Genomic DNA, 72,089 nt, shown 5'->3' with positions numbered 1-72,089 from the left:
TAACCAATGTCATAGCATTTATAATGTCTTGATCACTTCTTTGTAGAGTTTAAGACAACTCATTAGTAACTCCTAATATACTTTTCATTAAATGTAAATTGAATACAAATTTAAAAGATTGAATATGATTCAATAATTGACATACTTCAGCTCTTTGTTCAGGATTATTTCCATCTTCCTCAATGACTTCAAGAACTTCTATCACTGAAGAAAAAATAGAAATCAAGCTAAGTATTGTATCATAATGTGAGCCCCATCAAGTATCACCTACCATTTTCAATGTTGTTTCTTGATTTAAGCCACGTCCACTAGAAACATCTCAATTTTGTAATGCAACAATTGTCTTTTGTATTTGACTTTCATGAAGCATATCTTTACGTTTACAAGAAGCTCCAACAATATTGCACAAACTAGCAAGAAAATTAAAAAATAGTGCAATTTTGACCTGTTTCTTTGCAACAATCACAAGTGCTAATTGAAGTTGGTGAGCAAAACAATGAACATAAAAAGCACAAGCATTTTCTTTCAAGATCAAACTTTTTAAGCCATTAAATTCTCTCTACATATTACTAACTCCATCGTAACCTTGTCCACATATCCTTGCTAGGCTTAAATTATGCTTTGCTAATAAAGATTCCAAAGCTACTTTTAACGACAATACATTTGTGCTAGAAACATGGACAAGGTCAAGAAATCGCTCAATTACAATCCCTTCTTTGTTCACATACCGCAAACAAACAACCATTTGCTCTTTAACAGAAATGTCTCGAGCATCATCAACTAAAACAGCAAATAAATCATCTCCAAGATCATCAATAATAATTTTAGTAGTTTTACTTACAGTAGCTCTAACAATATCTTTTTGAACTTTAGGTACTACTAGTTTAAGGTTTCCATGAGCATTTTTGAAAATATGATCAATCTCTGTATTATGTTGAGCAAGAAAGTCAAGAAGCCCCAAAAAATACCTTGATTATTTGAATTGTGTGATTCATCATCATCACGAAAAGCCAATCCTTGTCGCAATAAGAATCTAATGCACTCAATTGTTGTTGTTAAGTGAGTTCGGTAATCTCTTTTAGCTTAGTCTAAATGCTTTTGAAAAATAACTTCAATATGTTGCTTTTGCTTTATGAGTGCTTCGCATTTTCTTCGAATTTGATTATGAGCACTATCATGATTTTCAACATGTGTTTGTAATCGCTCATTCTTTTTCCAATTTGAAAAGCCATCTTTTACAAAAGCATCACCACTTGTACCATCAGGTTTCATAAGATAACAACAGAGACAAAAGACAACATATTTTGAAATACTATATTCCAACCAATTGCCAAATTCATCAAACCAATCAGCATTAAATCTACGGAGAGAAGTTCCAAAATATGTTTGTGGAAAATCATGTCTCTCTTGGTTGACAAGGACCTTTTTGCAAATAAGCTCGTCTAACTTCATCTCGTCTAAATTGATCAATTCACTTTAAAAATTTATATGCAACATAATTACATATAAAAGAATAGAACGAAAGATAAACAAATAAATAATAAGGATCACTAAATTGAGAATAAAATAAAATATACAAATTCATGAAGAGAATAAAGAAAATAGATTAATACCTAAACTATAATTGTTTGAATTAAAACTTACAATTAAAAATATCAAAAAGAGAAACAATAAAATTTAAAGATACATAGAGTCATAGAGAGCTATATAAAACAAAATAGAGAATTTAAAATTTACCTTTTGATGAATAGAAGATGACCACAAGACAAGGAATAGAAAAAGAAGGTTGAAAATATAAAACTAAGAAGGGGGTTTAAGAGAATAAATGAGTGACGGCTGGAATTTGAGAATAGAAGAAGACTAAATTTGATTAGGTTAACTAATAGTCAAAATGATAGAAAGATAAAATGAATTTGGAACTTTTAATAATTGGATTTAATTTATTTGTAGTGGGGTCATTTAAAATTTAAAATGGGCATATTATATATATATATATGTGTGTGTGTGTGTTTGTTTAAAAAAATGAAATGAGAGTGAGAAAAGTGCCCCCATTACTATGCATGGGCCACGTGGACGAGTATTACGTCCGACATTTCTAGTTTGAATAGTTATAACGGTTATACTTTCAGTTCCAATTGCGCCTTCTGAACGTGGAGATACGTCGGCTTGTTGCATGAATACTGGTATGCTATCATTGGTGGATGAACCACCATTCACATTTGATAATTCATCAGCCATGTGAATGATCTTCCCACTTCGTAATCGCATACACTAAGAGATTACTGGAAAAATAATTATTTTGACACACTTCGATTTAAAACTGTCCCACCGGGTGTGCCAATTTGTTTTGTCGATTTTTAGCAAATCGATGGTGGTTCGATATCTAGTGTTTTGGGAGCGAAACCTATTCATCTGTGCGAGTACCAGTTTTCTAAAAGTGCATCAAAGCGTCTTCGATTAGACAAATGTTGAAAATAAAGATAAAGTAAATTTGTAAATTGATGAATGAGACTTAGAAATTAAAGTTTTGAAAACTAAATAGATGGTAAATGGAAAGGTTTGCATGAAAATTAAAATAGAACAATAAAAATACCTTCGATTAGATCAAAGGACTTTAACATAAGGAATGAAATACAGAAAGATAAATTAGACAAAGAAAGTGAAGAACACTTGGTAAATATGATTAATTGAAATGTTAAATTTACAGAAAAATAAATTGAAAGAAAGAAAAAGATGGAAGGAACCCTACAGAAAATGTAACTCGATCGCAAACTCAGGAATTTCCTAAGATGGGAGAATGCTAGAGTGTGTTTTCTGAGTCAAAGTTTCAACCCTTATTCCCTAATACTTCATAGTATTTATAGGCTATCTTACATAACGTATAATTAAGTTACAATTAATTACAATTAAATAAAAATTACAAATTTGAAATACAATCACTCTTGGTAACCGTTCCCGCTGCGTGATTGTAGATATTCCCCATGTGTTCCTCGTGTGATAGAAGCCACTAACATTCCCATTTCCACAACTATTCGACCAGCTTTTCGAAGGCCTTACTCAATTTCTCAAATCGAGTCTCCTACTTGATTTAGCTTACTCGATCAACAAAACAATCGAAATCCAAATCAGCGCTAATTACTTCCAACTTCATACTCATGCGCGTGTCTTTTCGAGAAATTACACTTAACTCTTTTCGATCCAACTCATGTATATCAAAAATATTTTTTGATCAACAAGAAGATAACTTACTATGATTCATCACAATGTTATTTCTTCTGTTTTCTCTAGCTAATTTTTTCAGAAATTTTTGTGCATGACTAGCAACTTATTTTTGCGTTTTTGTTTTGACATAATCTTCAGAAATTCTTTTCCACTTGCGTTTATAACCTAATTCTTCGTATCCTCTGAGAAATAACCTGTCAAGACACATTTTTTAAAAATAATTATTAACAAAATTTATTAAAAAATTACAATGGTATATGATATTTTTAGAGGATTTTTTTCAAAAATAAAATTAAAAAATTAATTATTTTCCTATACATGATTTTTTAACTTTAACTTTTTAAATATGATTTTTTTATTTAGGGCGAATTTGTCGCACTTCCGGTGAACTCTATATTTTTTTTATAGAGTTTGCTAACCCCTGGCGAACTTCACTTCAATTTTTTCCGAATTCCACGTAACTCAAATTTTTATGCCATTATCATGATTTTCAAGAATACATAAGAGTACATAAAAATACACAAACAATAACTATGGCTTCTTCAACATTATTGGCATCAATGGCAACTATTTAACAAGGATTTTTTTCTCTTTATAAATTTGAAAAAAAACATTATTTTTATTAAAGTACTCTGGAGACAATGATAATGATTGTCATTGTCCGTTGTGAAGTTTAAAAATTTGAGTTAGTCATCTTTTTTAGAATTTGAAGGGAAGTTCAACGGGGTGTGAAAATCGTATTTAAGAAATTAAAGTTAAAAAATAGGATTTAGGGAAATAATAAATTTTTTTATTTTATTTCAGACGAAAAAAAATATTTTTAGATATCAAACCATTTTTTTCTAATTTATGTTTTTTGTTTCCAAGTCCAAAAAAATGTTATTATGCTCGTATAATAATAAATAAAAGAGGAGAAAAAAGGAATAGAATAATACATACTCATTCTCTTGTTGAGTCCAATCAACTGTTTTCTTTCTTTCACTAGTCTTTGTTAAAGGTTGGTGTTGGATTGTGTTGGTGTTGGAAGGTTGGTTTTGTTGACTTGTTCCGGGGAGGGAGAGTGGGTTGCGTTCCAATGTGGTGGGAGGTGCAGCAAGTGCGATGGAGGTGTGATGCAGATTGATATAAGATTTATGGATGAGACTAATGTCGGTGATGAGCTTCTGGAAGCGTTCCTGTATCTGCATGGGGTCTTTCCGGTGAGACAAGCAGCCATCGCTGGAGCTCCTGTCACTGTCAGCTCTGACACCATGGCCTCCGCTCTCCCTGCTGCTGCTGCGGTTGTTGCCCGTCGTGTATGGCTGTTTGAGAAGTTGTTGTGGCCGCTAGAACCACGCCAGAGCTGCCGTTACTTGGTTCAGTCGTTCCTTTGCCGCCAGCGTTGATGGTGACTTGAGATGTGTCTCTGTCGTCGAAAAATGACGCGGTGATTGGCGGAAATTATCACCGGAGCCGTTGCCATTCTATTCATTTGTTACTTTCTAAATGCAGTAAGTGATTTCTTTTTGGAACCCTTGAGATATAAGTTTCTGTTTTCTTATGTTGAGGTTTTGCGACGTTATTGTGATATGGTTGAATGTCGGTTATTGTGTGTTGCGTTTGAAGTTGCGGTTATTGTTGCGGAAGCGATATGGAGTTGTGGTTACAGCTGCATCTATTGCAGGCTGGGAGAAAAATGAGTTTGATGAGTTTTAGAGTTTTTGAGTTTCGACAATCGAGGTAGGAGCGCTTTTCTTAAACTCATTTTATTGTAAAAAATTATTATAAATCGATATTGATGTAAAAAATATATTTTTGGTGATTATGTGAGTCTTATGTATTAAATTGAGTTAATTTGGATGAATGAAATTATTTGCTTGATTGAATTATTAACTTCTTGGGTTGGCGTACAGTTGTAGGGAAAGTCTAATTTAAAAAGTTTATTTGATTGAATATTATAAAAAGTGATTTTCTTGGTTTTAGAGATGAATTGGTATTGAAAATGAATCGACTTTGAAAATAATTTATTGAAAATGAATTGACATTGAAAATGGTTGAAATTGGAAGCAGTTTGATATTTGAACATGATTTGATATCAAAATCGGTTTAAAATTGGGAATGATTTAATATTTGGGAATGGTTTGGTTTGAAACTGTTTGAGAAGGCTGAGAATTCTGAATTATTAGTTGATGCTATTGAAGTTGATTTAAAATTGTGATTAATGAGATTGGTTGATTAAATTATGGATTTTGTTGATTTTCTTGAGTTGAGTGATGTTGTTGTGATAATGGTTTATTGGAAGTGATTTGAATGATTGAGAGATGTTTGGTTTGATTTGGTTGGGATCCTTGAAGGGTGGCAAAGTCTGAATTTTAGAGGAAATGTTGCCAAAATTTTTAAAAAAATTGGAGATTTTGTTTGAAGTGATTATTTAGAAAAATTTGGATTTAAGAATTATATCATTTGATTTTGATTTATTAAGAAAAGAGTTAATTAGGTTTTGAGTTTTATTTATTTAAGAAAGGAATTATACTATTTTGAGTTCGATTTATTAAAAAAAAAATCATGTTTGAGTTTGATTTATTTCAGAAAGGAATTATGTTTGGAGTTCAATTTGATATGAAAAGACTTATGTTGAGTTTGATTAAAGAATTATCTTTTGAGGAGTTTTGGTGAATTTACAGTATTTGAATTTGATTGGCGAAGAAAGATGATTTTTGGGTCTCGAAAAATTATTGAACTTGAGAATGAAGTTGAAAGTAGGCTTTATGCAATTACTTCAAATCTAAGAGTTATGCTTTTGGAGATTTTCAATCGGAATTGAAGAATGGATTATCGAGGTTAATTTGAGACTTTTAATTTGGTGAAAACGAGTTTTATCGAATTGATCTAAATTAAAGATGAAGTTGAGGATTCCCTCTCTTGTTGCGGTGGACAAACTTGAGGTTAAGGATTCTCTCGCTTGTCGCACCGAAAAGTTGGATAGAAGGTTGAGGATTCCCTTCGGTTCGATTCTGCATTATTAATTCTAATTTTGGTTATGGTTGACTATGTTGGATTGAAATGAGTTTTGGATTGATATGGCGAAGACGGTGGTTTTATTTCACTTGCGGAATAATGAATTTTGAAAAAGATACAGGTTATTATGCCTACGAAATGTACAAGGTACTCACCCTGCGAAAAATACAGGTTATTCTACCTGCGAGGGGTACAGAGCACTTAATTTTGCGAGGTGTGCAGGACACTCAACCCTACGAGGTTCCCTCTGTATGCAAGGTGTACATGGCACTCACCTTACGAGACTATACTATTTATATAGTGTAAAGATCGCAAATTAATTAACCGCTTAATTATAAAATAAAATAATAATTTAATTAACCGAAATAGGTTCAAAAATATAGAAATGTTATTTTAAAAATATAAAGGTTGAAATACGGATTCAGTAAATTTTTTTGAGGGAAAAAGTATTTTTCTACAAAAAATTGCGTAAAAACGCATACTGGTAATTTAGTCGATAATACCAGTTCAAATATATCTGGTGCTGTCTGAGAATAATAAAAACAGTAGAAAATTTTAGAAAAATATTTAGATTAAAAATTGGGCACTAATTCAAAAAAATTTAACCTAAAATTGGGACAAATGAACCTAAAACGCTATCGGGTTGTACTTGAATCCAAACCCAATATATATATATATATATATACAACTTTTAAAGAGCATTCAGCTCATTTTAACCTAATTTGAGGGAGAGCGGCGCTGAACTTGTGAAGAGAAGAAGGAAACTCCATTTCCCTATTCATCTTCATCTTGTTTTGCTTGCAACTTGAGCTATGGAGCTCCGATTGACCAGCTTTCTCCTTTGCCGGAGTTTCCCGTCAATGTGCTTCCGCCGGAGTTTCCCGTCAATGGAGAACAAAGAGTTTGAGATGGTGATTGCTGCTTGTCTCACCGGAAAGACCCCCATGCAGATACAGGAACGCGTCCAGAAGCTCATCACCGACATTCAGCAATAAGCATTTCAAACTCTTTGTTCTCATCCTCACTCCAGACGGGCTCAGGCTGTGCCTGAGGTTGTTGATAGCCACACACGTCAGCGGCAGACTGCACCACAGGCACATTGCCGGGAAACTCCGGCCGAGGCGGAAGCTGAGGCTGAGGCTGTTGATTACCACCCAAATTGGCGGCAAACTCCAGGGGAGGCGCATTGGTGGCAAGCTCCGGCAGAGGCAGAAGCTGAGGCCGAGGCTGTTGATTACCACCCACATTGGCGGCAAGAATGTGGTTTTCGTCCCAAGTCCAGACCGGATGATACAGAGGCAGAGACTGAAACTCAGAGGGCCACTGAAACTGAGGTAGTTCTGCCTCTGTCAATGGAAGCAGTGATTGAAACGGAGGCTCCTCCCACAGTTGCATAGTTGAGAAAGTATCTAATTCTTCTTCACTCATTCTTGGATTAACTACTTCTTTTTCTTCCTTTTAGGATTCTAAATTAGATTATGGGTACTTCTTCTTCTTAGAATTTGCAATTGGCCAATTTTATAGTATCTCTGAGGAGTTCTTTAATTTTGCTTAATTTATCTTTTGTAGTATTTAATTTTCTAAAAATGAGTTATTTTTATATTTTTTAAATTAAATATTAAATATTACTTTATAATCTTTTTAGATACTCCTGCAACACTAAATACTCCTGCAACCTCAATTGCTTCTGATCAATGTAGCAGTCCAAAATCACCAAGCCAAACCCCCACTGAATAGCTGTAATTACCAAACCAAACACCGTACAATCTGACTTCAACTCAACTCAAAACCGTTTACCCATCAGAGGCTTAGAAGTATGTCTTCCACCTTTACAACCCTTAAATACTCACTCAATTACAACCAGATCCATATCTGGGATAACCAAACCATAAGCCTTGGCCTCACAAGTTATTGATCTTATCAACAATATATCAACCAGTGTCAAACAAGTACTAAATTGTCCACATTGGAAAAAGGTCATGGATGTTGAGATTCAAGCATTGAATAGATGTCAAACTTGAACACTCACTGCACCATCACAAAATGCAACAATCATAGGCAGCAAATTGGTATTTTTCCGTTAAAAAGAACTAAAAGGGTGAGATACTAAGTATAAAACAAGGTTGGTAGGTAAGGGTTTTCATAAAAAAGAGAAAGTGGGTTATGACAAATCTACTCTAGTGTGTATGCTCAACAAAGTCATATATGGTTTGAAACAAGAATACTAAATCTGATGTATCACTCTTTGTTAGACATAATGATGCTCATGTTATACTCAAATGACTTTAGTGGGTGTATAACAGATCAATAGTGGGTGTATAACAGTATTTAACAATGACAAGACCTGATTTAACATATAGTGTAAATCGAGTGTCTCAATTTGTCCAGCAACCAACCCTTCAACACTAAAGAGAATCCTCAGATATTTGCAGCGTATAGTGGATAATGGAATTGTGTTCACCAAGTCTACTGATTTTAGAATCTTGTCATTTGCAGATGCAGATTGGGGAGGAGATCTTGAAGACAAAAAAAAATCAATCACAGGATATTGTGTATACTTAGGAAAAACCTTATAGCTTGGAGGAGTAGCACTACAGTAAGTTCAGCTCAAACTAAAATCATGTCAGTTTAGCAATTATTGGAGAATTGCAAATCCCATACATCATTTTCTTCAAGACTTAGTGAACCAAAATTCACTCTATATTGTTCACACACCCTCTCAAGACCAAGTGGTAGACTCATTGTCACAACATTTGTTTGATAGATACAAGCGCATACTAAGGGTATTCCGAAGTCCATATCTTAGTTTGAGAGGGATATTAAGGATGAAGACAAAATTCAATTACAAAACAGTTAGTGAGTTGTGAGTTGTGCATTGTGCAGTTAGTTAGAGTCACTGTTCAGTCAGTTAAAGTAACCATTCTTAGAGAATCTTGATCTGCAATGTAAGTATAATTAGTGCATATATAGGAGGACTCTACTCAGTTATGTACACACTTTTATATTTTGAATTTACAATCAAATATAACACTTTCTTCTTTTTCAAGTTATCTTTTCCTATTTTGTGGGAAGTGATGAGAGATCTCATAGGTGATCAAGAGAATGTGTGGGCCGATTGCATTGATAACTACCCACCAAAATCATTATCTAACCCTTTCATGGAGAAGTATAGTTGGATCAATGATGTTGAGGATGAAAGCACCGCTGAGATCCCTGATTTTCTCAAGTAACCTCATCAATCATTACAAGGTTTTATTAATTTATTTTCATATTCGGTTAGAGTTGTAATCATAGGTGTATTTATTTTGTATCATACATTGTGCGACTCTTGTTAACACTTTTAACGTGCATATTGGTAAATATGTGAGTCCGTTCGATGTATGATACAAAATGAATATTTTATATATTTAATTTTTCGATGTATTTTTAAAGAAAGGACAAATTAAAAGGATGGGGGCGCTTTTTTTTTTTTTTTCCTTTACTTTAGATTATTTTTTCACAAGCATTGATGTTAATGTGTATTTTTTAGTAAATTTTTATGTAAACTATATACTTGCTATTGTTTAATTATATATTTCTCTCTCAAGGAATGGTGGTTATAAATCCACAAGAAGGAAAGTGTTGTGTTGCTTCTATATATTTAGCATTTAAATCTAGAATTTAAGATTTAGTATTTAGAATTCACAGTTTTAGAATTTAGGATTTATAATTTAGAATTTAAAATTTTAGATTTAGAATATGAAATTTTGTACTTTAAAGTTTAAGAAGAGTTTCACTTCATATTTTTTTAGAACATATTAGTATTTGCCTTATATATTGTCTTTTACTAAATAATACATATGTTTTATTATTGAAGTATTTACGATGTTGTTATTGAGATAGGTCAGTCATCACCCCATGACTGTTGCATGCCATTGTGATGGCAATGGCTGGAAATTTTGGGGTGACAGCACCTTAAAAAGCAAACTTTGGAATTTGATGATGGAGAAATCTTTCAATGGAGCAAAGTATATCAAGTTTTAATTATGTCATATATTCTTAGAGTTAAATCTCAAATTCGTCCCTGAAAGATACCTCGATCTCTATATTAGTCCCCGAAAGATACCCAAGTTAATCACGTTTGTCCTTCTGTCAATTCTCTTAGTGACCTGGCTAACGTCTACTGATGTGTTTCGTTAGCTTCCAACGTGGAAGAGGCCAATGTGTCATAACCGATTGCTGACAAGGTAAGTTTGGCAAAACAGTTCAAATCAGTCCCTAATTGTTTGAAACCTAATCCTAATTTCGACGATAAATACGTCGTTTTCAGCAATCAGTGGGCCATATGCCTGGGTTAGTGTTGAAATTGCTGGTTTGGGGCGACGATGGAGGCAGCAAATGGAGGCCATGGTGGTGGTGTGTCGTTCTACTACACTATGCCTCTGCCAACCTACATGTCGTCTTCTTCTTCTTCTTGGATATCATCTGAACTTTGGAGATGGCTCAACTTAACTTTTGCCCTTTTTGATTGTGATGAGTCTTCTCTTGCGTCCTCTTTGTTAGCCTTCCTCTTTTCTCTATCACTATTTTCGTCATCCTCATTAGTCTCTGTCTTCTCTCTGTCACCGTTTTCTTCATCGACAGCCACTGCAGGCTGTTTGGCACTTGAATTATCTTCTGATTCCAACGTGGATGCTTTTGGATTAGACTGTTCAGCTTTATCTTTGTTGCTAGATGCTCTGTTCTTGGCTGATCTTTTGAATTCCTCCAGAAATGAGCGGACTTCTTCATTGTTAGCAAGATCCAAAGGAGTCTTTCCTGCCCTTGTCTTGGCAGTAAGACTCGCCCCTTTCTTGGCCAAGTACCTAACAAGCTCCAGATGGGAACCTTGAGCTGCGTAGTGTAATGAATTCATGCCTTTGCGAGTACAAGCCTTGATGGATGCACCAGCTGCAACTAGAGCCTTAACAACTTCCAAATGCCCCTTCTGAGTAGCAAGGTGTATTGCGGCCATGTCATCCATAGCAGAAGCACCAACATCAGCCTTATTCTTGCACAGATAACTTACTATCTCTGCATGTCAAAGGAACAAAGCTAATTGTCAAAGGAACAAAGTGGAAATTACACATTAAGCACATAACAAAGTACCAAATCATTTCCAGATAAAACATGCAGCACAACTCTGTTCATGCAACAAAAAGATAAAAAGCATAAACAGTAAGTCAACAGAGATTCCAATACAATGGTATTAGGGAAGCTAATCCACGATTCGATACAGATAGGTCAAAAAGGAAAGGGAAGAAAATCACGGTGCAATGGATTCAATTATCATCAGAAAAGAACAAGTTAAACTTCAAAGCAAACGAATTGAATGGAGAATTTACCGTGGGAATCGAACAGAGTGTTAGGGTTCCTTTAGCAATTAGTAGTGATAATAAATGAGAGGAGGATACGGTGTTCTCGAATGCTTGTCTCTGGAATTAACAGCCAAAGGGTTTGAAGTCAAAATCATCTGAACAGCGACGAGATCACCGGACCTTGCCGCCGTATGGAGCTCGTCGCCGGTGCTTCTTCTCTGTGGGTTGCCTTTACCCATCTCCACACGTTCCTCTCTTGCTGCTTCACTTCACACACTTTAAAACGAACCAACCACAAAATCTCCATTCTCCCCACAAAACGACGCCGAATCATGACTATCAGGGCAATCACTCAAAACAACGTCGTTTTTCTTCTCTGCCAGCGTGGCAGTTAACGTCACATATCAGCAGACGTTAGCCAAGTCATCAAGCGACTTGACGGAAGGACGAACCTGATTCAGTCGTGTATCTTTCAAGGACTCTTTTGATTAACTTTATTTTTCGGGGACTAATATAGAGATCGGAATATCTCTCAGGGACGAATTTGAGTATTAACTCTATATTCTTAATTATTATTATTAGCTTATTAATTAATTATAACTAACATCTTGTTAGTATATATCATCAGGTGACAACATCAATTTACAACCTTATTCTAGGAAAACTCTATTGTGATCATTATGGTACAATGAGGATAGAGGAAACCGTGACTTTTCATGCAAGATTAAATTCAAAGAGCAATCAATCATTGATAAAAACCTCACCAGGTGCCCTTTCATATATATATATATATATATATATATATATATATATATATATATATATCTTACTAGGAAACTATTTGAGTGAATTTTTTTTTATTTACTATTTTGATTATCAGGTGTTTATCACATTGGCTGTGATCATTTCTACTTGAATTTGATGTCACTTCACTCTAAATGAGAGAGGTGGTATCCAATTAAAAAACAGAAAAGTTAAGGTCAACCATTTTTGTTTTTACCAATTTTAATCAGTTTTTTATGGTATTTTTTTAGGCCAATTTTACGGTATTTCTTATTTGGTGTTTAAATTTGGTCTAATATTTTTTTATTAGCAGTTAGTCTAGATTGCTGAATTAAAAGAATTAGACTGATAATTTGACTAAAAACACTAAATTCTGTTGGCTCTTGAACTTTCTCCTTATATGTAACTTAATGCATTGTAATTTAAGTTGTGTTGCAGGTGCAAGGCGTAGTAGAAGATAAATATGGAGAAACAATGGCAAATATATTTGGAAAATGGGGTGAGAGCTTGCTTTATGTTATTGGAGGGAATTCTAATAATAAGAAGAAAGCAGGGAAAGGCTCTAATTCTTCAAAACCCATTCTCATTTGGAAAACCAACCCACCACCTGAACACCAAACAAAATATAACCTTACACAATTTGCCATTACACTTAATGAAATCACACCTGGACTCTAGGTTTGTAATTCATGTTTGATGCATATCACTAATTGATAAATAGGAACTTAATGTGCTTCTTCATTCACTTTTTTATTTATGATATTAATTTCTAAAATATGTGGGATATTTAGTGTTGACTTTTTGAATTAATAACACACAGGAAAAGTTGCCACCAACAGATTCAAGACTAAGACCAGATCAAAGGTATTTAGAAAATGGAGAGCATGACATGGCCAATTCTGAGAAGTTGCGGCTGGAACAAAGACAGAGAGAGGTACAAAATATTTTCTTTGAAGATATTTTATAATTTATTTTACAGAAACAAATATTTTATTAATTTTTAATAAAATATAGATAATAAAAATTTAATTGAAAAATTTTATTTTTTAAAGGGTAAGAATTTAATTGAAAAATTAGTAAAATTATAAAAATAAATATAATAATTAATTTTTTTTAATGACAGATATTACGAAATTGATAACATATATTATTATTATTATTATTTCAGTATGAAATTGATGAAAAACATTATTATTTCATCATAATTGGCAGGCAAGGAAGTTGCAAGAGAGGGGTTGGAAACCAAAGTGGTTTGTTAAGGAAAATGGAAGTGAAAGTTATAGTTATAATGGTGGATATTGGGAAGCTAGGGAAATTGGAAATTGGGAATCTTGTCCTGACATTTTTGGCCAAATTTTAAATACTTCTGAGTCTAATTCCCCAACTACATGAACTCTCATTGAACTTTTTATGGCCACTTATTAAAGTTTTTTTTTTTAAATATATAATATAATGATTTGCTAGCTAACTTTTTCTATAATTTTTTTAAAAATAGTTTGATGTATATAATGTATTCTAAACTTTAAATTGTTTTAATTTTTTGTAAGTGTCTTTAAAAGCACTCGTTATTAAAACTCATCATTATTCCCAACAGAGTAGCTTCCCAATTCCAACCGGTAACAACATTATTTCTTGCTGTCACTTGCTCAATTATTTCAATGTTAGGTTTCGGAATTCGGTTTAAAAGTCATAGTTGATTAGATTCTATTGTTTATGGGAAGCAAAAAAACTCATTAATTGTAATTGAACATAAACATTGTTCTTGTAATGTATATATCTTGATGATCCGTATATGTGTTTTAACTTCTGTAATTTTATATACACTTTTGTAATTTTATGTGTTGGAAATAAGAAGTATGACCACAATTTAATCAATCATGTATTAAATAATTTGTTATTGTTATTATATTAAAATGTTAATATAATAAAGTCCTTGATTAAATTTAGAGATTTATCATTGTGATAATGATCATAATATTGAGAGATAAATCTTTTATAATTTAATCTAAATTGTTTTTGGTCATAGGATTATTAAAAAGAACATTAATAATCTGAAAAGATAAATATATATATATATATATATATATATATATATATATATATATATAATGGTTTTTATTGGATGAAAATTAATATATCTCATTTATTAAATTATATATATAGATGGTGCATATAGAGATATGACCATTGAACCGACTCACTTTGAGAATTCCTAATGGTTATAATTACTGTATATTTGTCAATAGGATATTCTCAAGATTAACATAGTAATAGAGTTTTCTTTGACCTGCGATTGTCATAGTAATTAACAATATATTTATTATACTTTGATTCCGGACACCTAATACCCTAGGGTGCTAGTTGAATGGATATTTGGTATGATTTAAATAATTGTAGAATTAATAATTAGTCAATAGGATATCTGTCAACTCTCGGTAAAGAGTTTGAGCTCCATAACTATAATAACTGAGATGAATAAAACCTTGGCCAAGGGGATTGAATGAATGAAGAATGAGTTTCTTAGGTCATTCACAGTTCATTATAATAATGGTAACAAGTTAGAGTTTGACAATTAAACCATACTCTAAAGTTAACCAAGAGCGGAAAAGATGGTAGGAATTATACTTTGTTCTTCTAAGGTTCTTAGTAAAAATATATTACTTCATACTATTGGGTCGTTGAGGAGTGTTACTAGACGCCAACCTTGATTAGTAAATTTAGTATGACTAATTTACTACCCGCTTACATTTTGTTTGGATGAAAGATGGAAAATGAGAGGAAAGAAAATGAAAGGAAAGAAAATGGAAGGAAAGAAAATGAAAGAAAAAGTTGATTTTCTTTTATGTTGTTTGGATAAAGAGAAAATGAATAGAAAGAAAATAGAAGGAAAATTTTCTTGTGTTTGGATGAAAGGAAAAGTAAGAAGAGAGAAAATCATAACCAAGTGAAATTACATTAATACCCTTCTTTATATTATATATAAATTATAATATACCAATATATTTAAATTATTTTTTTAATAAAAAAATTATCCAAATTATATTTCAAAATTTTAACGTGTTTTCTTCATTAAAAAAATTTACTTTTTTGGATTTATTTTTATGAATTTATTCTTTTTATTATCTTTTAATGTCATAAATAAAAATATATATTATTCTTTTTAAAAATATATAAATAAATGATCACTACTCATACTTTACATTATTAATTTCCTTACATATTTAAAAAAACGTTTCACTAAATTGTATTTGCAAAATAAAATATTATCAAAAGTTGGTAGCATTTCTTTCCAAGTAAGTGCGACAAAAAATCATATACAATTTTTATAAACATATAATAAAATGCCAAAAAAGTAATAACCAAAAGAACTCCTAGAGAGTACTATTTTATCATCAGACAACACTTTTCAAAAGGGTAATTTTTGATGGTCAGCGACATCGCCTACTTCCAAAAAATCAATTCTACATTGCTTGAGCCATATGTACCCATCTACTTCAAAAAAACAGAGTTTCTCCGAGTCAAAATTATTAACACAGGATCGATTTTTACTGGTACTAAGCAGTGTACTTGTTGTTCCTAAACATCTTCAAGTTATGATTCCTGCACGAGCATATACAATAAAGACAAATTAATTCAAAGATCATAGTTGATCATGATAATCTATTTTATCGATATTTTTCTATTTAAACAACCAGTCAATCTCAAAGTATATATACATAAAGTGATTTATTTCCAACCATGGTTAACATTAATAAAGCAGAAAATGATAGAGTTCTTTAAATACATGAAGATATACCCATAGTATATGACACTCAGAAACCCATAATCAATTAATGAAAGCAATAACCTCAAATGATGAAGAAATTAAGTGCGTATAAAAGTTATACCTGTAATGGTTAATGTTTTAAGAAAGTACCATATCTCCCAAGCGAACACCTGCAGCTGTCATGAAATGAAAAAGAGCATCCAATCGCATTTCAGGTGGGATCCCAAAAATTTGGCGCTTTTTCTGCTCATTTTCACATAAAAACTGATAACACTGCATCCAAGCTGAACCTATCAGACCCAAGTCAGTCAACATATCCCATACATCTGATTCGCTATAAAGGCGAGGCCTACTTTGTTGCATAATAGCCAACCCTTTTTCAGCAATTGCAACTTGTCTTTCAATTAACGAGACTTGCTTTTCGACAACCGAAACTTGCCTTTCAGCCACAGAAGCTTGTCTCTCAGCTGATTCAACCTGCCTCTGAGCTACGTCATGTAGCTTAGTAGATAGATAAGTACCCTCTTTGACAGCATCGGCCATGGTAGTAATTTCCAAAGCAACTTTCTCATATTGTGCCTCTAAAAAATCATTCATAGGAGACTTACGCTTTGTTCCTCTTGACGTCGAAGTCCCACCTAATTGATTTGGTTGACTATGAGGAGCACTTGGTGAATCTAAATTAGCAGAAAACGTTGGAGTATCATGTCCCCTACTAACATCTTTGTCAGAAAATCCAATGTTTTCAAATGAGTCATTCAAATCAATGTGATCTCTATCAATTTCTTGAATCCTTTCTCGTGACGTAGCAGCCCCTTTACCAGTAGCTCTATCAGCTCCGAACAACTCCTTCAAAGTATCATAATGCTTAATTTGCATTTTTTTTCTATTTTTCTGCTTGTGGTTTCTCCTACATAAACAAGTGTTGAAATTATTCGTTGACTAACTTCATCAATAGTATAAGTAATAAAAGCAAAGTTTAAGATACCTTAATGAAGTCTTGCCACACTTCCTCTTCAGCTTCAAACTTTCTAGTTACAGGATTCCATGCAAATCTACTTAAGTGATGAAATAAGTCATATGCCTCAGCAAAATGATCTTTCAATGTCTTCATTCTATTCTTTATGTGATTCTTTGTTATGTGAGGGCCTATTGCTATGCTCAAAGTCTTGACAACATTGGCATATGCTTCAGTTGTCCACGAGCCATCATGCCTATTACCTTTCGATGCTTCCTCTGCTAATGCATTTAGCAAAACTTCATCCATATCATCAAACCATCTTAAGTTGTCTTTCGAAGGTTGATTGGCTTCTGCTGTTTTATTTCCCTTATTCGGCATTACGTAACCTGTAACAATCCCATAAAAAATCCAATCAAACACTTCTGAGTGAAAACTATACATACATATATATCCATATTCACATATAAGAAACATAATCACCTATAATGATTGATACACATTCCACATTTCGAATGCAATGTTATCTCTTAACAACGATGCATGCCTATATTCCTCATCACGTGGTTGATTTGATTGTGATCTATCTATGCTTTGTTCTTGTAGCAATTCTCGATCAACCGCATCAATTATAGACTGATCAACATCGACACCCATTAAAAAGTTATGCAGTATGCAACATGCCAAAAAAATGTCTCGCATAGTTTCAAATGAATAATAAGGTTCTGTGTCACCGGCTATAATTGGGAATCTTTTCTTTAAAACTCCAAAACATCTTTCGATGACATTTCTTAATGAAGAATGTCGGTGGTTGAATAATTCTTTGGGATTTTGTGGCTCTCGTACTGAATACTCTTTCAAGTGATACTGAACACCTCTATATGGTGTCAGTATCCCAGGCTTTAGCATAAATCCAGCATCGCCTAAATAGTATTTTCCTACACCAGTTACACACAAAAATTAAAGAATTGCATACTTTGACTATGAATTTAACTTTATATAGACAATTTCGTAAATAACACTAGCACAGACCTTCGGGTATTCGAAATGGATGTTCCCTACTTAAAGCATCTTTCAAAATTCTTGAGTCAGAGGCATTTCTTTCCCAACCAGACAAAACATAAGTAAATTTCATATCAAACCCACAGGCAGCAAAAACATTTTGTGTGGGGTGATCTTTTCTTCCCCGAAAACGAGGGGATTCCGCCCTTGATACCTTCACACGGCTATGAGTTCCATCTATAGCTCCAATGCAGTCCTTGTTTAAAAAGTATATTGACATATTAACATAACAATTTTGTAATTATTTCTGTTACGGCCCAGCCCAGGACTCCTGCGGGTCAACCCGACCCAAGCTCCACCCGGCCCGGCTACGCGCCCTTCAACCTCTCTAACACGCGTCCCATACAGCTCACACACAGCTATGGGACAGCGTCCCTGGAAATATGGGTCTGACCTCCAGAGGGGCCCAGGACTGACATGTATATAAGGGGAAGAATGGCTCTTCCCCCGAGGTACGTCACATCCCTACACCACCCTCATTTCGTCTGCTCATATTCTGACAAGAGCGTCGGAGTGTCTTTGCAGGTGGCACCCCCCTCTTCTCTCACACGACGTGCTCGGGACCTCGCCAGCCCCGGACTGGAAAACCGTGACCAGACGAGCCCTTTCCTTCACCCTGGATCCTGACCCGAACCGTCCGGTAACCGACCTACCGAACATTGGCGCCATCTGTGGGGATCGTCCATGGACTTCGTACTAGTCCAGACTGGGACTGGCAGCGAGGCCGCGCCTCCCGTGCTTGGGGGAGGCGCCGTTTTGACAGAAGCCCGACAACGGCAGAGGTCGCCTCCGAGGGACGCGACGCAGACTCACGAAAGACGCCCCTTCGGAGGAACTGGCGACAACCACGCCAGGATAATGCAAGAGTTGCGCCATAGGATGCAAGACTTAGAATGCCGGCTAGTCGAAAGAGAACGCGACCAACGCACCCCGGAACGAAGCCCCACCCGTTCCCGTTCAAGGAGCCGCTCGAGGCGCTCACCCAGCCCCCAATACGAGTCGGAGAGCACGGGGGGACGGGGGCGAGCCAGAAGAAGAAGTCGAGACCCCATCATTTACGCCCGACACGAGAGACAGCGGGCGTCGAACAGAGGCGAAGAGGACGGTCGTCGGGAGAATGACGAGCCGGGGAGAACTACCCGGGGACCAGTGATAATAGGAGCGACCCCTTTCCACCGTTCCGTACTCGAGGTCCGGCTGCCGAAACACTTCGACAAGCCAACAGACATGAAGTATGATGGAACACAAGATCCCCTGGAACACTTGACGGCCTTCGAGGCCAGAATGAACCTGGAAGGGGTAGGAGACGAGGTCAGATGTTGCGCCTTCCCGGTCACCTTGGCGGGCCCGGCGATACGGTGGTTCAACAACCTCCCGCAGGGCTCGGTGACTCGATTCTCCGACATCAGCCACGCCTTCTTGGCTCAATTCACGACCAGGATTGTCAAAGCCAAACACCCAATCAATTTGCTAGGGGTGACACAGAGACCCGGAGAGCCGACCAGGAAATACCTGGACCGTTTCAATGACGAGTGCCTGGAAATTGACGGTCTAACGGACTCGGTGGCAAGTCTATGCTTGACGAACGGGCTCTCGAATGAGGACTTCAGGAAACACCTTACCACAAAGCCCGTTTGGACAATGCAAGAGATCCAGTGCGTGGCCAAAGAATACATCAATGATGAAGAAGTCAGCCGGGTCGTGGCTGCCAATAAGCGGCAGCCCGCCTACAACCAAGCCCGGCACTATGAAGGCAGAGAAAGACCAAAGGAACACGCCAGGGACGGCGGTCCGGGTAAAACACCCAAACCGTTCCCCCGAGTTGGGAAGTTCACCAATTATACCCCCTCACAGCACCAATCAGCGAAGTTTACCAACAGATAGCGGAAAAGGGGATACTGTCAAAGCCCCAACCTCTGAAGGACAGGACGGGAGGAAACAAGAACCTCTACTGCGAGTACCACAAGGGCTACGGACACAAGACTCAAGACTGCTTCGACCTAAAAGACGCCCTGGAGCAAGCTATCAGGGATGGGAAACTTGCCGACTTCTCCCATCTTATACGGGAACCAAGGAGACGTAATCGGGACCACGATAGCAAAGATAGATCCCGGCCAACAAGGCAACGACAGGAACCAGAGGGTGACGACCACGGCCTTACGGTGGTAAACGTGGTAACGGCCAGGAATACCGCCCCAAGCTCAAAGTCAGCACAGAAAAAAGATGCCAAGGTCCTAGCGGTCTCCACCTCGACAGGTAGAAGTTTCCGAGGTATCCCACCCATCTCCTTCGGCCCAGAGGACCAATGGTTTGACGAGGCACCGAAAAGTCTGCCCATGGTCATCACGGCCAGGGTCGGAACGGGCCTCGTCAAACGAATCCTAGTAGATACGGGGGCAGACTCAAACATCATGTTTCGAAACGTTTTCGATGCCCTGGGACTAAGGGATGCCGACCTGACGACCCACCAGCACGGTGTGGTAGGGTTGGGGGACCACTTCATCAAGCCAGATGGAATCATCTCACTCCCGACCTCTATGGGACAGGGGCAAAAGTGACGAACAGTCATGGCAGACTTCGTAATATTACGAGACTCCACGGCTTATAACATCATCCTGGGGAGAAAAACCATTAACGACCTGGGGGCCGCCATTAGCACAAAGCTGCTGGTGATGAAGTTTGTCACTGATGACGGATCGGTAGGATCCATCAAAGGCGACTTAGAAACGGCAGTCGCTTGCGACCACGCCAGCCTCTCTCTCAGGAAAAAATCCAAAGAAGCGTCTGGGGTCTTCCTGGCTGACCTAGACGCCAGAATAGACGACAAACCTAGACCAGAGCCAGAAGGGGACTTGGAAAAGTTCAGGGTCGGCGAGGAGGACGATAAGTTCACATTCATAAATAGGAACCTCCCCCACGAAATGAAGGAGCCATTGATGGAAATGATCAGGGCTAATGCCGACCTCTTTGCCTAGACGCCTACCGATATGCCCGGGATAGATCCCCAGCTCATATCGCATCATCTGGCCGTCAAGGCGGGAACCAAGCCAGTGGCCCAGAGGAAGAGAAAAATGTCGCAAGAAAGAGCAGAGGAGGTAGCCAAGCAAACGGCCAGCCTCCTAGAAGCAGGATTCATCCGAGAACTGGACTACTCGACTTGGTTGTCAAACGTGGTCCTGGTCAAAAAGCACAATGGGAGGTGGAGAATGTGCGTAGACTACTCTGACCTCAACAAGGCGTGTCCCAAGGATTGCTACCCTCTACCTAACATTGACGCACTCGTTGACGCAGCGGCGGGGTACCGGTATCTGAGCTTCATGGATGCCTACTCAGGATACAATCAAATACCGATGCACCGACCTGATGAAGAAAAAACGGCGTTCATAACACCAGGAGGAATCTATTGTTACAGGGTGATGCCTTTCGGTTTGAAAAACGCTGGGGCCACGTACCAAAGGCTGATGAATAAGATAATCAGTGAACTCATAGGCAAAACAGTAGAAGTCTACGTGGATGACATACTCGCGAAGACTACACGACCCGACGACCTCCTTAGCGACCTTGATGGTGATTTTTCGTCCCTCCGGCAACACGGCATGAGGCTTAATCCGCTCAAGTGCGCGTTTGCCATGGAGGCCGGTAAGTTCTTGGGATTCATGATTACTCAAAGAGGGGTGGAAGCCAACCCCGAGAAGTGTCAGGCAGTTCTCCAGATGAAGAGCCCGGGCTGTATCAAAGACGTCCAACGACTTGCCGGGAGGTTAACGGCTTTGTCCCGATTCCTCGGCGCATCAGCAGCAAGAGCCCTACCCTTCTTCAATCTAATGAAAAAAGGAATGACGTTCGAATGGACCCCAGCATGCGAGGAGGCATTCAACCACTTCAAGCAGATTTTAGCGGTACCACCAGTTCTCAGAAAACCCAGGGCCGGAGAACTGCTCTATCTCTACCTATCGGTGATCGAGGAAGCAATGGCCACGGTGCTCGTCAGAGAAGAGGGAAAGACCCAACAACCCGTTTATTTCGTTAGCAGGGTCCTCCAAGGACCAGAACTGAAATACAGCAAGCTGGAAAAACTGGCGCTGGCGCTCCTAGTCTCCTCCCGAAGGTTAAGACAATACTTCCAGAGCCATCGTATAGTAGTGAGGACGGACCAGGCGATTCGCCAAGTACTGCAAAAGCCTGACTTGGCCGGTAGGATGATGACCTGGGCCATCGAGCTCTCCCAATACGACCTACAGTATGAACCCCGACACGCGATCAAAGCTCAGGCAATGGCAGACTTTCTGGTTGAAGTGACGGGGGACCCTCCAGAGGAAACGGGCACACGGTGGAGGCTCCACGTTGACGGGGCCTCCAACCAAACGTCCGGGGGAGCAGGGGTCATCCTAGAAAGCCCAGCAGGGGTCATCTATGAACAATCGACTAAGTTCGAGTTTCCAGTGTCGAACAACCAAGCGGAATATGAAGCTCTCTTGGGTGGACTAACATTAGCTCGGGAAGTCGGAGCGACAAAGGTCGAAGTATGTAGCGACTCACAAGTTGTCACCTCGCAGGTGAACGGAAGCTACCAAGCCCGGGACCCCCTCCTGCAAAAATACTTGGAAAAGGTTAAAGAAATAACGAGTTAGTTCCAGGAGGTCATCGTCCAACACGTCCCAAGAGAAAGGAACACACGGGCGGACCTCCTATCCAAGCTGGCGAGCACAAAGCCAGGGTCGGGTAACCGGTCCCTTATCCAAGGCATGGTGAAGGAACCGACGGTCGCCCTTCACTTGACGAAGTCGAGCCCCTCATGGCTAGACCCCATCACCAACTTCCTGGAACTCGGCAAGTTACCGGAAGATGAGAAAGCAGCCAAAGCCTTAAGAAGAGAGGCAGCTAGATACGCAATCATACAGGGACAACTATTCAAAAAAGGACTCAGCCAGCCCCTATTGAAGTGTTTGCACCCCGACCAGACGGACTATGTGCTTAGAGAAGTCCACGAGGGGTGTTGCGGACACCACATCGGGGGCAAAGCCCTAGCAAGGAAGCTCATCCGAGCAGGATACTACTGGCCGACAATGATGAAGGACTCAAAGGAATTTGTTAAAAAATGCATAAAGTGTCAACAAAACGCCAACTTCCACAAGGCACCGGCCTCCGAGCTAAACTCTCTGACGACCACTCGACCTTTCGCACAGTGGGGAGTCGACCTCCTGGGGCCTTTCCCGGTCGGCCCAGGACAAGTCAAATACCTCATTGTCGCCATCGACTACTACACCAAATGGGTGGAGGCTGAACCGCTGGCTATGATATCGTCCTCCAACTGTCGGAAGTTCATGTGGAAGCAGGTGATAACCCGTTTCGGTATCCCGAAAGTCATTATCTCAGACAACAGGACCCAGTTCACGGACAAGAAGTTCATGGAATTCCTCTCTGGCCTAGGGATAAAGCAGAAGTTCTCCTCGGTAGAACATCCCCAAACAAACGGGCAGGTAGAAGCCGCAAACAAGGTCATCCTTCTTGGTCTAAAGAAGCACTTAGACAATAAGAAGGGAACATGGGCTGACGAACTCGCCTCCGTCCTGTGGTCTTACTGGACAACTGAGCAAAGCGCTACGGGGGAAACTCCCTTTCACCTAACATACGGGGTCGATGCGGTAATACCAGTCGAAATCGGGGAACCGAGCCCCCGACTACTGCTCGCGGGCATGAGCGAAGCTGTCGAAAAGGCGTGGTTTCTGGGTTTCTGTGGACTCCCGACCTCATAGTCTAACGGAGTGGTACCCCGATGTAGGTATGGCGGACCTGGTTGAAGAAGCCAGGGAGATGGCTCACCTATCAGAAACGGCACTAAAACAAAGGATAGCCCTGCGTTACAACGCAAAAGTCCTCAAGCGAGATTTTGAGGAAAGGGACCTCGTCCTGCGACGCAACGACATCGGCGTCCCGACCCCAGGGGAAGGCAAGCTGGCGGTAAATTGGGAAGGTCCCTACAGGGTAAAGGAGGTACTCGGCAAAGGTGCTTACAAGCTCGAGAGACTCGACGGCAAGGAAATACCCAGAACATGGAATACGGGTAGCCTAAGAAGGTTCTATCCATGACCAGACGACTCACCGACCCGGGAACCCAAACAAATTGTAAATATTCGCCTTGTTTGCATGATGATCTGTCTTTTTATTTTTACTCGCCGTATTGATAAATTTGTTTAGCTAACGACTAACTCATACTTGTCAAAAATTTTCGTGCTTGTCCACTTCTTTCCTACGAGCGCCGCGCACGGGCGCCCCCTAAAACGGCAGACCGGGACTGATCACCCCGAGGGCCGTTTTCCTTGTGGCCAAAGCCAACTACGGCGACAACTCGACCACGGCTATCCAAGCCATAACAAACATAAAACGGGGAAACGGGCGCGAGCCCAACCCCGAGAGAAACAACGACAACAAATATAACAAACGGCAACTCGGCCAAACGACCAAATAAGTATAACTTATAGAGTCAAAACAAAAAACGAGCAATAATTTGTTCAGCAAACGCGTTACAAAATATCCTAAGTTACAAGGCCTCACTTCCTCGGCATGTCAACGATCTTTCCGTCCTGGATAGTCTTGAAAATGCCAATTGATGACGTATCGAAATCAGGAGCTGCGATCCTCAGCTGAGCCTTCAGGGCATCTTCGGTCATCGAGATGGCGTTCTTCCCTTGCTCTTTGGTCACCTTAAGCTTCTTCCTAAGCTCAGCGGCTTCAGCCTTTGCGGTTTTCGCCTCCGAGACGGCCTGCTCCCGCTCTTTTTCCAAGGCGACAACCCGACCCTGAGCGGCATTCAGCTGACCCTCCAATGTCATCTCGCGCTCAAGAAGCCGGGCCACGGTCTCATCGGACGCCTTCAACCTCTCCGCAACAAACGACGACTTCTCCTCAGCAGCGCTAAGCTTTCCCCCCATCTCGGACAGCTGACCTTGGAGGAGTTCAACCTGAGCCTTGAAGTTATTGTTCGCCTTAACAGAGGACTCAAGCTTCCTCCGGAGCGCCTCCATCCCCGATAACTCGAATTCAGCCTTCCGAGCTATCACGGCCCCACGAAGCAAGGTGCGATACATCCACCTCGCCTGCCCGGACAGTTCGGTCTCGTGAAAATGCTCCTCTGTCCTGGGTATCAGCTGGGAGTCAATAAACTTGGTGGCATCAAAATTCCTTTCCACTATGGTAAGGGCCCCTTCCGGGCTGGAAGACATCTTTCGCTTCTTGGGAGTATGGATAAGCTCCACGTCACTATCCGGCTGGGGAGTGAGAGTCGCATGCCCTTCAGCGGACCCTTCCTTATGGGTAGGGGAAGCCTGGCCCCCTGCAGCCTGTTTCCCCGACACGTCGGTATCCTGGGGAGAAGGCACAGCCTGATTCTCCTTCTCCCCTGAAGGACCCCCCGACTTACCGACATCCTTCTCTTTGGCATTCTCGTCGTCACTTGCTTCAAAAAAGGTCTTCATCAGATTCTCAAGACCGGTCACGGTGGTAGACATTTCCACTGCAACAAACAACGGGCACATTAGTCATTAGATCGGAAAAAGAAAAACAACAATAAAGAACATAGGCAAACAAAGAAGACAACTCACGAATATAACTCCTGGCGGCCTCCCGTTCACCCATAAGAAGATGAGGGTTCACGGGGTTCTTTTCAAAAATGGCAAAAAGTACGTCAGCTATTTGCTTATCTACAGCCGACAACCTCTTGTACGTCACCTTAATGAAAGGATTCGACCCCGCACCAAAACTCCAATAAGTCTGGATAAGGCGCTCCCCCTCCAACGACAACCAAAAGGGGTGACGACCTTTGACGGGACGTACTTTGAAGTACTTATCTTTAAAACCATGGTAGGAGTCCTCAAAAAGGCCAAAAATTCTCCTACCCTGGGCAGAACGGAAAGAAAGAAACCCTTTTCTCGCTTTCCCCTGTTTGGAAGGGTTGGTAAGATTGAAATAGAAGAGGAAAACGTCCACCGACACCGGCAGCTCCAAGTACTCACAGACCATTTTGAAGCAGCGGATCGAAGCCCAGCTGTTCGGATGAAGCTGAGACGGGGGGACGGATATCCGGTTCAGCAGCGCCATTTGAAACTCGAAAAACGGTATCCGAACGCCAACTTGTGTGAATATGGACTTGTAAAACCAGATCTAATCGGGGACACGAGGGGAGTGAAAGTTGAGCTCATAAATGCGCTCATGGGGGGCAGGGACAATGGCCTCGTAGTTAGTCTCCTCGTCAGTCCCCCCACACAAGTAGCCGACTTGCCGGAACTCGGTCAACTCCTCCAAGTCCATTTGGTTGGGTGAGCTCCTTATATCGTCAGTCACCCAGGCGTACGGGTCGTAGGCCGCGCCAGTTCCTGAAGACCGAGAAACGATGCGAGGCATACCTACATCGGGGTACCACTCCGTTAGACTATGAGGTCGGGAGTCCACAGAAACCCAGAAACCACGCCTTTTCAAACTCAGATCATGGCCAAGAACAGTTAAAAACTACGCCTATCACGCAAATCACCTAAAACCTACTCAGAAATGGTACCCCTCCCTTAATTCGTCTACCCCACCAATGGAAGGCCATTCGGCTAAAAGTAAACCAAAACATACAAACAATAACTACCGCAACAGTTAGGCATAATATAAACATAGGGGGAGAAGGATCAAGAAATTACCTGAAAGGGAGTATGAAACTGGAGTGTAAAAGAGAGGCACAAGTTGGCTCGAATAGAGAATTTTTGGATGTCATGGAGAAAAGAAGATGAAAATAGCAAAGTGGGAGGAAGAGAAAAGAAAACTGTTTAAAAAACCACCATGATAAGCGAGAAAGAAGGCAGGGGCAAAATGGTCTTTGCGCACGGGGTTTTTTCAAATCATTACGAGCATTTAATGCTCAGCACGAAGAACAAAGCGACGAACGAACGCCTCAGCAGACCAAGAGACACGCGCACCAGAGACGCGTCTCTCCCACAGTCAGCCGACTCGACGACAACACACGAGTAAGGAAAGCACGCGCCACCGATCGTCCTCGCGACCATCACTGGCGCGCCGGGGGCACTGTTACGGCCCAGCCCAGGACTCCTGCGGGTCAACCCGACCCGAGCTCCACCCGGCCCGGCTACGCGCCCTTCAACCTCTCTGACACGCATCCCATACAGCTCACACACAGCTATGGGACAGCGTCCCTGGAAATATGGGCCTGACCTCCAGAGGGGCCCAGGACTGACATGTATATAAGGGGAAGAATGGCTCTTCCCCCGAGGTACGTCACATCCCTACACCACCCTCATTTCGCCTGCACATATTCTGACAAGAGCGTCGGAGTGTCTTTGCAGGTGGCACCCCCCCTCTTCTCTCACACGACGTGCTCGGGACCTCGCCAGCCCCGGACTGGAAAACCGTGACCAGACGAGCCCTTTCCTTCACCCTGGGTCCTGACCCGAACCGTCCGGTAACCGACCTACCGAACAATTTCATACACTATTTCATAAATGTCACTAACTAAATTGAAAGAGTTAGTACCTTAAAAAATGGATAGAATCGACTATTATTATGTATTTCATAAGGAACATCCTCACCAGATGGTTGCTTGAAGAACTCTCCCTCTAACGATAGAATAGCATGTAGGACATTGTGAAAGTGATGACTAATTGTCTCCCCTGAGTGGTGGAAGAAGAAAGACATGGTTCTAGTTTTCACATTATGACCTATAATATGTAGGAATTTAGCGACTTGCTCTTCAACGGTAGAGCGAATTGAATCCTTTACTCTACCAGTTCCTCTTAACTTTTGACATAACTGCCTAAATGCTTCAGGGCCCATACGTATGACATCTCGACATTTTTCAGACGTCAGTAACTGTGTCATTAACTGTGTACGCCTATTTTCTCTTTCCAAATTTTTGTTATTAATTTGCCTAGGCCTATATTGTGATAAGAATACAACGTATGCACCGTAACACATGAAAGAGATGTGACACAAATCTGTTGTCTCTTTTCTAAGTCTTCCCTAATAGGAGGTAATATTTGTATCTGTTCAGAATGATACAGGTCAGCAGAGGAGAATTGATTAACTTGAAATCCTGAGTCAGGTATGACGTTCGTTTTGTCTCCTACTATCGCATCTTCGATATTCTCGTTATCCATCTATGAGAATATAATGTTTAGAGTGAACATATCAAAAATTATAAATCACATGAAATATTAATCAATGCATTGGATAAGCACCAACATTTAGTGGACTTGGCAACTAAAAGTGTTTAATAATATTGTCATAAATTAATTTAACCGACCAATAAGAAATCATGTTATTTTTGTCCTAAACTAAGAAAACTCTATTTGCTTAATATTAAATTTATATTTTTTCGTACAAATTTGTATGCGCAAATATATTTATATTAATTATGTCATAAGGAATTGATTAAAGGCATCAAAATTAATAAGTACATATACTATATAAACATGATAATCACATGCGTGGACATAATACAAATATGTATATATGTGTTTATTAAAGGCTCAAGGTACTAGTGGAAAAGTTCAATAAGAGAGGAAAAAGTTTAACAGCAAATATAACCTTAACACAAAACCTTCCAAGTCCTTCAATGACCTTGGATCAACTTCAAGCATATTTTGCTGCTAAGGTACTCAACACTACTAATGTAGTTACACTCTCAGGTATAATAATCTACCAATTACTTTTTGACCAATAAATAATTAGCTTTTTATCACTACACTTAGTTTTTGAGTTAACTGTAGTCTTCATGTTCAGTTGATCACTACACTTGGTTGCAATTTAAGTATATAATTAAGAAATCAAATCAATACATAAAAGGAAACTAATAAAAAAGAAAATTTAGAAAACAAACATGTATAAATGATACTGACACAAATTCTTCTTATGACATAAACAGTTGACAAATAAATTAGAAGAAGCAACTAATTAAAGATTATGAATAGTAAAAAAAAAATTTGGAAACAATTAAGGTGAAGTGGAATAGACTCCACATGAACGTTAATGAAACCTAACAAATAAGGAATGGATTTATACAAGCAACAATGCAATCATTTGTCATTTAAAAGTGTTCATCGAAAATATGAGTGAAGTAGTTATGCATATATAACAAAGACACACATAATAATGTCCACTCACATGCTCAGAACTCAGACCTCTTAACTTTTTGATAAGGAGAGTTCAAATAGAAAGCTAATTCTATTCAACCCTCAAGAAGATTCTTGTGTACAATATCGAGTCTTCACTTAGTAGTACACACACACACACACGCCTCCTCAGTTTCCACTCTTATACATGCCTCATATCATGGCCCTTATCATAACACACCATGCAATCCACTTCTCACAAAGAAACAGTACACACAAAATTAAATGGCATGTTTCAGACTCATATTCACACCCATATGTGCTGTGATGATTTTTTCATTTCATTTTTGGGGAAAAACTACGATTACAACAGAAAAAGAACGCACATTTGGCTTGAGAATGTAGGAATGAAGATGCGGTGGAGCTGTCCCGAAGATGATGAAGCTGCTGCAGCAATACCGATGGCGTTAGGAAGCTATGGTGTCGCTGTTGAAGATGATGCAGAAACAGGAAAGATAGAGATGAAGATACGTTCTTTCCTTTTTAGATTAGGGATTTTTATTTGTTTTTAATGAAAGGGTATATATGTAATTTTACATATTTTTATACTTCCATCCCAATTTTCTTCGCAAGTTTGGGCAGAAACTTTTTAAGTGGGCCCTACGTAGGCTTTTTTATTTTCCATTCAAGTTCCCTGCTAATCCAAACAGGGGAAAAACAAATTTTCCATTCATTTTCATCTTCTCCCTTTTCTTTCCTCACAAGTTCCATTATACCAAACAAAGTGTTAGTATTGAACCTATGGGGTCACACACTAACGAGTGTTCTAATATTTGTTATAGAATTATTTAATTATTATTTTGATTTGATCAAATAAATAATTATATTAATTCAGATGGAATATTATTATATTTTTTGATAGCACCAAGAATATAATAATAGTATGATAATTGAGAATATTAAATGAGATTTGAGAATAATTAGTTATTCTTTTTCTGAATTTGAATTTTAAATTTGGATGAGATCCTAACTGATTTTGTTTTAAATTGTTATGATATGATTCATAAAATTTGAAGGATTTAGATTTTGAATTTTAAGATATGATTTAAATTTGAATTGAGAATCAAATTTAAAATCAGTAACAAATCTCATACTATATATATATATATATATATATATATATATATATATATATATACCAAGAGTAGAGGAAAGGAGAGGTGAGAGAATAACAAAGGTTTTTATTCCTTTACCTCTACACACATAAACGTATGTGAGTCTGATTCTTGGAGAAAAATTTTATGGCGTGCAAAGAGTTGCAAGAGGTTTCTCAATTTAGATCAGATGTCCATTGGTCAAGGGGTTGACAGCAAAGGTTGGTCTCGGTGTGGATTCGCATAGCGCCTTCGTACCATCGAAGGAGAAAGTAATTTTTACTAGCGTACACACAGATATTTAGATCTGATCTATATATTGTTTATTATTGGAATAAAGTTTAAGTACAAAATAGATCTTTAGGATTTCTTTATTACTTCCGCTGCGTGTTGTGAACAACATGGTAATCCTTTAATATGTGCTGCCGAGTCAAATAGGATTAGTTATATCTGAATTCGGTCATAGTATTTTTATTTTACTAAATTCGTCTCTAAATTAATTCGAAAAAAATAGTTAATAATTTGAAATAACCAATATTTAATTAATTAATTACTTATACTATACTAAATGTACATCAAAATTAACTACTAAAATAGAATATAATTGAAATATAAAATATATGTTAAAAATAAATTAAAGTACATATATATTTATATATAAATACACGATGACTAATTTTGATATATAAATAGTTTTTTTATTAATTAATATATATAATTTTAAAAATTATATATAATAAATTAATAATTTTGGAATTTGAAATTGCTAACAAAAACTATTCATATTATCTGTGTTGTTAACATTATCTTACGACATTATTAACATTTTGTAATTATTATGAATTTTTTGTTTATATTATTATTAACATTTTGTATATGTTATCTGTTTTGTTTAATTATAAATATGAATAAATCAATTTGAGTGTTTTAACCAAATTTTAAATACTAATTTAAATTGAAATTATTGTGTGTCCATATTAATGTATATCACTGCCAGTTTAGTATTTAATTGTGGTGATTTTTGGACCAATAAAGATTTAGTTTCTGAAATTAAAGAATCTATTTGATCATTTTAAAAAATAAAAAACTTATTTCTTTTTTTTTTTTTTGGTGACTAAAAACTTATTTAATGTGAACTAAAAATTTTAAGAACTATTTTAAATATTATTACCTCATTGATAATGATAGATCTAGTTTTATCAATAGAATTTGTCCAACGAGCATTTAACAATAAGACAATCAATAAAAGTTGTTGATAATCCTAAATATTCGGTAGTTTGCAAAAATATTTTTTGAGGTAATAACTTATTACATTTTACCTTCAATTTCTTATTTGAAGCCGTCATGGTATTAGTATTAGGGGTGCACATGGGTCGGGTGAAGCCGAGTTTGATGTGATCCAGACTCGACCCGAAATATACACCGGGTCTATTTATTAGATCCGAACCCGGCCCTAGACCCGATGAAACCAATACACTTTCGGGCCACAATTATACCGGGTGAAACCGGGTAAAAATCGGGCCGTTACCATTACATTACGTTGATACCTTCTTTTAAGCTAGCATGTAAAAATATCCAAATTTCCAAGACTCCAACCATTAGTTAACATGGTAACATTCACTTAGAAAAATATAACAAGAACCAATCCTTCTTCAATATTAAAACATAACCATAATCAATAATAATACCAAATATTTAAATCAATACAAATAACACAATCTTATGTATTAGTCTAAAGTCTTATGCATTCTAAATATAAAACATTAACTTATAGTCTTATAACTAATAACACAAAATATTAAGATTTACAATACTTAAATTTCACATAAGAATAGTCATGATCCATCACTAATAACACAAAATATTAATTGTGTATAATGACCGGGCCACCGGGCCGACTTCGGGTGACCCGAGCTATGGCCCGGACCCGACCCGAAATAATGATCGGGTCTATTTTTAAGACCCGTACCCGACCCTAAACCCGATGAAATCACACCAAATTAGTCCTTAAAGTGTTCGGGACCGGGCCGGGCCTTCGGGCCGGGCCGGGTCTATGCACCCCTAATTAGTATGTATGATTTAGACTTCATGATAAGTAAAAACAACTAAGATACTGTTGCAAAAGCCACTTATTCTAAAGGGCAACAATAACATTAATAAAGTAAATTTCATAAGTGGCATCAGTTAAATACAGTTCAATGATTTGGGATAATTTTGTAAATATGTAGCTCCATTATGGATAGAAAACTCCATCAAATACTTTGTAATTTGCATGTAATCTTATATTAACACAGTAACACTCAACCCTCTTCTGATAACTACCATATTAAGTATTAAAAGGAAGTGACCAAGCTCTTTAAGTTTTTATAGTGACATTCAACATTTTTCAAATAGCTATTACTGTTTGTTTAATTAGTATATTTTAAATAATAATTCTTTAAAAAGATATTTCTTTCTATTGATAGTTCCTTTGGTATAGCCACTAAAATTATAAATCGAGTCTAATTCACCATCTTTTTGACATTATCATCAAAACCGAAAAACTAAAAGATAAAATATTAGTAATAAATAAATTATTATTATAATTAAATTTACTATTTTTCTATAATCACATTTCTACATTACTTTTTACAAACTTAAGTAAGCCATCTATTACGCTATTATTATAATGCTTTGAAATCAAAGAAAACTAAGTTAATAATTAATTCAAACTAAATATATTACCCTCCTATATATTCAACCTAAAAAAAATTCTTCAATTCATTCAAGTATTCTTTTTGCTTGAGTAGTCTCCTTTAAATAAATTCTTCATCCATTAAAAAGCTCACATAATGGCACAGCTCCTACATAAAAAATAATTATAATAGTGTAACTACGTGTATAAATAATTTAAAAAATTTAAAATAATCAATTATATATTTTCTAATGAGAAATGCTAGGAGACCAGCAAGTTTTCTGATTTGTAGCCATCAAATAGCCATCAATGATGGTTTTAATGGTGTGAAATTGGTGTGCCATTTCATCCAATGGCTCACTTTTCTTTGCTGGTTACATGTTGGCCAGAATTTAACAAAGTTGTTGGCCCCCTAGACTTTTCCTTTTCTAATTTAGTGAGGATCGAATTATATTAACTAATTAAGAATGAGAGATAACTTACTATGATTCATCACAAATGTTATTTCTTCTATTTTTCTCTGTTAATTTATTCAGAACTTTTTGTGCATGGCTAGCAACTTGTTCTTTCGTTTTTGTTTTGACATAATCTTCCGAAATTCTTCTCCACTTGCGCCCTAATTCTTTATATCCTCTAAGAAATAACCTGCCAAAGACATAATTTTTTAAAATAATTATTAACAAAATTTATTAAAAAATTACAATGGTATATGATATTTTTGGAGAATTTTTTTCAGAAGTATAAAAAATTATTTATTTTTCTATACATAATTTTTTAACTTTAATTTTTTAAATATAATTTTTTTTAATTTAAGACGAGTTCACTTAATCCTGGGCAAACTTCATCTCATTTTTTTCCAAATTCACCATAACTCAAATTTTTAAGTCATTATCATGATCTTCAAGAGTACATAGAAGTACACAAAAATACATAGACAATAACAATGACTTCTTCAATATTACCAATGATAATCATTATCATCGTCTCCAGACATATATACAGTACACAGAAATAAGTCATATTTGACGAGAATTTTTTTTTTTCATTATAAATTTGAAGTAAAAACCATTATTTTTATTAAAAATATGACTTATTCCTGTGTACTCTGGAGACGATAATAATGATTACTATTGTCCGTTGTGAAATTTAAGAATTTGAGTTAGCCATTTTTTTAGAATTTAAAGGGGAGTTAGCGGGGTGCAATGAACTCGCTTTGAAAAAAAATAGTATTTAAGAAATTAAAGTTGAAAAATAAAAATGAGGAAAATAATAATTTCTTTATTTATTTCAGAAAAAAAAAACGTATTTTTAGATATCAGAACCATTTTTTTTCTGATTTATTTCCAAGAAGGAGGCCACTCAGATAAACACGCCTAAAACGTCTTTTTTTAAAGATGTCTTTATGTTGTGTTTTAATTGGTTTTGGTATAATTTATTCGGTGTTCCTCATCACATATTATTAAATTCCTCAAAAGATTTTCTTTCCAAAAACAATAAAAAACATTTAATTTGGACTAAAACAAAAAAAAGTAATAGATTAACTATTAGATTTTTTTTAAAAAATTATTTACATAAAAAAATATATCACATTCATCAAAATATATATATATATAAGCTCTTAAAAAATTTTATAAATAAAAAAATAATTAATTTTTATTCGTATAATATATAAAATAATTACTATATTATTATTATATTATAGATTAAAATTTACTAATTTAAATTTTGTTTTTATTTTTAATATAAGCATTAAAAATAAATAATTTTTTTATAACAAGATATATTGTAATAAAATATATATAATATTAATTAGTTTTTAAAAAATTCTGAAAAGATGGTTTTTTCTAATAAAGTGTTATTAAAAAATTAACATTATAAAAATTAATTTCAACCAATATGATATAATATGATATAATAGGTTATTAAATATATTTAATACAAAATACATTGAATATAAATTTTTATTGAGTTTAAATTTTAAATAATTTTTAATTAAATTTCGAATATTTTTATTTTAAAGAGTTAGAATATTTTAACATTATTTTTTTCGTATCTTTTTAATTGAGTCTTTGATTTTTTAAATTATAAACCTTATTTATAATTAAGAGTAATGTTTTAACACCACCAATTAGTCACACATATAAAAATACAAGAACAATTCTATTGTCATAATTATAATCTAACTTTATAAGCAATACAATACAATGAAACTATATATAAGTAATATAACTAAATTTTTTCTACATCTATAGTTACATTTCATAAATAATATAATTAAATTATATTTATGTTTATAATTAAAATATGAATAAAAATACAAAAAAGTATCAGGATGGTTAATTTTTTTCATTCATAATTTTTTATTATTTTTGTTGTGAAAAATTTAATTATTTTAATAATTAATTATTTTTTAAAAAAAGATAATTGAATAACACAAAAAAGTCTTATTAAGAGTAATTTATTTATATATGATTAAAAAATAATTGAATAATTATATACGGTAAAAAATTAATATTATTAAAAAATAAAAATAAAATTTATTTTAAAATTAAAAATAAAGTTTATTTAAAAATAAAATTAAAAATCATGGTTTTTTTTCTTTTTTCCAAAATTTATCTACGAGTAATTCTATAAATATTTTATGATGAATAAAAATATTAAACTCATACTAAAATTTATTCTAATAAAATTTATTTTTATTCTACTAAACGTTAAATAAATTATTGAAAAGAATTTTGTTTCCTCCATTAGAGAAGAATGATAAACTTCCATACTTCTATTATGTTATGGCAATAATTTGGCATGTTATTTTTTAATGTACATAATAATAATAATAATAATAATAATAATAATAATAATAATAATAATAATAATAATAATAATAATAATAATAATAAAACAAGTATATCACAGTAAAAAAGAAAGGACGTCACCAAATAATTTATCATCCGAATTATATATGAATCAAATTGATAATATGAGAGCTAACACTACAAAAATCGACAACAAAGTTAGAGACTTACAAAACCTTTCTTAGGATCATAAAAAAAAACGTTTATATTTGTGTGATATACAAAGCAATTATCATAATATTATTATTATTATTATTATTATTATTATTATTATTATTATTATTATTATTATTATTATATATATATATATATATATATATGAGCAAAAAAAGTCCAACGGTATGTTTTAAAGAAAATTTTTTTTAATATTTGATTAAATGTTCTTGTATTTAGTACTTTTTTTTTGCACTTCCTCTTAGTTAAAAATATAATCATTATAATTTTTTAGTTATTATTGCTAGGGGTGTTTACAGATGGGATATGGCTGAAATTTCGATCCAATCCGCACTAAACTCATTAGATCAAATTCGATATTCGCACTTTTTATGTTTGGATCAGATATCAAATATATCCATAAAATAAAAAATATAAAAAAATTTTATTTTTATAAAAAAAAAGTCAATAATTTTTTTTGTTTACTTTTTTAAACATATTTACTTCTATCTGATTAGAGTGTGGATCCGATTCGATCCAATCCGATCATCTTACAGATCAGATACGGATAAATACTGTGGATTTATATGGATATGATCTAATCTATGAACACCCCTAACTATTACTATAGGTTCATTGTTGCAAAAGAATGTTTCTTTTATTATAAACTATTATTAGATTTTAATTACCATTAAAACAACTGAATGGTCAATTTAATTACCATTATTATATCCATAGTTGTAAAAACCGAACTGGATCGGTTGGTTCGACCAAAAAACTAGTGAACCGGACTAGACCTGGATTATAGTCCAGTTCGATTTACTCTTTGGACCGTTTAAAGAATAAAATCGGTGTGAACTGGTAAGAACCGGTGCAAACTGGTCTAACCAAACTGGTCTGCTTGAAAAAATTTTTAAAATGTCTCCATAAGGTCTCGAACCAAGAACCTTGGAGTAAAAGTAACCTCTACTTGCCACTTAGCCATTGCACTTCTAAGTACTATATTTGACAAATACTAATTATATAGTATACATAAATATCTAATTTAATTTAATTTTTGTTTTTTCTATTTTTAAAATTAATTATATTTTAATTATATACCATTATTAATATAAATATAAATTTCACTAAAAATTTATTAATTTACTTGATCTATTTTATTGCTAGTATTGTGATTAAGGTTATTTGTTTTGATGTTAGTGTTAAAATCTACTGATATTATAGTTAGATGATAGGCTTTGTGAATTAATTATTTTTTTTATTGTGTCAAAATAAGATACTATTGTAGTATTAAAATTTTATGGTTTTTTTTATATTAGTTATTTTTAGAAGTTGAGACTTGATTCTTCATAAAATGTTAGTGAAGATATGCATTTCAAATTTTAATTTTAAGTTTTTAACTATTTTATATTTTATATTTACGTGAGACCAGTTTTATCGGTTCAACCAGTGATTTATCAGTTGAACCAATAAACCAGTGAACCAATAGCTTGATCGGTTCGATCACTGGTTCAGTTCTAACAATTATATTTCAATCTAATTTCAAAAATTTCGATTTACTCAATTTAATAGTTATGACTCACAATTGGTTCCTAATCAAGCAACAACAAATTATGTCTCCCAATTGGTTCCTAATCAGTTCTAACAATTATGTCTCCTAACTTAATAGTTATGACTCACATTGGTTCCTAATCTTATTTTTGTCACTGTCTCACAAAATCGTTAACGACATGCTGAAATGGACTAACGACTGCTACATTATACATTCTAGCGACTATTTGATGTGACAATTGAAATTTTTTTACCTTATTTTTTATTTTCAACTAAACACTTAAAACCCTAATATGAGTCACGGATATCTAAGTTAAAAAATCAAACTAAGTAAATTGAAACTTTAAAAATCAGATTAAAGCTCGAATATAACTTCAAAACAGAACTTTAACTTATGTAGTGATTAATTTAAATGAAAATCAAATAAATCAAAATTCAACATAATTTTTATCAATGTTTTTAAATTCGAAATTTCTATACCAAAATTAACTAGAATTTTTCTTTAAATTAAAAATTTAATGAAATAGTGACTTTAATTATCTTAACCAATGTCCTAATTAATTGCTTTTATGTCTTAAAAAAACCGTATATAAGAAAAAAATAATTAATTTATCTACTTTAATAAATAGTTATTTTACTAAAATGAGAAACTATTTTTTTAAAATTTTTAAGAACTAATTAATATTATATATATTTTGTTACACTACATTTAATTATAAAAATTTTATTTATTTCTAATACTTATATTAAAAATAAAAAAATTAAATTAGTGAATCTTAATCTATAATATAATAATAATATAGTAATTATTTTATATATTGTACGAATATAAATTAATTATTTTTTTTATTTATAAAAATTTTTAAACGCTTGAGCTTGTTTTTTATATATATATATATATATATATATATATATATATATATATATATTTATGAATGTGATATATTTTTTTATGTAAATAATCTTTTAAAAAAAATCTAATAGTTAATCTATTACCTTTTTTGTTTTAGTCCAAATTAAATATTTTTTATTGTTTTTGGAAAGAAAATTTTTTGAGGAATTTAATAATATGTGATGAGGAACACCGAATAAATTATACCAAAACCAATTAAAACACAACATAAAGACATCTTTAAAAAAAGACGTTTTAGGCGTGTTTATCTGAGTGGCCTCCTTCCAAGAAACGTTATTATGCTCGTATAATAATAAATAAAAGAGGAGGAAAAAGCAATAGAATAATACATACTCTTTCTCTTCCGGAGTCCAATGAACTGTTTTCTTTCTTTCACTAGTCACAGTTAAAGGTTGGTGTTCGATTATGTTGGTGTTGGCAGGTTGGTTTTGTTGACTTGTTCCGGGGAGGGAGAGTGGGTTGCGTTCCAATGTGGTGGGAGGTGCAGCAGGTGCGATGGAGGTGTGATGCAGATTGATATAAGAGTTATGGATGAGATTGATGTCGGTCATGAGCTTCTGGAAGCGTTCCTGTATCTGCTCGGGGGTCTTCCCGGGGAGACAAGCAGCCACATCATCCCACCGCTTCTGCATTGCTTCCGGAAGACATTCCGTAATAAGCATTTCAAACACTTTATTCTCATCCTCACTCCAGACGGGCTCAGGCTGTGCCTGAGGTTGTTGATAGCCACACACGTCAGCGGCAGACTGCACCACAGGCACATTGCCGGGAAACTCCGGCGGAGGCGGAAGCTGAGGCTGAGGCTGTTGATTACCACCCAAATTGGCGGCAAACTCCAGGGGAGGCGCATTGGTGGCAAGCTCCGGCAGAGGCAGAAGCTGAGGCTGAGGCTGTTGATTACCACCCAAATTGGCGGCAAACTCCAGGGGAGGCGCGTTGGTGGCAAGCTCCGGCAGAGGCAGAAGCTGAGGCTGAGGCTGTTGATTACCACCCACATTGGCGGCAATAATGTGGTTTTCGTCCCCAGTCCAGACCGGATGATACTGAGGCAGAGACTGAAACTCAGAGGGCCACTGAAACTGAGTTGGTCCCATGTCGGCGGCAAACAGTAGTTCTGCCTCTGTCAATGGAAGCAGTGATTGAAACGGAGGCTCCTCCCACAGTTTCATAGTTGAGAAAGTATCAAATTCTTCTTCGCTCATTCTTGGATTAACTACTTCTTCTTCCTTTTAGGATTCCAAATTAGATTATGGGTACTTCTTCTTAGAATTTTATTGGCCAATTTTATAGTATTTATAAGGAGTTCTTTAAATTTTACTTAATTTATTTTTTTGTAGTATTTAATTTTTTAAGAATGAGTTATTTTTATATTTTTTAAATTAAATATTATCTTATAATCTTTTTAGATAAATAAACATTATCTTTTAAGTACTATTATAAATCTTTTTATTAGAATTTTTAATTAATCAATTTTATGATATTTATGAGAAATTTTTTAAATTTTGCTTAACTTATCTTTTATAATAAATTTTAATTTTTTAAAATTATTTATTTTTATATCTTTTAAATTAAATATTAATTTATAATATTTTTAGATAAATAAGCACTTTCTTTTTTTAAACACCATTTTAGATCTTCTTATTAGAATTTTAAGTTACATTACGAGTAGTTCTTCTTTATGTTAGGATTTTAAATTGGATTATCGATACTACTTCTTCTTCTTAAGGTGTTAAATTAAATTATGGATAAATCTAAAAAGATTTCATCAACTTAAAGTTACTATTATCTTTTATCAATAAAATCTTAAAAAAGTTTTTGAAACATAACAGTACCATTAATCCAAGTCGCACTAGTTTAAATTAGACTATATTGATTTTGCTTTTTAATCTAACACGCCTTAGGTAAATATACATCCTATTATTACAATCTGATTGAATGAAAAGTGTAAAATAAAATTGCTCTATAAATACTAAAAATTAATCATTACGTATTTATATTTTTATATATGTTGTACATAGATTACATATATTTTTTTAATAAATTAGTTCGCCAATAAATAAGTAAACATTTTACAGTAAAATAATTAACCTCATTATGTTAGAATAACCAAATATTTTTAGAGTAGTATAATTGATTTTTTTCTTGAACATCAAGTTGAATGTAAAAATAATTATTTTAAATGCTGGGATTTTTTTTGAATAAACGCTAGAGTTTAAAGTAATTATCTTTTTATTTTTGAAGTACAAACACTGATATAGATATAAATCATGCACACATAAATTTTAAATTTTTATAAGACATAAATAATAAATAAAATACAATATGTATACATATAAAATATAAAATATTTTTAGATAAATTATAATAATATTTTAATTATTTTTAATGTCTTTTTTAATTAGACTAAAGTGCCCGCATAGAAAAAGTTTACTCCATATCATATCAGCCCCTTCAAGTCACCAAAAAAAAAAAATATCAGCCCCTTCAGCTTACAGTATGGACAATGCTCATTTGTCAACACTGATAATTCAGCTTAACTATGAAGAATGGAAGCTGAAAAACTTGAACCACTCACTATTTCATGATGAAATATGTAATACCATGTCAAGATCAAACACCAAAATTTATTAAACAGAATCTCAAAAATATTCAACTACTGAAGCCTGAAGGTATTCTTTAAAACTGTAGTGCAGAAACTCATAGGATTACTTGATATATATATTTTTTTTTCACTTTCACGTGCTTGAACACGTGCAGCTAAACAACTGCAATGCACCTGATGAATGGTTAACTCCCTCCCTCTCCCCTCCCCTCCTCTTTTTCCCTCTCCAACCCAAAAAATAGGCAGTGAAATTAACACAGCAATTATTTTTTCCAATCAAATTTGATCCCTTAATATATCTATAAATTCAGAATCAATTTATATTAATTAAAATTTCTAGAGGGTCACATATTTATCTCCAAACCATGTATAGACTGCAAAATAATTACCTTATCTCTGTGGACAATCATAGCCAATGGCTCCACACTGTCACCATTTATCAATATGTCAAGTTTAATTAAATCACTTTCTCTGTACCTGATAATTAAAGAATAGAAAATATTAGAACATATTGGAAAAACAAGCTTCTCAGACGGACTATACAATGTCATTTAACAAAGGAAAAGGATAGCTTAGAATTATAAATCTAAGTATTACGCGCCTCAGATTGAAAAATTCATTACTAAGTGGCATAGAAGATGGTGACGTACGTGGTCTTAAGTCTTAACTAACGTGTATTGGGAGGTCCATATTTAAATTTGAGAAGCTGAGTAATTCTGGATGAAAGGGATGTTAAAAGTAAGATGAAGAACATTGTTTGAAAGTGTAATAAGAGAGTAACGTTTTGTATTGTAGGTAACAACTGGGGATCATATCAAAATTGCCAGGGTCAATATTCAAAACTGGATGTATTAAATCAAGAAATGCTTCGTCTCAAATTTGTAATCATGAAGTGTGAAAACACCAGCAAATATTCTACTGAACAGCTAAGGAACCTATGGCTAGTGAATGCTGGAAAACTAGGTGCAAAGAGGAGTATAAAAAACACATTGAGCATACATGAGAACGATGTGTAAAGCAGTTTGGTCAAATCAGAAAGAAAAACCATTGTCTCCAATGACAAAAGTAGATCAAACAGAGATAAGAATCCAAAAAGCAACCGGAAGACCCCAAAAACCCAAAAAACAGAGATAATAATCAATTTTATGAAAAAATCAATCACAAATTTAAGAAATTCTCAAATTCAAGATAGAAGTAAAAAATAAATTATGTGAGCTTCTTTGACGTCATCTTCTTGCAAATTGTGCGTCCACGACCCTTTGTATGTGCTCCGTCAGCTTTGACAAATATTCCGGCTCCGTGCATTTTTCCGGTGGAAAACTCACCTTCGTAGGTTACTCCGACGACCACCCGAACCATCCGCACTCCCCTTCGCACATGCAACCGTCCGACTGTAGCTATTTTCCAGCGCGGCTACCTTCCCGGTTAGGGTTCCGGCGTAGAGGCCACCGTTGGGAGCGATCTGACTACAGAACTCCAACCGAGTCTGTAAAGGTGACGTTCGGCGTCACGCGTCGTGACCCTGGCGGTGCTCGCGGCGGCCGGAAGGCGGCGGAACCACCACGAGCTGGATGACGTCATTCCCTTCTTCATTATCTTCTTCTGATTTTTTCTTCTTGGTAGTGTGAAGCTATTCAGTTCAGAGTCAGACACAGTGACAAGCGTTTCCTGCATCTTCTTTTTTTCCTTTTTGAGTTTCAGATCGGCGGCAATAATTTCCGGCCGTATTATCTTTGAAATAGTGTGTATGCATGAATCAATGATGTTGCTGTTGCTTTTTTCTTGTTCTATTTGTTGTTTTGGAGAGAGAAACAGTGACTAGAGAAATGAGAAATAATGCATTGGGAACATTGCCGTTTTCATTTGGAAGAGGCGGGAAAAAGAAAAGCCTTGAGTAAAAGTTTCTTTTGTCATGGAAATGATTTTTTTGGAGTAAATAACCGTAGTCGTCCTTAAGATTCGCGTAAATACTCAATGTAATCTTTTAAGATCCTGATTTTTTTATTTTAGTCCTCTAGATAGAGCTTCGAGTACTCAAAATAATCTCTAGGCATATTTCTGGTGATAAGTTATCACCGGAGCGCTGACGTGGTCTCTGTTTGCTACGCTGGAGGGGTCTAACAACTATCTGAGCTGGCCAATTTTCAATTTGTACCCATGTTAGTCCTTTCTTTTATAAGTTTATATCTAATCCTAAATCCCCAAATTTAATCTGAATAACCCTAAATCCAATTATATTTGTAATCCAAACGTCCAGAGAATCTAAATCCTTACATTGTTCCTTTATCATCACAATCATAAAATTCTACTGCCTTGAAATACTAAAATGGCATCCATTTGATTAATAGACACTAAAACATGTCCAACAATCTTGTATCCTCTAGCAAAAACTGAGGTATCTCTCTTTTCATGTACAAACAAGGGCCAATCTCAAATGAATTTAGGTGACCAAAATGAAGAGAAAAGTAAACAGTTCATGATCTGACCCTTTGCACTTGCCTTCTTCAACACTATTATCACTTTTTTTATGAAATCATAAGCCAATAGAACATTTCAATATTCATCAATATACAGAGGCATGTCTAATGAGAGCCTTAACTTTACATGAAAAGTAAATATTGACTGTTATACCAATATCAAAGTAATTTAAAGGTCACATAACTCTACATATGAATTTTGAACATTAAATACAAATTATAACAATCAAGGTTTTGTCGGAGAAGGCTTAGGTATTATTATTGTACTTAAATTTTAATATGCAAGACTTTATCATCTCTTTCTTATAGTGAATCATTTGCTCACTTAATAGATATTCAATTAGTTAGTGACAGCAATCATAAAAGTATATATCAAAAACCTCACAACATGATTAAGAAAACTAGATGCGAAAACTCACTTGTACAAAATCTAAATGATTGGATGTACTGTCCATTTAATTACCCAATTCATCTATAATCTTTTCCTGAAAAAGCATCAACGTTTTGACCATTTTAGAATAAGAGACTTTTCATAAGAATAGAGTAAAGTATGAAAACAAGTTTCATTAACATAACTAAACAAGTATTACCTGGACTTGCCATTTAAGCTCCTAATATTGAATTAGAGAAGAAAAAGCCCTCACAAATACACTTAAACTAAACTCATCCAACTCCTCATCCTACTTCCTATCAATATCAAATAAATCTAATTCAAAATCCAAAATAAAATAGCAGGATATGACGAATGGTTTTCGCATGGGGATGCATTCTCATGAGGGATGTCAAAGTAGGACAAATCACCACATTGAGTGAATGGAAAGAGTTTCAAGCATTGGAAATGGCGGTGTCTCCAAACAAGATTCACCGTTCTGGTAAAAGAGTAAAACTCAGCACCCACAATTGCCAGACTTGCAAAATAGGAAATTGATAGGTGCTTAAAAGAGGGCAACTGTCCTAGTAAAGGAAGCATACAGCAACTCCTGCAACGATTCAATGATATTTTGGTGATGTTATGGTAGGAAGAATGTCCCACTCAATCTGAAAACACCCCTGTAACCCTCAATTTGTAACTGTTTCAAGTTAGCGTGAGGTCGTAACTTGTTAAGTATATCTCTTTCCATCTGGGAATCAATTGTATCCTCGTCTGCTTCATCAAACAACCAACCCAACATCATAGAATCAATGGCATCCTTATCAGACATTCTTGCCATCAAAGCTTCATTGCCGTTCATCATATTCTTCAATTCAGCAATGGAAATTGATTGCTGTGGAATGAAGAGATTGAGTGCGATGAACAAGAAGAAGAGATGAAGTTTACGGAAATTTGGGAATTTAGGGTTAGATATAAAGAGAGGGACCAACGTGGGTACAAATTAGAAATTGACCAGCTCATATAGCTATTGGACCCTTCCAGCGTGGCAAAAAGAGGCCACATCAGCGCTCTGTTGATGACTCATCACTAGAAATATGCCCAGGGACCACTTTGAGTATTCGGAGCTCTATCTGCAGGACTAAAATGAGGAAATCGTGATCTTGAAGATTACATTGAGTATTTACGCGAATCTCAGGGACGACTATGGGTATTTACTCGTTTTTTTTGGGTAGTGAGTTTTAATTGGTTTGGGTTAATTTTATTTCTTTTTATCCATGTTGCTTGTTCATCAAGAACTTGTTGAGCCTGGCTAAGTACAGTTCATTTCTTCAATTATTTATATTTCTTTCGATCAAAACACAAGCTTAAAACCATTATTATCACTAGCGGCTTAACAGGCACTACCGGACTCGTTTAGCCGCTTTTTTATTGAATTTAAAGTTAATTAATTTAATGATTTTTAAAATTTAAAATTTGAACAATATAAAAATAAGAGAAAATTTAGGGGACCAGCATTTTTATTAAAATTTGGCCAGATGAGTATGATTTTGGTCCCCAACATAGAGGCCGAAAATCGATTTTGTCCCCACCTTTTTTCGCTACAAAATGGTCCCTAAAATTTTAGTTTGTTTTAAAATCGTCATTTTTACCAATTTTATTTTTTTATTACCAAATTATCCCTCATTAAAAAATTATAAAATAAAATAAATATAAAATAAATATAAAAGAAAGGGATACAGAGAATCGGGGGAGAGAAAGAAGGGGGCGTGGGGCGCAATAAAGGGGGGCTGGGGGAGGGGGAGGGAAGGGAAGCTGCACCGCCGCACTGCCATACCGCTGCACCACCGCCCTGCCGCCTGTGATCCGCCACTGCTACTCTTTCTCGCCCTCCCGCCTGTGAACTGGATTTTTTGTAAAATTCCTGAATTTTTGTGAAATTTGTTGTGGAATATCTATAATTTAATTTTTTGTGGTTTGACTTGAATTTGGAATATTATTGTTGTTGATTTTGTTGATTATTGTTCAAAGTGCATGTTGCTTGAATTTCTTTAAAAGAAGATGAAGAAGCAGAGCAAGAATAAAAGAGGAAGAATTTTAGTTTTGAATTTTGTTAATGGTTCTGAGTTTTGATTATTCTTATTTTTTGAGTTCTGATTTTCTGAGGTGGGGGTGGTGGTGGGTTCTATTTTGAGTTTTGTTGTTCTTTTGATGATGATGACCATGATGATAATAGTGGTGGTGGTGGTGGGTTTTTGTTCAGCTTGGACTTTTGGTTGATTTTGGAAAAAATTCTGATGATGATGATGATGACCATGATGATACTGGTGGTGGTGGTGGTGGGTTCTGGTTGGGCGTAGGTTTTTGTTTCGGTGGTGGTGGTGGTGGTTGATTTTGGGTGAAGGGAGAAGGGTATTTTCGTCCGAAGAACGATTTTAAAACAAACTGAAATCTTAGGGACTATTTTGTAGCGAAAAAAAGTCGGGGACAAAATTGATTTTCGGCCTCTACGTTGGAGACCAAAATCATACTTATCTAAAAAATGAATAATTCTACACCATTAAAAAAAATCTCACACTATTAAAAACACTATTGATGACTACAAATCATAAAATCTAATGGCTCCCTAGCATTTCTCAATAAATAATAATATATAGTAGTCAATGATAATATGAAAATGATAAAACTAAAATAAATATATATCACCTATCTATAAACAATGACAATATAAAAATATTTTAATTAAAATAAGTATACATCACCCATCTACAAATAACATAATCCAAAATAGTTATCACAATAGTATTTTATCTTTTTCTATCTAACTCAAATAAAAAAATAAATATAAAAATACGATTGTTTATAAAAGATGAGCTATATTCAAAAGTCATGTGTATTTATTTTTGTTTAGAGGCATTTTTTAAGTGGTAAGCCAAAATACGGATCTGTATTTAAAGAATCTTTCATATGCCTATAAAAAGTGCAAAGAAGAAAAATAATTGTGTCTTTTTTTAGGAGATTATAGATCAAACTATAAGTAAAAATGTAAAAATAAACCTAAAAGTAATTTCTGAATTTCTACTAAGTAAAAATCTTTTGCAATTCTTCATACATTTTCTTATCAATAAATTCTTGAGCCTTAAAGAACTACAAAATTTAGAAATCAATAAATATATCATATGCCAATACAAATTTCATTATATTTGAATGACAATTTAACAAAAAAATAATAATAAAACCTATAAAATTAAAATTTTTTGTTTGGCATTGGATTTCTTACACATGCACAACAAAAGAAGCTATTAAATCCTGTGTAGAGCTTTCAAATCTATTTTTATCCGATATTACCTTTATTTTGTGCCGTTTCTTAATCTAATGATAGGTACCTGCAATTTTGTTGTTTACTAACATGAGTTGGTTTCGCTCTTGTGAGTTTGTGACTGGAAAAAGAAAAAAATTTAATTTATTATCACTGGTGTAAAATTATTTTTTACAACTTTATTAAACATGAAAAACATAATCTCCGTAGTAATCTCAGAGTAACCTTTTAACATTTTAGGCATAAATTTTTTTCCTTTATATAATAGAAGAAGATCGAAGCGAGATAGATAATAATAATAGCTATATCTATAACATTCTGATTACGATGATTGCATTACCTTGTATGTTTTTGGAACAGTATTGTCTTGTATGTTTGAAAAGTTTGAATAATAGTGCTAGTACAGGTCAAGAAAAATAAGACTCTGTTCGTATAAGTCATGGTATAAATAAGAAGTCATTATTTTTAAAAGAATAAGGTGTCATACATATTTTTCATAATTTCAATTTCGCTTTACTATATTTTCTTCTTTACTAAGTTGTCCTAAGTTTTTTCTTGGTTTCACTATCTAACTCGTATACATGCATTATTATCATGCCCCTGTTTTGTGTTCATCTTTCTTCTTGAAGATTACATGTTTCAATTCTCTTGAGATAGACTGTGTTATTTATATGCTAATCAAATAATCAGTATCATATGCCAGACAAATAATATTATAGAACACAAAATTAATTTTTTTGCAAAAAATTATGCGTGATTTTTTTTAATTATTAGTTAAATAAGTATCTGCAAAATTAGCGTTGGATTATGTTAGTATGGTTAAAATAATATAGAAAAAAAAGTATATGGAACCAAAAGGTTACCAGTCAAAAACTAAACAAAACTATATTAATAATGAATTAATTTTAAATTTTTTAAATTTAAAATTTAAAAATTTAAAATTAATTAGGTAAACCTAATTAAAACCTATAAAAACCTTCCTCTTTTTTCTCATATTAACCTACCCACCTCTAACGATCACACACACAAACTCCTCTCTCTCTCACCGTCAGGTCCTCTCCGCCTCCCCACCGCGACACACTCCTTTTCTATCACCGAGTCACACAAGCACTTAAGGATTCGAGGACAAGAAGAACCAAGGCAATTAAGGACGTGTTCCTCGTTAACGAGGAGGAAAGAGGTGAAACGATCGAATACCGGAAAGTGGAACGAAAGGGAAGGGTTCTTGGGTGTGGCTACACTGACGATGGCGAAGCTTCCAGTGCCGAGAGTTGATCCTCGAATCCAGTCCATGATTCTGAGGAATAAGAATGTGTATATGTTTGCGGTTAGGGAATCGAATGAAGTTAACTATGTTGGTGTGTGTTTATAGCATTTAGAGAAGGAGGAAAGGCTTCTCAACAATTGCGTCGTTCTGCACATTAATAAATATATAAAAAAAACATTCATTTAATATGAAAAAAAACATCCATTTAATATGCAAAAAAAAAATCTTAATATTTAACAAAAGAAATATCCATTTATATTTTAACAAAAATAATTAATTATCTATAACATTTAAAAAAAATTATGAAATTCTTAAAGAAATAGAGACATTCACATTTGTAATACAAAAAATTCAAAAAATATATAAAAGAACATCCATTTAGTATGAAAAAGAAACATTCTAATACTTAGCAGAAAAAATATCCATATATATTAACTCGTAGAGATTTTGGATTCAACCCAGAGGTATTTAGCTGGTTTTTTGCTAATACTCTTTTAGTTCCCTAGCATTACTCTATAAAAAAAAATTAAAAAGCAAAAAAAAATACATAATAGCATATAGGTGTCACATTTTTTGAACCCATTCTTATGCTTTCATGAGGATAATATTCGCTTCATGTTGTATTTTATGTCACCCAGTGCACCCTACCTGCTCATACAATTCTTGTGGCTAAACCTTTTATATATGTCCTATAGTATTTATTACTTGCTCTTAAGTCTATTATAAACTGTTGTCAAATATTCTATTTTTTTTCATTCTTTCTTGTCATTTTCATTGTTTTCAACAACTATTATTGTTCCATACCAACCATTTTTATGTGCTACGTCCTTTAAAGTCATTCTAGATTAAAACCTATTAATATGTAAATAAAAATATTAATCGACTTTAATAAACATAGACTTTAATAATACGTATTAAAAGATATAATAAAAAAGATATTGATAGATTTTAATAAATATAAAATATATTTATAAGTAAATAATATTTTTACTTATAACTTAAAATGACGAATATAATTTCTCTTATTTTTAAATAAATAAATATAACTTGTACAGCTGCATAAAAAATATAAATATTTTTTATTCTTTATCAATTATTATGTCATAAATTTTTTACAATATTAAAAAAGTTTTATATTAAAATATTATTTTTAATTAAAAATATAAAATATAAAAGAATTAATTTTATTACAAAGTTATTATTATTAGTCTTATGAATGTATTATCTATTTTAATTTTTTATTTGTTAATTATTTATTTTAATTATTTTTTATAAAATTCATAATCTTATTTTTTATTAGGCGTTTTATATAGTAGGTGCAATAATATATCTTTAAATTTATTCATTACGAAAAATACCTTGAATAAATACAAACTTTGAATAAAAAGTTTCCAGCCGATACCCCGAAAGCACATTCCAAAGGATTCATTTTTAATCATTTCTTCCTCATATTAAGAAATGTCTTTCTTAAATGGTCTATATGTTGACTGACAGAAATCGATTTGACCATCACGTCATCGATATATACCTCCATAAATTTTCTAATAAACTTGTTACGGATCTGAACCACAGATCCCGAACCCGGGACTGCATCTGACCCCGGCTCCCCGGGTCCGACCCGCACCTCACTCAGAAGGCCCAAAAACCGGCCCTCCAAAGCTCCTAACCAACTTTCGAATTCACTCATCTTATCTTAACCAGATAAGATAAGATAAGATACTCATCACCACCTATAAATAGAGGACCAAAGTCCCTCCAGGTATTCATTCATTCCTCACACCTTATACCTCTTAGATCCATTCTGACTTGAGCGTCGGAGTGTCTTTGCAGGTACCTCCCCCCACTGCTCCAGTCAAGCGACCCGGCTTCGGCCTTGATCCGCAGGTTCTCGATCCACCCTTCAACCCGTATCAGAGACATCTCGTACATTGGCGCCGTCTGTGGGGAATCTAGCGGCAAGCTGAGCCGGATGGGGGACGTTCTGGAAGAAACCCCCTCAAGCCAGGATAACTCCCGACCGCTTCACCCAACCCCAGAACACCAGGAAGTCACGAACCAAGCAAGAATAGCAAGTACTGTGCACCACGCGAACGATCACATCGTCACGGAACAACGACATCCTGAGAAAACTAGAGACAAAGCGGCACAGATCATCCAGGATCTTTGCCTCCGGGTCCAGGAACTCGAAGGCAAATTGACCAATAGAGAAAAACACAACAACAAACACAGAAGCCAGGCAACTTTCAGATCCAGATCTCGCCACGGCAGGTCGCCAACCCGGCGACACGATAGGAGAGACGGTCGCAGTACCTCACGCGACCACGGGCACGAGAAATCGCCAGAACGGCGATACAACAAGAAACACAACCGCAGCGCTTCCCAAGATCTAAGCCGTCAACACGACTCGGACGAAGATTGGAGATACCGAAATACTAAGCGCACAAGAAACGACCACACAATAATGGGAGCTACGCCCTTCACAGAAAGAATCTTAAGAGCAAAACTCCCCAAAGGTTTCGACAAACCTACCGACATGAAGTACGATGGAACCAAAGATCCCCAGGAACATCTAACGGCCTTCGAGGCCAGAATGAACCTAGAAGGAGCGGCCGATGTGGTCCGATGCAGAGCCTTCCCGGTAACCCTTGCGGGGCCGGCAATCAAATGGTTCAACGCCCTCCCAAACGGATCCGTAGCCAGTTTCCACGATATAACACGAAAGTTCATGGCCCAGTTCACAACTAGAATCACTAAAGCCAAACACCCCATCAGATTGCTGGGGGTCACCCAAAAACAAGAAGAATCCACAAGGAAATACCTCGACCGCTTCAACGATGAATGCCTAACAGTCGACGGACTCACGGATTCCGTTGCAAGCCTTTGCCTAACCAACGGACTCATGAACGAAGATTTTCGCAAACACCTCACCACCAAACCAGTATGGACCATGCACGAGATCCAGAATGTCGCCAGAGATTACATCAATGACGAAGAAGTCAGCCAGGTCGTCGCCGCCAACAAGCGACAGCACGGCAACACCCAACACGGTAACTCGACTTCTCGCCATAACCCACCACCCAGAGAGAATCAAAAGGACCACCCCAGACTGACAAATACAAGCCGACCACCGAGAATAGGCAAATTCGCTAATTACACGCCCCTAACAGCACCAATTACCGAGATATACCACCAAATAGCAGATCGAGGCATCATTCCGAAAGCCCGACAACTCAAAGAAAGGATGGGAGGCAACAAAACCTTCTATTGCGACTACACCGAGGTTACGGTCACAAAACACAAGATTGTTTTGACCTTAAAGACGCCCTCGAGCAAGCCATACGAGACGGCAAACTCCCAGAATTTGCTAAAATCATCAGAGAACCAAGATGTACGGAAAGAGACAGGTCGCCGGAAAGAGAAGGGCGTAACCCGAGAACTCAAAAGCAACCCCCCAGGGAAAGCCCAGAGGAAGACCCGACCATCATAGTAAACGTCATAACAGGCAAGGACGTATCGAGCAAATCAAAACTAACAATGAAAAAATATCTCAAAGTAATGGCTGTCAGAAACCAAACTCCAACCACTGCGGCCGACAACACGATAACCTTCTTACCAGAGGATTGCCAGCACGACACCTCGGCCGAAGATGCCCCTTTTGTCATCTCGGCCAGAATCGGAACAGGACTAGTACGAAGGATACTGGTGGACACCGGGGCAGACTCGAACATCCTCTTCCGAGGAGCCTTCAACAAACTCGGGCTCCACAATGTCAACCTCCAGACACACTGCAACGGTGTCACGGGACTCGGAGACAACTTTCTCAAACCAGATGGCTCAGTCACCCTTCCCATCACCATAGGAACGAGCAACTAGAAGAAGACAATCCTATCAGAATTCGTAGTCCTAAAAGACTCCACAGCCTACAACGTGATTCTCAGAAGAAAAACAATCAATGACTTCTCCGCAGTTATCTTTACCAAATACCTCCTCATGAAGTTTCGAACCGACGACGGCTCCGTCGGTACCATCCACGGGGACCGAGAGGTCGCAGCCGAATGCGACAACACCAGCCTAGCTCTAAGGAAGAAATCCCGAGATGCGGCCGGGATATTCCTAGCCGACTTGGATGCCCGCCAAGATGACCAACCCAGGCCAGAGCCAGAAGGAGACATGGAAAAGCTACAAATAGGGCCAACCAAGGAGGAATACACCTTCATTAATAGGAACCTCCCATATGATCTTAAAGAAGAACTCTCCCAACATGTCAGGAATAAACCCCGACCTTATGTCCCACCGGCTAGCCGTGGACCCCAAAGCTAAACCAGTGGCACAAAGGAGACGAAAAATGTCATCAGACCAAGCCGCCGAGGTCAAAAGCAAGTTAAAGCCCTACTCGAAGCCAACTTCATCAGGGAACTCCCCTACACGACATGGCTAGCCAACGTCGTACTAGTGAAAAAATCTAACGGGAAATGGTGAATGTGCGTCGACTACACGGACCTCAACAAAGCCTGCCCGAAGGAACCCTTTCCCTTACCAAATATCGACGGATTAGTAGATGCCGCATCTGGCCACCGATACCTCAGCTTCATGGACGCATATTCTGGCTACAACCAGATCCCGATGCACCGACTAGACGAAGAAAAAACAGCGTTCATCACCCCAGACGGGACATACTGCTACACAGTGATGCCCTTCGGCCTGAAAAATGCTGGAGCCACCTATCAAAGACTGGTCAACAAGATATTTCAAAACCTATCCGGAAGCAAACTAGAAGTCTACATAGACGACATGCTCGTCAAGACTGAATCCGGCGAGCAACTCACTAACAACCTCAAGGTCATAATGAACACCCTACGAAAGCACCAAATGCGACTCAACCCGGCAAAATGTGCCTTCGGAATGGAGGCAGGGAAGTTCCTCGGCTTTATGATCACGCAACGCGGAGTTGAAGCAAACCCAGAGAAATGTCGCGCCGTCGTTGAAATGACGAGCCCAAAAAACCTTAAAGATATCCAAAAGCTCACCGGCCGATTGACGGCGTTATCATGCTTTCTCGGGGCATCGGCTCAAAAAGCAATCCCTTTCTTCAAACTAATGAAAAAAGGGGCCCCTTTCAAATGGGAGACGGAATGCGAAGAAGCGTTCCAACATTTCAAGAGAGTCTTAGCGAAACCACCAATCCTCGCCAAACCCCAGACAGGGAAAACACTCTACCTGTACCTCTCCATAACGGAGGAGGCACTCGCAGCAGCGCTCATCCGTGAAAACGAGAAAAAAGAACAAAAACCCGTATACTTCATAAACAGAGTCTTACAGGATGCGGAAGCTCGCTACTCACGCTTAGAAAAGCTAGCTTCCGCACTCCTTACAGCCTCCCGGCGCCTACGACAATACTTCCAGGCTCATTCCGTGACGGTCCGAACCGACCAAGTGGTCAAGCAGGTACTACAAAAACCCGACCTAGCGGGCAGAATGCTAGCATGGTCCATCGAACTATCCCAGTTCGATATCAAGTTCGAACCCCGATACTCGATCAAAGCACAAGCCATGGCCGACTTTATCGCCGAAATGACACCAAGAGACTCCACCCCCGAATCATGGAAGCTACACGTTGACGGCTCCTCGAACATCACTTCCGGAGGCGCCGGAGTCATCCTCGAAAGCCAAAATGGAGTCGTGATCGAACAGTCAGTACGATACGAATTCCCAGTCTCAAATAACCAGGCAGAATACGAGGCCCTCTTGGCAGGCCTAGCCCTAGCCCGGGAAGTCGGAGCAAAGGTCCTAGAGGTAAATACCGATTCATAGGTAGTCAGCTCCCAAATTAACGGAGACTACCAGACACGAGATCCCTTACTCCAACAATACCTCGCTAAGGTAAACAAACTAAAAGAAGGATTCGAGCACGTTACCATACAGCACGTTCCTAGGGAACGAAACGCTAGGGCAGACCTACTTTCCAAACTAGCCAGTACCAAACCAGGACACGGTAACAAATCGCTAATCCAGGAAGTCGTTAAGTCACCTTCCGTGTCAACGACAACCAACGCTCATCTGACACTCTCGAACCAGGAATCTTGGACCTACCCTATCCTATACCGTTGTCGCAGGACAGCTATACAAACATGGATTCTCGCAACCCCTGCTCAAATGTGTCAAACCTGAGAACACGGAGTACATACTCCGCGAAATCCACAAAGGTTGCTGCGGCCACCACGTCGGAGGTAAAACATTAGCCCAAAAAGTCATCAGGGCAGGCTACTTCTGGCCCACGGTTATCCGGGATTCCATACAAATAGTTAAAAGCTGCGACAAATGCCAAAGGCACGCCAATATCCACCAAGCCGCCCCTCACCAGCTCAGCATCATATCGGCAGAACGGCCATTCGGCACCTGGGGGATCGACCTCGTCGGACCTTTCCCTACGGCACCTGGTCAACTCAGGTACCTCATCGTCGCCATAGACTACTACACCAAATGGATCGAAGCCGAACCTCTGGCCTCCATAACGGCAACCCAATGCCGAAAATTCCTCTGGCGACAGATCATCACCCGATTCGGGATCCCCGAGATCATTATCTCGGACAACAGAATCCAATTTGCTGACAAAAAGTTCAGAGAATTTTTAGAAGGGCTACGTATATCTCACCGTTTTAGCTCGGTAGAACACCCCCAAACAAATGGACAGGTGGAATCTGCGAATAAAATAATCGTCAAAGGACTCAAAAAGCGGCTCGACGAAGCCAAAGGACTATGGGCCGACGAACTCGGATCGGTCCTATGGTCATACCGAACCATACCTCAAACGACCATGGGAGAAACACCTTTCCGATTAACATACGGTGTGGAGGCGGTCATCCCGGTAGAGATCGGAGACCCAAGCCCCAGAAAAATAGTCGGAGGTAACGATGAGGGAGCAGAACGAGACCTCATTGACGAAGTAAGAAGCATAGCCCATCTCAGAGAGCTAGCCCTAAAACAGAGAATCAGCCTAAGATACAACCACGGAGTCATCCGGCGAGAATTCGCAACTGACGACCTCGTCCTACGACGAAATGACATCGGTCCCCCGACCCCAGGAGAGGGAAAACTCACCTCCAACTGGAAAGGACCATACAGAATCAAGGCTGCAATCGGAAAGGGAGCATACAAACTCGAACGGCTCAACGGCAATGAAGTCCCGAGGACATGGAACGCCGTCAACTTACGACGATACTACACTTAGACCGACCTCGCTAGGTCACCCCCTTTCTTTTTTGGTTATCGCCTTTTCTTCACTTATCTTCCCATTTTTTACGAATCTTAAAATCTTTTTTTGCTTAAGTATCAATCCCGGGTACTCTTTCCTGCCACACACGGAGGGTTTTAACGAGGCCCACCCACCAATAAAATTCCATTAAAAGCTATCCCTAAATTCTTTATTTTTTTAAGTGTCCCAAACACGGAACAAAATCACGGCCACAACTGGGGGACCGATCACCCTCCAGGCCCAAAACACGGATATCCACGAAAATTCAACCACACGACGGTCCGCTCATCCCAAACAGGGAGTGAAATAAACCAAAAAACGGAATAGCTTTAAACGGGATATACAAAAGAGGCCCGAACAGCCGAAAAAGTCATTAAACAAAATCCGAAATTACGAAGTCACGGTTACACGGCCCACGGCCAAACCAAAATATCCAAAAAACAAACCAAGTCTAAAAGCAAAAATTCAAAATTACAAGAGATAAAACTACTCGAGGTCGGCTATCTGGCCATCACGAACGGTCTTGAAAGCTCCCATTACGGACACATCCACACCCGGAGCCAACACCAGGGCCTGTGCCTTCATCGTCTCCTCAGTGGCGGTAATCGCATCCTTGGCATCAGCCAGCAACTCCATTTTTTCCCTCTTCAAGGCAGCAACCTCGGCCTTCAGAGCTTCCAACTCACCGAGAAGCACGGCAGCCTGGGAACCCGCATTAGAAGCCTTTAGCTGCTCCTCACACAGTTGGGAAAGAAGTGAAGTCTCAACCTCAGAAAGCCGGAGAATCTCTGCCCCGGCTTCCTCAGAAGACTTCACTGCCTTCTCCCTTGCAACCTCGGCAGCCTCAAGCTTCTCCTTCAGCTTAACCATCTCAGCCTGAGAATGGCGGAGTTTCTTATCCAACAAACCAACTTGAGCCATCATGGGCTCAGCCTTTCGAACAACGACGGCAGACCGAAGGAGGGCACGATACACCGACTTGGCCTGGAATGAAACATCGCAGCCATAAAAAAATGGCTCCGTACCAGGCATCAAGTGCTGATCGATAAACCCCGGGGCATCGAAACGACGGTCCATCACACTAGGCACCAGACCCTCTTCCTCGAAAGTCTCGCTGCTCGGATCCTCAGGCCTTTTTCTCTTCCGAGAAGCCTCAGCAGCCGTCACCACGACGACTTCAGGCGAATTCGCGAGACCAGGAGAAACCTGAGCGTCGGTCCGCACACCCGAAGAAATCACCTCCTGAGAAACCGGCTGAGAATCCACGGCAGGATTGGAGACAGGGGTAGAAGGAGACGAAGACCCCTCCTTCTGACCCATCACTGCCTTCAACCTTGCCAGAGAAGTCAGCCCACCAGCCATCTCAACCGAAAGAAACCAAAGAAAAATCAAGTTACAAAGTTAGGAAAACAAAACATAAAAAATCGAGAAAGGGACAAGGCACACACCGATATACGTCCGACAAGCCTCGGGATCCCCCATGACATCTCGAGGATTCAACGGACGCTCGCCAAACAAATGCCACAAAACGTTGGCAACGTCCTTATCCTCCTGAGATAAACTGTCATAGGTGAACTTAGTCAGAACCGACGGGCCAGCACGGAAATTCCAATATGTCGGAAACCGGCGTACGCCCTCTGGCGTCAGCCAAAACGGATGATGCCCCTGGACGGGGCGCACCTTAAAATATTCCCTTTTGAAACCGTGAAAGGAATCCTCAAACAACCCAAAAATTCGGCGATGAGGCTGAGCACGAAATGACATATATCCTTTCTTATGCTTCCCTTCCTTAGTCGGAAGAGTGCATAAGAAAAGAAAAAGAAAAACAGGAACAGAAGCCGGAAGATCAAGATACCGGCACACCAACTCGAAAGACCGCACGGCAGCCCAACTATTCGGGTGAAGCTGAGACGGCGCCACAGAACACCGACTCAGCAAATTCTGAACAAATGGCGAGAAAGGAAACCGCACGCCGAGCCGAGTGAACATCGACTCGTAAACCCACATCCAGTCCGGAACAGTGGGCGAATGAAGGTTCAGATAACAGACGCGCTCGTCGGCGTCCGGGAGGACGAGCTCGTACCGCCCCTCCTCATCACCACCACCACAAATCGCCCCCTGATCACGGAGCCGTTGAAGATCGTCCTCCGTCATCCGTGACGGAACGCCCCACACATCGCTAGTCACCTAAGTATAGCGAGCGGGAACGCCTCTGGAAAGGGCTATCGGGGCACCCACACTCTCATTTCTCCGCCGGTGCATACCTAAAACAGGGAGGAGCACCACCATCAGCCTACTAACCCTATACAGAAGCAAGACAAAACCTACCGCCACTACCAACCCGCACGGCGGTGCTCAGCCCCTCCAAAGACTCGAAAACCACCTCCCAAAACACAAAACACGGTCCAAAAACGAAAGCAGCAAAAGAAACAGGCAGAACAATGCATGGCAGAAACAGAACAAATAGATACACCATAAAACAAAAAGAAGAAAAAGCAAAAGAGACCAACCTGATAATGCAGAAAGTGAGCCTGGAAAGAGCTTGAGAAAATTGACAAAAACGGCACCGAGAGGAATCCACAGAAGGAAGAAGAAATTGTCCAAAAGAGAAAAACAAAAGAAAATGAAGTAATAGAGGGAAGTGAAGTGATAGAGGGAAGAGAAAGCGGAAAGCCAAAAAACGGTTTCGCTCTCCCGCTGCGGGGGCAACTGTTACGGATCTGAACCACAGATCCCGGACCCGGGACTGCACCCGACCCCGGCTCCCCGAGTCCGACCCGCACCTCACTCAGAAGGCCCAAAAAACCGGCCCTCCAAAGCTCCTAACCAACTTTCGAATTCACTCATCTTATCTTAACCAGATAAGATAAGATAAGATACTCATCACCACCTATAAATAGAGGACCAAAGTCCCTCCAGGTATTCATTCATTCCTCACACCTTATACCTCTTAGATCCATTCTAACTTGAGCGTCGGAGTGTCTTTGCAGGTACCTCCCCCCACTGCTCCAATCAAGTGACCCGGCTTCGGCCTTGATCCGCAGGTTTCCGATCCACCCTTCAACCCGTATTAGAGACATCTCGTACAAAACTCATGATAATTGGCATTCATTGCTCGCTGATATGTTGCTCCAGCATTCTTTAAACCAAAAGGCATAACCACCCACTTATATGTACCTAATGCCCCAGAACAACGGAAGGCAGTTTTAGCCACGTCATCTTTCGCAATGAAAATTTGGTTATATCCTAAATAACCGTCCATGAAACTAAGAATTTCTTTTCTTGCTGCAAAATCGATTAACATATCCGCAATTGGCATAAAATATTGAGATCGTTCCTACCATGTCATCATCTCCTTCATCAAAGCATTCCTCGTCAACATCAATATCTTTATGTTTGCCAATCCCAGAGGACTGAGCAACTGCCTTGCCTTTTTCCATCTTTGCTGGTGATGGAATTTCCTTGGGATAAGTCTCTCCATCAGAAGAAAAGACAATTCGAGAATGCACAGAAGGCGTTGCCCCTTGCTTACTTCTTTTCCTGTTTCAATTTGAAGTTTCTTATTTTGATTGAAATTCCTCATTCGACATCTTCCTCTTGGGTAACCCCTGGCTCGTCCTCGATAGAAGGCATATTGATTTCGAGAAGGTGCTCGATACCCCCTCTGAGGATTGCGTCGATATAGATGATCACGCCTTTGGAATTCTTTACAGTTTCTAATCCACTGAACACCTATAGCCTGAGATCGACTTAAAGGTGCACTCACATCATGTTGATGGATTTTTGAGCTAGAACCCTCCACACGTTGAATTGGCTGCCTCTGGCGTGCTTGTTCCTCCCTGTGAGCCAATTCTTTCTTCATTCTCTCTTTTTCAAAAATTGCTACCGCTTCAACATCAAAGACAGCATTACACCGCGGACACAGAGATACGTCCCAATCTTTGATCTTTTGCTGAACCAAGAAGTCCAGCAAGCCATCCCCTGTTCTAGGGTATACAGATCTTACTTGTGACTCAAAATCATCAAGAGCCACATCGAAATCATAAGACATGCCAACCATATTCACCCCTAAGTAAGGCTCGACACAACTGGCATCAACCTCGAGGGATCTACATCAACCTTCTTCTCCTTCTTGCCATCATCAAATTTCAAACGTCCTTCCATGATTGCCTCTTGAATCAAATTCCTGAAACGGACACAGCTATTAGTCGAATGACTTGTTGCTTGATGAAATTTACAATAAGGCTTTCCTTTTAAATCTTTTATGGAAAGTAAAGTTCTACCCTAGGCAAAACTAATTGTTTATCTTTAAGCAACACATCGAAAATCTGATCAGATTTTGAGATATCAAAACTATACTTCTTTCCACTTTTAAGTTTTGAGTCATTCGACTTTTCACGACTAGGAAGCTTTTTCAGTAAAGAGCAAACATATGGAGGACCTTTCTTAAGTTCAACCAAATCAACTTCTATTTCGAAATCAAATTCCTCCTATGAGGATTCCATGGTTACATAGGCAACCTTTTCTTTTCGAGTAAAAGGTTTACTTTTCGACCTCTGCTCACTCCTATGTTTTTCTTTCTCCTTTTTCATGAGCTCGGTCTGCCGAACCTTTTCGGCCAAATGAGCCAGATCAGGAATATGCACATTAAGCAATTTCCTACGCATATAAAATCACAACCCCATAGTTGCTATTGTCACTATCTCACTTTCGGGTAATGTCACATAGCATCTACTTCTAGCATTTTTGAAATGTATTAAATAATCATCGATAGTTTCACCATCTTCACGTTTCAAAGCCACTAGATCAGTAACTGCTACGTTCATTTTCCCTCGATAAAACTGAGCGTGAAAAGCAGTTTCTAACTGATTCCATATTGTGATCGAATTTGGTCTGAGATTTGAAAACCAAGTAAATGTGTTCTTCGTCAATGACGAAGGAAAAAATTTCATTTTCAAATTCTCATCATTATCTAGATTCCCGATTTCAACCAAATAACGAGCAACATGTTTAGTAGTTGATTCTCCAACTTCACCAGCAAATTTTGTGGTTATTTTTGGATTTTTCACCCCTATTGGCACTTCAGCCATTTAAACCGCTTGGGAAAAAACGGACACAAAATGTGGTTGATTCATAAAACCAACATTCAGCCCAACCCGATTTAACACCTCTTCTACAATTCTAGTGACTTGATAGCGATCACCCCTCAATCCGGCTAAATAGTCATCAGCATTTTGACCTCGAGGAACAATGTGGAGATTTTCTCGATTCGGAATATCATTTTCATTTTGAAAATTATTTTCTGCCCCTTCATTATTTCCCCTAGCATTATGCCTCTCACCTTCATCATAATCAACAATTCGAGCAATCCTGTCGACTTGTCTAGCAAGACGCTCGAATCTCGATTCATGATCAGCCATCATGGGATTCAGAATTGTAGTCATTTGCTGAGTCAAAAAATTGACTAAGTCATGGTGAATTTCCTCCACTTATTGTCGATAAACTGCCATCAAATTCGCAGCATTCGAAGTGGAGCCCACATGATAATCGCGAGAGCACTCGGAGTGTTACTGTGGGTTTTGAATATTATTCACTCCATTTACATTTCCAAAGCAGACAGGTGGCATAAATCCACCCACCAGTGGGGTATAACCAGGAGGAAGACCATAAGAGGGCCAACCAGCGATTAATGGAGGTTGATATGGTGGCACAGGGCCACGTGGACGAGTATTACGTCCAACATTTCCAATTTGAATAGTCGTAACGGTTATACTTTCAGTTCCAATTACACCTTTCGAACGTGAAGATATGTCGGCTTGTTGCATGGATACTAGTATGCTATCATTGGTGGATGAACCACCATTCACATTTGACACATTTCGATTTAAAACTGTCCCACCGGGCGTGCCAATTTGTTTTGTCGATTTTTAGCAAATCGATGGTGGTTCAATATCTAGTGGTCTGGGAGCAAAACCTACTCCTCTGTGCGAGTACCAGTTTTCTAAAAGTGTATCAAAGTGTCTTCGATTAGACAAATGTTGAAAATAAAGATAAAAAAATTTGTAAATTGATAAATGAGACTTAGAAATTAAAGTTTTGAAAACTAAATAGATGTTAAATGGAAAAGTTTGCATGAAAATTATAAGAGAACAATAAAAATACCTTCGATTAGATCAAAGGACTTTACCATAAGGAATGAAATGCAGAAAGATAAATTAGACAAAGAAAGTGAAGAACACTTGGTAAATATGATTAATTGAAATGTTAAATTTACAGAAAAATAAATTGAAAGAAAGAAGAAGATGGAAGGAACCCTACAGAAAATGTAACTCGATCGCAAACTCAGAAATTTCCTGGGATGTGAGAATGCTAGAGTGTGTTTTTTGAGTCAAAGTTACAACCCTTATTTCCTAATACTTCCTAGTATTTATAAACTATCTTACATAACGGATAATTAAGTTACAATTAATTATAATTAAATAAAAATTACAAATTTGAAATACAATCACTCTTGGTAACCGTTCCCGCTGCGCGATTGTAGATATTTCCCATGTGTTCCTCGTGTGATAGAAGCCACTAACATTCCCATTTCCACAACTATTCGACCAGCTTTTCGAAGGCCTTACTCAATTTCTCGAATCGAGTCTCCTATTCGATTTAGCTTACTCGATCAACAAAACAATCGAAATCCAAATCAGCGCTAATTACTTCCAACTTCATACTCATGCGCGTGTCTTTTCGAGAAACTACACTTAATTCTTTTCGATCCAACTCATTTATATCGAAAATATTTTTCGATCAACAAGAAGATAACTTACTATGATCCATCATGAATGTTATTTCTTCTGTTTTCTCCAGTTCAGAATTTTTTGTGCATGACTAGCAACTTATTTTTGCGTTTCTATTTTGACATAATCTTCAGAAATTCTTTTCCCCTTGCGTTTATAACCTAATTCTTCGTATCCTCTAAGAAATAACCTGTCAAGACACATTTTTTTAAAATAATTATTAACAAAATTTATTAAAAAATTACAATGGTATATGATATTTTTAGAGGATTTTTTTCAAAAATAAAATAAAAAATTAATTATTTTCCTATACATGATTTTTTAACTTTAACTTTTTAAATATGATTTTTTTATTTAGGGCGAATTTGTCGCACTTCCGGGAACTCTATATTTTTTTATAGAGTTCGCTAACCCCTGGCGAACTTCACTTCAATTTTTTTCAAATTTCACGCAACTCAAACTTTTAAGCCATTATCATGATTTTCAAGAATACATAAGAGTACACAAAAATATACAGACAATAACCATGGCTTCTTCAATATTATTGGCATCAATGGCAACCATTATCATCGCCTCCAGATATATACAGTGCAACAAGCTATATTTAACAAGGATTTTTTCTCTTTATAAATTTGAAAAAAAAATATTATTTTCATTAAAGTACTCTGGAGACAATGATAATGATTGTCATTGTCCGTTGTGAAGTTTAACAATTTGAGTTAGCCATCTTTTTTAGAATTTGAAGAGAAGTTCACCGGAGTGCAAAAATCGTATTTAAGAAATTAAAGTTAAAAAATAGAATTTAAGAAAATAATAATTTTTTTATTTTATTTCAGACGAAAAAAATATTTTTAGATATCAAACCATTTTTTCTGATTTATTTTTTTTTTGTTTCCAAGTCCAAAAAACGTTATTATGCTCGTATAATAATAAATAAAAGAGGAGGAAAAAGGAATAGAATAATACATACTCATTCTCTTGTTGAGTCCAATGAATTGTTTTCTTTCTTTCACCAGTCTTAGTTAAAGGTTGGTGTTGGAAGGTTGGTTTTGATGACTTGTTCCGGGGAGGGAGAGTGGGTTGCGTTCCAATGTGGTGGGAGGTGCAGCAGGTGCGATGGAAGTTTGATGCAGATTGATATAAGATTTATGGATGAGACTGATGTCGGTGATGAGCTTCTGGAAGCGTTTCTGTATCTACATGGGGTCTTTCCGGTGAGACAAGCAGCCACTGCTGGAGCTCCTGTCGCTGTCGGCTCTGACACTATGGCCTCCGCTCTCCCTGTTGCTGCTGCGATTGTTGCCCGTCGTGTATGGCTGTCGAGAAAGTTGTTGTGGCCGCCAGAACCACGCCAGAGCTGCCGCTACTTGGTTCAGTCGTTCCTTTGCCGCCAGCGTTGATGGTGACTTGAGATGCGTCTCTGTCGCCGAAAAATGACGCGGTGATTGGCGGAAGTTATCACTGGAGCCGTTGCCATTCTATTCCTTTGTTACTTTCTAAATGCAGTAAGTGATTTCTTTTTGGAACCCTTGAGATATAAGTTTCTGTTTTCTTATGCTGAAGTTTTGCGACGTTATTGAGATAGGGTTGAATATCGGTTATTGTGTGTTGCGTTTGAAGTTGCGGTTATTGTTGCGGAAGCGATATGGAGTTGTGGTTACAGCTGCATCTATTGCAGGCTGGGAGAAAAATGAGTTTGATGAGTTTTAGAGTTTTCGAGTTTCGACAATCGAGGTAGGGGCGTTTTTCTTAAACTCATTTTATTGTAAAAAATTATTATAAATCGATATTGATGCAAAAATATATTTTTGGTGATTATGTGAGTCTTATGTATTAAATTGAGTTGATTTGGATGAATGAAATTATTTGCTTGATTGAATTATTAACTTCTTGGGTTGGCGTACAGTTGTAGGGAAAGTCTAATTTGAAAAGTTTATTCGATTGAATATTATGAAAAGTGATTTTCTTGGTTTTAGATATGAATTTGTATTGAAAATGAATCGACTTTGAAAATGATTTATTGAAAATGAATTGACATTGAAAATGGTTGAAATTGGAAGTAGTTTGATATTTGAACATGATTTGATATCGAAATCGGTTTAAAATTGGGAATGATTTGATATTTGGGAATGGTTTGGTTTGAAACTGTTTGAGAAGGCTGAGAATTCTGAATTATTAGTTGATGCTACTGAAGTTGATTTAAAATTGTGATTAATGAGATTGGTTGATTAAATTATGGATTTTGTTGATTTCCTTGAGTTGATGAGTGATGTTGTTGTGATAATGATTTATTGGAAGTGATTTGAATGATTGAGAGATGTTTGGTTTGATTTGGTTGGGACTCTTGAAGGGTGGCAAAGTTTGAATTTTAGAGGAGATGCTGCCGAAATTTTTTAAAAAAATTGGAGATTTTGTTTGAAGTGATTATTTAGAAAGATTTGGATTTAAGAATTATATCATTTGATTTTGATTTATTAAGAAAAAAATTAATTAGATTTTGAGTTTTATTTATTTAAGAAAGGTAATTTAGTTGATAGTACCAGTTTAAGTATATCCGGTGTTATTGAGAATAATAAAAACAGTAAAAAACCTTAAGAAAATATTTAGATTGAAAACTAGGCACTAATTCAAAAAAATTTTGGCCTAAAATTGGGACAAACAAACTTAAAATGTTAACGGGTTGGACCAAACTCAAGTTGAGTCCAAGCCCAATATATATATATATACAATTTTTAATGAGCATTCAGCTCATTTTAACCTAATTTGAGGGAGAGCGGCGCTGAACTTGTGAAGAGAAGAAGGAAACTCCATTTCACTATTTATCTTCATCTTGTTTTACTTGTAACTTGAGCTATGGAGCTCAGATTGAGGAGCTTCCTCATTTGCCGGAGTTTGCCGTCAATGTGCTTCCCCCGAGAGTTTCCCGTCAATGGAGAACAAAGAGTTTGAGATGGTGATTGCTGAATGTCTTCCGGAAGCAATGCAGAACCGGTGGGAGGCTGTGGCTGCTTGTCTCACCGAAAAGACTCCCATGCAGATACAGGAACGCTTCCAGAAGCTCATCACCGACATCAATCTCATCCATTTATCTTATATCAATCTGCATCACACCTCCATCGCACCTGCTGCACCTCCCGGCGGAAGCACATTGGCGGCAAACTGCGGCAAAGGAGGAAGCTGAGGCTGAAGCTGTTGATTACCACCCACATTGGCAGCCAGAATGTGGTTTTCGTCCCCAGTCCAGACCGGATGATGCAGAGGCAGAGACTGAAACACAGAGCGCCACTGAAACTGAGGTGGTCCCATGTCGGCGGCAAACAGTAGTTCTGTTGAGAAAGTATCTAATTCTTCTTCACTCATTCTTGGATTAACTACTTCTTTTTCTTCCTTTTAGGATTCTAAATTAGATTATGGGTACTTCTTCTTCTTAGAATTTTCAATTGTCCAATTTTATAGTATCTATGAGGAGTTCTTTTGTTTTGCTTAATTTATCTGTTGTAGGATTTAATTTTCTAAAAATGAGTTATTTTTATATTTTTAAATTAAATATTATTTTATAATTTTTTTAGATAAATAAACAGTATTTTTAAGCACTATTTTAAATTTTTTTATTAGAATTTTTAATTACCAATTCTATAATATTTATGAGGAATTATCTAAACTTTGCTTAATTTATAAAATTATTTACTTTTATATCTTTTAAATTAAATATTAATTTATAATCTTTTTAGATAAATAAGCACCCTCTTTTTTTAAACACCATTTTAGATCTTCTTCTTATTAGAATTTTAAATTACATTATGAGTAGTTCTTCTTCTTATTAGGATTTTAAGTTAGATCTTCTTCATCAGATTTTAAATTAAATTATCGATACTACTTCTTCTTCTTCTTCTTAAGATGTTAAATTAAATTATGGATAAATCTAAAACGATTTCATCAACTTAAAGTTACTATTATCTTTTATCAATAAAATCTCAAAAAAGTTTTTGAAACATAAAAGTATCATTAATCAAAGTCGCAATAGTTTAAATTAGACTATATTGATTTTGCTTTTTAATCTAACACCCCTTACATACATCCTATTACATTCTGATTGAATGAAAAGTGTAAAATAAAATTGAATCTGAAGCTCCCTTTGCAGATCTGGAAGTGCTGTTGTTGATGCTGAAAACTGTTGTTGAGGTATTGAATTAGATAGTTGAATTCTTGAGGATGTAAAATCTGTATCAGCAATCTGTAATTTCGCTTGATCTTGAGTTTTCGTGATGATTTTGCTTATGGAGTTCTGATTTCGTGTTCTGTTGATGGTTTTTCTGTGGTGTCTACCGTAGAATTCTGGATTTGAATTTTTGCTTGAAATGCTGATTCTGGACTTTGATTCAGTGATTGATAGAAAATTTTTATTGATGAACTTTTCTGGATCTGGTGTTGAGATGATAATTTTGGCTTTGAAATTTCTGAAAATGGATTGCTCCAGCGTTCTTCATAATACTTTGCCAAATAAAAAGCATCACGAATAGTTTTAGGATCATCAAAGATAATTTCTCTATGGATATAAGTTTCCAATCCATTAAGAAATGTCTTCAATATTTCTAAACAGTGATGATCATTAAATGAGAAAAAAGTGCACAAATAAAACCAAACATTTATCGAATCCTTTGCTACGAGACATGTTACATTTATCGAAATAATATTTCCATATCAGATTATGTTTTCTAATTCTTCTAACAATTTTACATCTACTACTTATCTCACAAAGTTTCGGATAGAAGAAATCACTTCACCTCATTTAATTGAACCAACACCAAATACTCCTGCAACCTCAAATGCTTCTGATCAATGTAGCAGTCCAAAATCACCAAGCCAAACCCCCACTGAATAGCTGTAATTACCAAACCAAACACCGTACAATCTGACTTCAACTCAACCTCAAAACCGTTTACCCATCAGAGGCTTAGATGTATGTCTTCCACCTTTACAACCCTTAAATACTCACTCAATTACAACCAGATCCATATCATAAGCCTTGGCCTCACAAGTTATTGATCTTATCAACAATATATCAACCAGTGTCAAACAAGTACTAAATTGTCCACATTGGAAAAAGGTTATGGATGTTGAGATTCAAGCATTGAATAGATGTCAAACTTGAACACTCACTGCACCATCACAAAATGCAACAATCATAGGCAGCAAATTGGTATTTTTCCGTTAAAAAGAACTAAAAGGGTGAGATACTAAGTATAAAACAAGGTTGGTAATGTAAATTGTTCTTGGTCATAGGATTATTAAAAAGGACATTAATAATTCGGAAAGATCAATATATATATATATAATGATCTTCATTGGATGAAGATTAATAGATCTCATTTATTAAATTATATATATAGATGGTGCATATAGAGATATGACCATTGAACCGACTCACTTTGAGAATTCCTAGTGGTTATAATTACCGTATATTTGTCAATAGGATATTTGTAACACCTTAAATTTTAGCACGTCATGAGCGTACCAAAAGTAAGGCGTTACGGACCTGATTTCCTTTATTATAAATTTACTATTGAGCCTTTATGTCGCTATCGCGTTTCCGTTTTTAAGAAAATTTCAGAAAATAGATTTTAGTAATTAAAATCATATAACAAAAGATCTTCAAATAATAATAATCACATAATTACTAATAATAATAGATGTTATACGATTAAATTCAATGTAAAACTCAAATACAATACCTATTCCTCTGGATAAAATAAAAACCCTAAAGCAACAAGGACGAGGGAACTTTATAAAAACAACAGGAATCACAAGTAAATGTACTAATCATCTGCAGCTTCTTACTGAATCTCCGAACCTGTGTCAGTGAAAGGGTGGAAGATTTGGGGTGAGAACAAACCACACGTTCTCAGTAGGGAATGGAAATGCCGTAAAAGTAATGAAATAAAGTACAAATAATTAACTTTACTCAATAAAAATATATTTTTATCAAACCCTTTGAAAATACTCTTGGTTCTACTTTAGATAATTAATTACCTCCTTTTAAAATCTTTTAACTCAAAACAAAACTTAAATATAAAATTAGTCACATTTTCTATCTCTCAACCACATAGTTAATCCTCGGTCAAATGTCAACTCGTAATCACTTTAATACACTCACAAACAAATAGTGCAAGCAAGAGATTCAATTCAATGTACAAGCAAGTCACAACAAGACAAACAATACAATCACAAAGTAATAAGACAAGCAAGCGCAATCAAATGCAAATGTGCAAACAACATGATGCATGTCTATCCCTAACGCAGGCCATGAGCTCATGTGTCTGTTGCCTACCCGCTCCCGACATTACTCGGGTACAAGTCCCAGATATGGCTTTCCAGATGCATCAGTGTGCTTATAAGTCATACGGCTAGGCCGCATCAATGTGACTTTCCAAATCAATAAGCGTACATCTGGAAAACAATTCTCAGTGTGTGGGCGTCCCCACTTTACATTTGGCACTAAGGCCCAAACAATGTCACATCTGCTCTCCTGTGGCAGACACTTCATTAATTAATATATTTTTTAAATCCTTGTTCTCTGCTCTCCTGTGGCAGAGATTTCTTTTCTTAATAAACCGAGCTCAAATCTTTACTTAAAACAAAATCTCTCCTTAAAAGATTGGGTTTAAAACATTATATTTTTCTTAATAAATCAAACTTTAAAATAGAGTAAATCTTTTCTTAACTAAATATATTTTAAATAATTTAATTTTCCAAAACCAAATATTTTAAAATAACTTTTCAAATAAAACCTCATATTTTATAAAATTTCGGCGGCATTTTCTCTAAAATTCGGTCTAAACCACCATTACGGGTTCCCTATTCCTCAACAATTCACCAGCCTTTTTCTCAACAATTCTCAAATCTCAACAATTCTCAAATCAGTGAAATTCTTAATAATCAGAAAACAGTCACATTCATAGCAATAATCCATACTCAATAACATTACTATTATATATATATATATATATATATATATATATATATATATATGCAATTATTCAATTAATTTTGTAGGCATTCTAAATTAAAAACGTTTATCTTTAAAAATAAATCTCCTACCTCCGTATGAAATCAAAGTCAACGAAAATTCTGGAGGAGCTTTTTGACCAAGCTGCTGAAGAAGAAAACGTTAGAAATCATCTGTACTTCCTAGAACTCCAGTTGGTCGAAGTCAAGAGGAAGGAGAGCTACGTCACCATCAACTTCTACCAGACAAAAATAACGCCAACGTGTAGAAGAGGAGGATACGAACACTTTTACCGGATTACATTTTTTATTGGAATTATAAATCGAGAGAAATCGAAGGTGGAAAGCCAAAGAAGTCGCGGTTTCCTCCCTCACCCACGATCTCTCTTTTTCTTATTTTCCTTAAGCTTGGTTCGGTGGTAAAATGAAAGGAACAAAGGTGATTGATGATGATTCCTCCAAGTGTTATTAGTTATTAAACGAATGAGGTATATGTGTCATGATCACATACATACATATATAGCCACGTTGCTTCTTTTAATTTTCTTTGATTTTTCTTAATGGCCTTTGCCAAATATAAATTAGACTAAGAAAATAATAATAATATAATAATGATAATAAATAATAATAATAATAATAATAATAATAATAATAATAATTAATTTAAATTTTTATCTATTAAAGTTATTTCTAATAAATAATTCAAACTAATAAAATAAGTAATAATTAAATTAAACTTCATTAATCATAAAATTCTATTTAATTATTTTTGTTAAAAATAATTTTTTTAACTAAATAAAATCTCAACAAATATAATAACTCATAAATAACTAATTATTTAATTTTCGAAATCTTGGGGTCTTACAATATTCTCAAGATGAGCATAGTAATAGAGTTTCTTTTGACATGCAATTGTCATAGTAATTAACAATGTATTTATTATACTTTGATTTCGGACACCTAATACCCTAGGGTACTAGTTGAATGAATATTGGGTATATTTAAATATTTGTAGAATTAATGATTAGTCAATAAGGAATCCGTCAACTCTCGATAAAGAGTTTGAGCTCCATAACTATAATGACTGAGATGAATAAAACCTTGGCCAATGGGATTGAATGAATGAAGAATGAGTTTCTTAGGTCATTCACAGTTCATTATAATAATAGTAACAAGTTAGAGTTTGACAATTAAACCATACTCTAAAGTTAACCGAGAGCTGGAAAGATGGAAGGAATTATACTTTGTTCTTCTAAGGTTCTTAGTAAAAATATATTACTTCATACTATTGGGTCGTTGATGAGTGTTGCTAGACGCCAACCTTGATTAGTAAATTTAGTATGACTAATTTACTAGCCGCTTAGTATTGAACCTATGGGGTCACACACTAACGAGTGTTCTAATCTTTGCTATAGAATTATTTAATTATTATTTTGATTTGATCAAATAAATAATTATATTAATTCAGATGGAATATTATTATATTTTTTGCTAGCACCAAGAATATAATAATAGTATGATAATTGAGAATATTAAATGAGATTTGAGAATAATTAGTTATTCTATTTCTGAATTTGAATTTTAAATTTGGATGAGATCTTAACTGATTTTGCTTTAAATTGTTATGATATGATTCATAAAATTTGAAGGATTCAAATTTTGAATTTTAAGATATGATTTAAATTTGAATTGAGAATCAAATTTAAAATCAGTAACAAATCTCATACTATATATATGTATGCTAAGAGTAGAGGAAAGGAGAGGTGAGAGAATAACAAAGGTTTTTATTCCTTTACCTCTACACACATAAACGTATGTGAGCCTGATTCTTGGAGAAGAATTTTATGGCGTGCAAAGAGTTGCAAGAGGTTTCTCAATTTAGATCATGTCCATTGGTCAAGGGGTTGACAGCAAAGGTTGGTCTCGGTGTGGATACGCATAGCGCCTTCATACCATCGAAAGAGAAAGTGATTTTTACTAGCGTACACACAGGTATTTAGATCTGATATATATATATATATATATATATATATATATATATATATATATATTGTTTATTATTGGAATAAAGTTTAAGCACAAAATAGATCTTTAGGATTTTTTTATTACTTCTGCTGCATGTTATGCAGCGAACAACATGGTAATCCTTTAATATGTGCTGGCAAGTCAAATAGGTTTAGTTATATCTGAATTCGGTCATAATATTTTTATTTTACTAAATTCGTCTCTAAATTAATTCAAAAAAATAGTTAATAACTTGAAATAATCAATATTTAATTAATTAATTATACTAATGTACATCAAAATTAACTACTAAAATTAGTTACTAAAATAGAATATAAATTAAAATATAAAATATACGTTAAAAATAAATTAAAATATATATATTTATATATAAATACACGATCACTAATTTTAATATATAAATAGTTTTTTATTAATTAATATATATAATTTTAAAAATTATATATAATAAATTAATA

At 36.4% G+C, this 72,089-nt stretch overlaps 1 protein-coding gene, 3 long non-coding RNA genes and 2 pseudogenes across 4 annotated transcripts; 4 read left to right on the top strand and 2 right to left on the bottom strand.

Annotated features, from left to right (window-relative positions):
* Nucleotides 1-6,917: 6,917 nt before the first annotated feature.
* LOC140181197 (uncharacterized) lies at nt 6,918-9,265 on the top strand. The gene is made up of 2 exons (XR_011876101.1): nt 6,918-7,624; nt 8,716-9,265. It is a non-coding gene; the product is annotated as an uncharacterized lncRNA (long non-coding RNA).
* Nucleotides 9,266-10,076: 811 nt separating this feature from the next.
* Nucleotides 10,077-12,229, bottom strand: LOC112772086 (uncharacterized; annotated as a pseudogene).
* LOC112770594 (oxysterol-binding protein-related protein 1B-like) lies at nt 11,888-14,103 on the top strand (annotated as a pseudogene).
* A 41,272-nt stretch (nt 14,104-55,375) lies between these two features.
* On the top strand, nt 55,376-55,789 carry LOC140181505 (uncharacterized). The gene has a single exon (XM_072225133.1). It carries the CDS (start codon nt 55,376-55,378, stop codon nt 55,787-55,789), a length of 414 nt encoding a protein of 137 aa, XP_072081234.1.
* Nucleotides 55,790-65,346: 9,557 nt separating this feature from the next.
* On the top strand, nt 65,347-67,022 carry LOC112772407 (uncharacterized). Its single transcript, XR_003187489.3, has 2 exons — nt 65,347-65,938; nt 66,743-67,022. It is a non-coding gene; the product is annotated as an uncharacterized lncRNA (long non-coding RNA).
* LOC112772408 (uncharacterized) lies at nt 66,623-70,073 on the bottom strand. The gene is made up of 3 exons (XR_003187490.2): nt 69,700-70,073; nt 67,386-68,452; nt 66,623-67,092 (listed from the first exon to the last, which is right to left on the bottom strand). It is a non-coding gene; the product is annotated as an uncharacterized lncRNA (long non-coding RNA).
* Nucleotides 70,074-72,089: the final 2,016 nt, after the last annotated feature.

This window comes from Arachis hypogaea, chromosome 18 (assembly GCF_003086295.3).
Source record: "Arachis hypogaea cultivar Tifrunner chromosome 18, arahy.Tifrunner.gnm2.J5K5, whole genome shotgun sequence".
NCBI classification, from domain to species: domain Eukaryota; kingdom Viridiplantae; phylum Streptophyta; class Magnoliopsida; order Fabales; family Fabaceae; genus Arachis; species Arachis hypogaea.
The sequence above is the reverse complement of the archived record's forward strand: the minus strand, read 5'-3'. Positions and strand labels throughout refer to the sequence as shown.

What these genes read in the sequence shown, in the direction of transcription:
- LOC140181505 (XM_072225133.1), top strand. Translation starts at nt 55,376, where the DNA reads ATGGGAGAAACACCTTTCCGATTAACATACGGTGTGGAGGCGGTCATC.